The sequence below is a fragment of the Globicephala melas genome, chromosome 3 (assembly GCF_963455315.2).
Source record: "Globicephala melas chromosome 3, mGloMel1.2, whole genome shotgun sequence".
Taxonomy (NCBI): domain Eukaryota; kingdom Metazoa; phylum Chordata; class Mammalia; order Artiodactyla; family Delphinidae; genus Globicephala; species Globicephala melas.
This window is the reverse complement of record NC_083316.1, coordinates 151213346-151283072: the sequence shown is the minus strand read 5'-3', so window position 1 is coordinate 151283072 and position 69727 is coordinate 151213346. Positions and strand designations below refer to the sequence as shown.

Genomic DNA, 69727 nt, shown 5'->3' with positions numbered 1-69727 from the left:
TGCCCATTTTTGGATTGGATTGTTTGTTTTTTTGTTATTGAGCTGCATGAGCTGCTTATAAATTTTGGAGATTAATCCTTTGTCAGTTGCTTCATTTGCAAATATTTTCTCCCATTCTGAGTGTTGTCTTTTGGTCTTGTTTATGGTTTCCTTTGATGTGCAAAAGCTTTGAAGTTTCATTAGGTCTCATTTGTTTATTTTTGTTTTTATTTCCATTTCTCTAGGAGGTGGGTCAAAAAGGATCTTGCTGTGATTTATGTCATAGAGTGTTCTGCCTATGTTTTCCTCTAAGAGTTTGACAGTTTCTGGCCTTACATTTAGGTCTTTAATTCATTTTGAGCTTATTTTTGTGTATGGTGTTAGGGAGTGATCTAATCTCATACTTTTACATGTAGCTGTCCAGTTTTCCCAGCACCACTTATTGAAGAGGCTGTCCTTTCTCCACTGTACATTCCTGCCTCCTTTATCAAAGATAAGGTGACCATATGTGTGTGGGGTTATCTCTCGGCTTTCTATCCTGTTCCATTGATCTATCTTTCTGTTTTTGTGCCAGTACCATACTGTCTTGATTACTGTAGTTTTGTAGTATAGTCTGAAGTCAGGGAGCCTGATTCCTCCAGCTCCGTTTTTCGTTCTCAAGATTGCTTTGGCTATTCGGGGTCTTTTGTGTTTCCATACAAATTGTGAAAATTTTTGTTCTAGTTCTGTGAAAAATGCCAGTGGTAGTTTGATAGGGATTGCATTGAATCTGTAGATTGCTTTGGGTAGTAGAGTCATTTTCACAATGTTGATTCTTCCAATCCAAGAACATGGTATATCTCTCCATCTATTTGTATCATCTTTAATTTCTTTCATCAGTGTCTTATAATTTTCTGCATACAGGTCTTTTGTCTCCTTAGGTAGGTTTATTCTTAGATATTTTATTCTTTTTGTTGCAATGGTAAATGGGAGTGTTTTCTTGATTTCACTTTCAGATTTTTCATCATTAGTGTATTGGAATGCCAGAGATTTCTGTGCATTAATTTTGTATCCTGCTACTTTACCAAATTCATTGATTAGCTCTAGTAGTTTTCTGGTAGCATCTTTAGGATTCTCTATGTATAGTATCATGTCATCTGCAAACAGTGACAGCTTTACTTCTTCTTTTCCAATTTGGATTCCTTTTATTTCCTTTTCTTCTCTTATTGCTGTGGCTAAAACTTCCAAAACTATGTTGAATAAGAGTGGTGAGAGTGGGCAACCTTGTCTTGTTTCTGATCTTAGTGGAAATGCTTTCAGTTTTTCACCATTGAGGACGACGTTGGCTGTGGATTTGTCATATATGGTCTTTATTATGTTGAGGAAAGTTCCCTCTATGCCTACTTTCTGCAGGGTTTTTATCAAAAATGGGTGTTGAATTTTGTCGAAAGCTTTCTCTGCATCTATTGAGATGATCATATGGTTTTTCTCCTTCAATTTGTTAATATGGTTTATCACATTGATTGATTTGCGTATATTGAAGAATCATTGCATTCCTGGAATAAACCCCACTTCATCATGGTGTATGATGCTTTTAATGTGCTGTTGGATTCTGTTTGCTAGTATTTTGTTGAGGATTTTTTCATCTATGTTCATCAGTGATATTGGCCTGTAGTTTTCTTTCCTTGTGACATCCTTGTCTGGTTTTGGTATCAAGGTGTTGGTGGCCTCGTAGAATGAGTTTGGGAGTGTTCCTCCCTCTGATATATTTTGGAAGAGTTTGAGAAGGATAGGTGTTAGCTCTTCTCTAAATGTTTGACAGAATTCGCCTGTGAAGCCATCTGGTCCTGGGCTTTTGTTTGTTGGAAGATTTTTAATCACAGTTTCCATTTCAGTGCTTGTGATTGGTCTGTTCATATTTGCTATTTCTTCCTGATTCAGTCTTGGCAGGTTGTGCCTTTCTAAGAATTTGGCCATTTCTTCCAGGTTGTCCATTTTTTTGGAATAGAGTTGCTTGTAGTAATCTCTCATGATCTTTTGTATTTCTGAAGTGTCAGTTGTTACTTCTCCTTTTTCATTTCTAATTCTATTGATTTGAGTCTTCTCCCTTTTTTTCTTGATGAGTCTGGCTAATGGTTTATCAATTTTGTTGATCTTCTCAAAGAACCAGCTTTTAGTTTTATTGATCTTTGCTATTGTTTCCTTCATTTCTTTTTCATTTATTTCTGATCTGATTTTTATGATTTCTTTCCTTCTGCTAACTTTAGGGGTTTTTTTTTGTTCTTTCTCTAATTGCTTTAGGTGCAGGGTTAGGTTGTTTATTCGAGATGTTTCCTCTTTCTTAAGGTAGGATTGTATTGCTATAAACTTCCCTCTTAGAACTGCTTTTTCTGCATCCCATAGGTTTTGGGTCATCGTGTCTCCATTGTCATTTGTTTCTAGGTATTTTTTTAATTTCCTCTTTGATTTCCTCAGTGATCACTTCGTTATTAAGTAGTGTGTTGTTTAGCCTCCATGTGTTTGTACTTTTTACAGATCTTTTCCTGTAATTGATATCTAGTCTCGTAGCGTTGTGGTTGGAAGAGATACTTGATACAATTTCAATTTTCTTAAATTTACCAAGGCTTGATTTGTGACCCAATATATGATCTATCCTGGAGAATGTTCCATGAGCACTTGAGAAAAATGTGTATTCTGTTGTTTTTGGATGGAATGTCCTATAAATATCAATTAAGTCCATCTTGTTTAATGTATCATTTAAAGCTTGTGTTTCCTCATTTATTTTCATTTTGGATGATCTGTCCATTGGTGAAAGTGCGGTGTTGAAGTTCCCTACTATGAATGTGTTACTGTCGATTTCCCCTTTTATGGCTGTTAGTATTTGCCTTATGTATTGAGGTGCTCCTATGTTGGGTGCATAAATATTTACAATTGTTATATCTTCTTCTTGGATTGATCCCTTGATCATTATGTAATGTCCTTCTTTGTCTCTTCTAATAGTCTTTATTTGAAAGTCTATTTTGTCTGATATGAGAATTGCTACTCCAGCTTTCTTTTGGTTTCCATTTGCATGGAATATCTTTTTCCATCCCGTTACTTTCAGTCTGTATGTGTCTCTAGGTCTGAAGTGGGTCTCTTGTAGATAGCCAATATATGGGTCTTGTTTTTGTATCCATTCAGCCAATCTGTGTCTTTTGGTGGGAGCATTTAGTCCATTTACATTTAAGGTAATTATTGATATGTATGTTCCTATTCCCATTTTCTTAATTGTTTTGAGTTCATTATTGTAGGTCTTTTCCTTCTCTTGTGTTTCTTGCCTAGAGAAATTCCTTTAGGATTTGTTGTAAAGCTGGTTTGGTGGTGCTGAACTCTCTCAGCATTTTCTTGTCTGTAAAGGTTTTAATTTCTCCATCAAATCTGAATGAGTTCCTTGCTGGGTAGAGTAATCTTGGTTGCAGGTTTTTCTCCTTCATCACTTTAAATATGTCCTGCCAGTCCCTTCTGGCTTGCAGAGTTTCTGCTGAAAGATCAGCTGTTAACCTTATGGGGATTCCCTTGTGTGTTATTTGTTGTTTTTCCCTTGCTGCTTTTAACATGTTTTCTTTGTATTTAATTTTTGACAGTTTGATTAATATGTGTCTTGGCATATTTCTCCTTGGATTTATACTGTATGAGACTCCCGGTGCTTCCTGGACTTGATTAACTATTTCCTTTCCCATATTAGGGAAGTTTTCAACTATAATCTCTTCAAATATTTTCTCAGTCCCTTTCTTTTTCTCTTCTTCTTCTGGAACCCCTATAATTCGAATGTTGGTGCGTTTAATGTTGTCCCAGAGGTCTCTGAGACTGGCCTCAGTTCTTTTCATTCTTTTCTCTTTTTTCTGCTCTGCAGTAGTTATTTCCATTATTTTATCTTCCAGGTCACTTATCCGTTCTTCTGCCTCAGTTATTCTGCTATTGATCCCATCTAGAGTATTTTTCATTTCATTTATTGTGTTGGTCATCGTTACTTGTTTCATCTTTAGTTCTTCTAGGTCCTTGTTAAATGTTTCTTGCATTTTGTCTATTCTATTTCCAAGATTTTGGATCATCTTTACTATCATTATTCTGAATTCTTTTTCAGGTAGACTGCCTATTTCCTCTTCATTTGTTAGGTCTAGTGGGTTTTTATCTTGCTCCTTCATCTGCTGTGTGTTTTTCTGTCTTCGCATTTTGCTTATCTTACTGTGTTTGGGGTCTCCTTTTTGCAGGCTGCAGGTTCGTAATTCCCGTTGTTTTTGGTGTCTGTCCCCAGTGGCTAAAGTTGGTTCAGTGGGTTGTGTAGGCTTCCTGGTGGAGGGGAGTAGTGCCTGTGTTCTGGTGGATGAGGCTGGATCTTTTCTTTCTGGTGGGCAGGTCCACATCTGGTAGTGTGTTTTGGGGTGTCTGTGGACTTATTATGATTTTAGGCAGCCTCTCTGCTAATGGGTGGGGTTGTGTTCCTGTCTTGCTAGTTGTTTGGCATAGGGTGTCCAGCACTGTAGCTTGCTGGTCACTGAGTGAAACTGGGTGCTGGTGTTGAGATGGAGATATCTGGGAGATTTTCGCCATTTGATATTATATGGAGCTGGGAGGTCTCTTGTGGACCAGTGTCCTGAAGTTGGCTCTCCCACCTCAGAGGCACAGCACTGACTCCTGGCTGTAGCACCAAGAGCCTTTCATCCACATGGCTCAGAATAAAAGGGAGAAAAAATAGTAAGAAATGAAAGAAAGAAAGAAAGAAAGAAAGAAAGAAAGAAAGAAAGAAAGAAAGAAAGAAAGAAAGAAAGAGAGAGAGAAAGAAAGAAGAAAGAAAGAAAGAGAGAGAAAGAAAGAAAGAAAGAAAGATATGAGGGAGGGAGGGAGGAAGGAAGGAGGGAAGGAAGGAAAGAAAGAAGATAAAGTAAAATAAAATAAAGTAAGATAAAATAAAATAAGGTTATTAAAATAAAAAATAGGGCTTCCCTGGTGGCGCAGTGGTTGAGAGTCTGCCCGCCGATGCAGGGGACACGGGTTCGTGCCCTGATCCAGGAAGATCCCCCATGCCGCGGAGCGGCTGGGCCTGTGAGCCATGGCCGCTGAGCCTGCGCATCCGGAGCCTGTGCTCCGCAACGGGAGAGGCCACCAACAGTGAGAGGCCTGCGTACCGCATTAAAAAATAAAAATAAAAAATAATTATTAAGAAAACAAAATTTTTTTAAAGAAAAACAAAACAAAACCAGAAAACGGACGGATAGAACCCTAGGACAAATGGTGGAAGCAAAGCTATACAGACAAAATATCACACAGAAGCATACACATACACACTCACAGAAAGAGGAAAAGGAGAAAAAAATCATAAATCTTGCTCTCAAAGTCCACCTCCTTGATTTGGGATGATTCGTTGTCTATTCATGTATTCCACAGATGCAGGGTACGTCAAGTTGATTGTGGCGCTTTAAATCGCTGCTTCTGGGGCTGCTGGGAGAGATTTCCCTTTCTCTTCTTTGTTCGCACAGCTCCCGGGGCTCAGCTTTGGATTTGGCCCTGCCTCTGCGTGTAGGTCGCAGGAGGGCGTCTGTTCTTCGCTCAGACAGGAAGGGGTTAAAGGAGCAGATGCTTCGGGGGCTCTGGCTCACTCAGGCCGGGGGGAGGGAGCGGTACAGAGTGGGGGGCGAGCCTGCGGCAGCAGAGGCCAGCATGACGTTGCACCAGCCTGAGGCGCACCGTGCGTTCTCCTGGGGAAGTTGTCCCTGGATCCCGGGAACCCGGCAGTGGTGGGCTGCACAGGCTCTCCGGAAGGGAGGTGTGGATAGTGACCTGTGCTCACACACAGGCTTCTTGGTGGCAGCTGCAGCAGCCTTAGCGTCTCATGCCCGTCTCTGGGGTTCGCGCTTTTAGCGGCGGCTCGCGCCCGTCTCTGGAGCTCCTTTAAGCAGCGCTCTTAATCCCCTCTCCTCATGCACTAGGAAACAAAGAGGGAAGAAAAAGTCTCTTGCCTCTTCGGCAGGTCCAGACTTTTCCCCAGACTCGCTCCCGGCTAGCCGTGGTGCACTAACCCCCTGCTGGCTGTGTTCACGCCGCCAACCCCAGTCCTCTCCCTGCGCTCCGACCGAAGCCCGAGCCTCAGCTCCCTGCCCTGCCCGCCCCGGCGGGTGAGCAGACAAGCCTCTCGGGCTGGTGAGTGCCGGTCGGCACTGATCCTCTGTGCGGGAATCTCTCCGCTTTGCCCTCCGCACCCCTGTTGCTGTGCTCTCCTCAGCAGCTCCGAAGCGTTCCCCCTCCGCCACCCGCAGTCTCCACCCGCGAAGGGGCTTCCTAGTGTGTGGAAACCTTTCCTCCTTCACAGATCCCTCCCACTGGTCCAGGTCCCGTCCCTATCCTTTTGTCTCTGTTTATTCTTTTTTCTTTTGCCCTACCCAGGTACATGGGGACTTTCTTGCCTTTTGGGAGGTCTGAGGTCTTCTGCCAGCGTTCAGTAGGTGTCCTGTAGGAGTTGTTTCACGTGTAGATGTATTTCTGGTGTGTCTGTGGGGAGGAAGGTGATCTCCGCATCTTACTCTTCCACCATCTTCCCTACGATTGAGATTCACTTTTGAATTAGTAGACGAGTAAAGCAGATTGCACTCCCCAGTGTGGGTGAGCCTTGTCGAATCAGTTGATGGCCTGAAAAAACAAAAAGGCTGTCTCTCCTCCGAGGAAGAGAGAATTCCTCCTGTCTGACTGCTTTTGCATTGGGACACCAGCCTTTTCCTTCCTGCAGACTTGAATTGAAACATCAGCCCCTCCTGGGTCTTGAGCTTGCCAGCCTTCAGACTAGTGGAACTCCACCTCGGTCTCCAGCTTGGCAACTCACCCTGCAGATCTTGGGACATGTCAGCCTCCATAATCACATGAGCCATTTCCTTATAATAAATATGCAAATTATATCTATTTATATACATCCTATTTGTTCTGTTCTCTGGAGAACCTTGACTTATAGAGCCTTTCTGGAGCCTTTGAGGGAAGGAGGCTCCAAGGTCAGCTCAGGAAGTGGCTTGAACCTGTCTTATGCTGCCAGGGTCTGCTTGAGGTGAAGCCAACCCAAGAGAGAGCTGGGGAATCTCTGGAGGGTCCTGGAGCCCAGAGGTGCACCAAGCTTGTGCCACCAGCTTCTGAAGTTGCCTCAAAAGGCAATTCCTCCCACTAGGATGGATAGAATCCAAAAATTAGACAATAACAAGCGTTGGCAAGAAATGTGGAGAAATCGGAACCCTCACCCACTGCGGGTGGCAATGTAAAGTGGTGCAGCCTCTTTGGAAAACTGTCTAGCAGCTCCTATACACAGAATGACCTCATGACCCAGCAATTCCACGCCTAGGTGTGTACCCAAGAGAAATGAAAACGTGTGTCCATGCTGAAACATGTACACAACTGTTTATAGCATTATTCATAATAATCCAAAAAAACGTGGGATGAAACGATTAAATGTCCATCAACTGACTAATGGATAAACCAAATGTGGTCATTCTATACGATGAAATATTATTCAGCCATAAAAAGAATGTTCTGACACATGTCACAGCATGAATGAACCATTATGCTAAATGAATTAAGCCAGACATAAAAGGCCGCATAGTGTGTGATTCCATTCATACGAAATGTCCAGAACGGGAGGATCTACAGAGATGGTAAGTAGATTACTCGTTGCTTAGGGCTGGGGGGACATGGGGATGATAGCTAAAAGGCTTCTTTTGGAGATGATGAAAATGTTCTCAGTTGATTGTGATGATAGTTGCATGTATCTGTGAATATACTAAAAACCACAGAATAGTATACTTTAAATGGGTGAAGTATGAGGTATGTGAATTATACCTCAAAAAGCTGTGTCTTTTTTTTTTTTTTTTAGAGCAACTCTCCCTTGTAATCTTTGCAACTGGACTCCATAGAGTTCTGGAACCTGAGTCTTTCTCCCAGGATAGAGAGCCTAGTTCTCACCAGGCTGCTGCCCCCATTCCCCTAACTGCCCCTCCCACATCCCTGAGGGCGGGGCCCCAAATGCTGTCCTATGGACGGGGCCCAAGCAGGGAGCCTCAGCCCACATCCATGGGCCTGAGCTAAGGTCTCCTACATTTCCGTGGACCCTCGTGTCTCTGTGCTGCCCACAGGGAGCCAGGGTCCCTGGAGCACCCCTCTATGCCTGTGCTGCCCACCCCCTGCCTTGTGTTTTGGTACTGTCCACAGACTCTGGCTTCGCCTTAGCTGTTCTCCTTGGCCCTGCTGGCCAGCTACCCTGCCAGCCACCCAGTGCCCTCTGATTTCCGCCCTTACCCACCCTCCAGCACTTGCCTGTGGCCCCACCATCATGTCCAGCATCAACCCTGATGGCCTTTTGCGTGCCTGCCTGGAATCCAGCCCCTACGTTGTGGGGTCACGCCTGGAGCTCTGGGGTCAGCTTCCTCCCTTCCACCCTGATGCCCAGTCCATCCAGGTCTTTGATGCTCCCTGCTCTGTCGCCCACCTCTAGCCAAGACATGACCCTCCGTGCACTTTCACTCGCCGTCACCCAGGAGGTGGGGGCTGTTGGGGGCAGTCGGCTGGAGCCCCACAGTGGGGACACTTTGGGCAGTGATCCATCCGACGTCCTCCACCTGAAAAAGCATGCCTCTCTCCACCAGTGAGCTCACTGCTCACCTGCCCTCAAGAAACTGGCCCGGGTGCCAGGAACCTTGCAACGTGGTTAGTAATTGTGAAAAGCTGGGAGCCACCCAAGTGTTCGTCAAGGGGTCGCTGGGTGGCTAAAAGACAGGCTAGTCATGGAAGGGAGAACGACCTGGCAATTCCAGGAAGGATCGAGACCCACATGGGTCTACTCACACGGAGCTTGAAAACATATTGAGTGTAAAACACAAGAAGCTGCATGATGCAGTACGATACCACTTAAGAAAAGAAAACAAATCCACAAAAGAGTACTACCTCTTTTAAGGTATCTTTGTATATTTGTAAACTCAAGAGGAACAAAATCCTTAGTAGTTGCCTCTGGGGAAGGGGAGGAAGGGGTGGGGTTGGGACTGGTGGTCACAGCGGATTTTACCTGGAATGTTCTAATTTTTTCAAAAGGAGAATTGATCCTTATATGACATGTGTAATTTATCATAGCTGAAGAGAGACAAAGAATTCCAAGAGCTGGGTCACATGCCCCCTGTGCCAGCCTCCCTCCTGGCTCCCCGCCTGCCCCCATCCCTAAGGCTTTCCTGCAGTCCCACCCTCTAGCTGGACCCAGAGCTGGAGGCTGTTACATCTTCCATTTAAAACTCCTCATCCACGCCCGCACTGGGGAGTTTCTTATTCCCTTTCCGATGTAACTGTCTGTCACCGGTAACAGTCTTTTTCGATTTCATTTCTTTGAGTTCCTGCCAGCCACTCTGAGAGCCGCCTTCCCATCCCTGCTGCCCCCCCCCCAGACCCAAGTCAGGGGGAAGAAAATACATTTTTGCCTTTACTATGATGTATGCGATCCCATAAAATAGTGAAACAGATATGAAAGGTTGAGAGGAGGTAGATAAATGGCTCCTATTATTCTACCAATCAAATGAAATACCTATCCACGTCCTCATTTGAATGATAATAAAACTCGGAGAGGCTGCTGGTTCGCCCGCCCGTTGTCACCGCTGGCAGTGGCTCGAGCCGTGGAGCCACAGGCCAAGGTAACCTTGGGGTGTCCTCTGCAGCCGGCAGGGAACTGCAGCCCCCGTCTCCTCGCGCCTCTCCCCCAATCCGAGGCTTCCCATGCTCCCACCCCCAACCTCCTTCCCCTGCCCCGCCCACCCAGCTCACCCACTGGACAGTTTTGCACCTGTCTGCCCATACCCCCAACTCCCTCTAAGGCCCACAGGGCAGAGCCAGGCCCCAGAACAAAACACTAGGGTCCCCCAGGAATGCGCTCCCTCTCTGCCACAGTCTTCCAACCACCTTCTCAGCTTTCCCACGCAGACCTCTTCTGGGAGCCCCTGACCTCCTGTCTAGTCTGAGCACCCATGCCGGACACTCCCTTGGCACTCGCCACACGCCTCAGTGACCATGTCTTGTTCTATCTCTAGTCCAGGGCACATCTGTCTCCACTGCTGGACTCAATCCTGGGAGGCAGGGGCCACGTGGGTCTGGCTTTGCAGCACCCTCTCGACCTAGGCACGTGCGCAGAGTTTCATTCATTCCACCTGCATTTACCAAACACGCATGGAGCCCTCCCAGGTTCAGACGGGAAGCCCTGCCCAAGGGCGGTCACTCCGTAGGTGGGGGCAGGTGAGGCCTGACATACCAAACCCTTATGTGCTTACAGTTCAGCTCCCCCGGCACTTTCGGTGCCTCTTATGAGCCCTTGCCTGACAACCAGGGGACACTGGTGGTTTTTGCCTTCCCTGTGTCTCCCCCACTTTGCAGGGAGCAGCTCCTGAGGACTCAGCCCTTCTCCACCACAGGAAGTCCTGGCGGCTGTCAATCAAGAGACCCTGGTGGGTACTGACACAGGCCCGTGAGGCTAGGCAGACCCCTGTCTGTGATTTTGACTCTTCAGCAGAATTTTTCATTCTGATGGCCACCCCCTGAAGAGACTTTACCTGAAGGTCTCACTGCTTAGATCCGCTGTGCTGCCCTGATTTCTGTCCTTTCCTTCCAAATCCCCTTGCTCAAGGTAGCCAAGGTCAGTTTCTGGTCCAAAGACTGACCAAGGTCTGGACAAAGCCCCAAGCTGACTTCCAAGGCACTGGGACTTGCTCCATCATCTCTCCCAACTGTGACATCTCATTGTCTGTCCCCTCTTAGGGCAGGGGCCTGTCTGAGTCATCTCCTCACCCTATCTCTCCAGCACCAGGGACAGCGCCTGCACGTAGGAAGTGGGTTGCTGACAATGAATGAAACAGGGGTAGGGGTGCCCTTTTTAGAGATAAGGATGATGAGCCCCAGAGGGAGAGTGACAAGTCAGGACCCAAGTCTGGGAGTTCTCCCCAAGCCTGGGACCCCTCCTCTGCCATTCGCTCCCAAATACGTGACGCCCTCTCCTGGGTTTCCTCAAGCCAAGGGAAATCCAGAGGAAGCGTCTCCTGAGAGCCAAGCCCGCACTAAGGCTGCAGGTTCATGAGGGAGGGGAATAGCAATCATGGTGTGCAGGGCTCACTGATTACAGGCAACAGAAAGTTCCCGGGTTGCCCTGGGAAGTTGTCAGGCAGCTTACTGAATCAACAGCAGCTCAGAGCCTGCTCAGGCCACTTATCCGTCCCTGTGTCAGGCCTCCCTCTGCTCGGGACTCAAAGCCCTGGCACAGAGACGGGCAGGTAATCCTCCTTTGGCCAGGGTAAGGCCTTGAAGGACAGTCCCCACTAGGCTGCACGTGATGGAGGAGGAGAATCCCCAAGAGAAAAAACTGGAACTGTTACTTCTAGCAAGAGGCGTGGACTCGGGCAGCTCAAGTACCGTAAGCGAATAAGCCAAGCCACCCAGACTCTGAATTTCTGGTTCCTGCCTGGCTTGGCCTCCCAAGGGCTGCTTTGGGCCCGGCCCAGTTGTTCAGATTCCCCACAGGGTAAAGATCACAGACTTGGAGAGCGAGGGCTCCTTGGAGGGGACTGAAACTGCACATTTTGTAGCTGGGGAGCCCAAGGCCCATGGAGAGACAGTGACAGAGCCAAGATCCCTCCAACCCCAGCATGGGGCCAACACTGACTAGGGACCCTCAGGTCTCCACCAGGGAAGAGGCAGCCTGGCTGGGGGCAGGAGCTGTGAGCTGTGTGACCTGTGGCAGGCCACCAAGCTCTAAGCTCCTATCCTCCTGTGTATAAAATGAGGCTGCTTGTCAGGGTTATTGTAAGGATTAGGCAACTATGACATTGATTTGCTCATGTGAAAATACTTGGAATAGAAATAAAAACATATGTCCACGCAAAGAGTTGTACGTTCATACAGTTCATAGCAGCTTTATTCATAATTGCCAAAATCTGGACACGATCCAGATGCTCCATCAACTGGTGAATGAATAAAGAAACTGTGTGTCCACATGATGGAATACTACACAGCAGTAAAGGGACAACTATGGATACGCACAACGAAGTGGATGCATCTCCAGAGCATTATGCTGAGTGGCAGAGCCAGACTCAAAAGGCTGCCTCTGTGTGATCTCAAACACAGAGGTTCATTCTTCTATAAAGTCACTGCAAACACTGAATTTGTGAGTCTGAACCATCGCTCCTGGGAGAATACGCACAGGGTTAGGTTCCTGCAAGCCTCTGGTCACATGTGCGTCAGCCAATCAATACATAACTTTGTTGTGTGTGTGTTTCTGTTTAAAGACACTTTATTTAATACATATAGTTGAATCATTAACATTGAACTCACGGCCAGAGGCACTGTAACTCACGTCTCTACGAAGCTTATCTAACACACGTATTTTTTCCATCAGGCACATCACAGCCTTCTCACACTGAGGAACACTGGACAGCACTTCAGCACTACATTTGGGGCCATTTTAAACAGCAAAACCACCACCAAAAACAAACAAACAAAAACAAATGCAAAAATCGCAGCACTAAATAACCTGCAAAGAGAACGCTTGTTTACAGTGGGAACTGAAGCAAAAAGCAGAGCCTTGCTTTCTTCAGTCTCAGCTGGGAATGGCGTCATATGAATTAAATTTTTCACCCCTCTGCGTGTGTCTACAAATGACCACGAAAGCACCACGAGAGTTGATTTGGGGGTTACAAATAAATTTTAGCAAGTAGGTGAGTTCTCAAATATGGAATCTGCAAATACTGAGGACTGACTGTATATGAAAAAAATCTAACCTGCAGTGACAGAAAGTAGGTCAGTAGTTGTCTGGTTGGGGGAAGAGCAGAGACTGGCCAGGAAGGACCAGGGGGCACCTTCTGGGTGATGACAATGTTCTGTATTTTAATTGTTATGGGGGTTACACAGGGCAATGCATTTGTAAAACTCATTGAAATATACACTTAAAATGAGTGCATTTTATTGTTTGTAAGTTTTACTTCAATGAAGTTGAGTTTATAAAAACGACTTACCAAAAATGATATCTGATCATTCTTCCATTCTTCTTGGGATCTTGGGGCCAGTCCCCTTGGAAGGGTCAGGACAGAATAAAGGAAGAGGCAGGGATGCTGACTTGGGCTCCATTTGGAAGCTGTTTGCACTGCCCCCCCCAAACCTCACCCCTGTGAGACAGCATGTATGATGCAGACCTTCAACTTCTCCCACCCAGACATTCTCATTCCCATTGTGTCAGTCAGAACTCTTTTGGTTGCTGGTGACAGAAACCCAACTCAAATCAGCTTAGACAAAAAGCAGAGCAGTGGGGCAGGGGAGGACATAGAAAACAAACTTATGGTTACCAAAGGGGAAAGGGAGGAGAGGGATTAACAGGTACACACGAATATATATAAAATAGATAAAAAAAAAAAAAAACAAGGACAGCACAGGGAACTATATTCAATATCTTGTAATAACCTATAGGAAAAGAATCTGGAAAAGACTATATGTATCTATATATACACATATATATGTGTGTGTGTATATATATATATATATATATATATATATATATATAACTGAATCACTTTGCTGTACACCTGAAACATTGTAAATCAACTATACTTCAATTAAAAAAAAGACTTATACACAAATTTTCATAGCAGCTTTTTTTTTTTTTTTTTTTGGCGGTACGCGGGCATCTCACTGTTGTGGCCTCTCCCGTTGCGGAGCACAGGCTCCGGACGCGCAGGCTCAGCCGCCATGGCCCACGGGCCCAGATGCTCCGTCGCATGTGGGATCTTCGCAGACCGGGGCACGAACCCATGTCCCCTGCATCGGCAGGCGGACTCTCAACCACTGCGCCACCAGGGAAGTCCCTCATAGCAGCTTTATTTGAAGTAGCCAAAAACTGGAAACAGGTGAATAGTATATCCGCACTATGAAATATTACTTAGCAATAAAATGGAATAAACTATTGATACATATAACAACATGAATAAATCTCAAAATAATTATGCTGCATGAAAGAAGCCAGACATACTGTATGATTCTATTTATATGAAGTTCTAGAAAATGTAAACTAATCTATAATGAGGAAAAGTAGATCAGTGATTTCTTGTGGGTGAAGAGAAGGACAGGAGAAAAGAATTCCAAATAATCCTGAGAAAACTTTGGGGATGATGATTTGGGGTGTTCATTTATTGATTATGATGATGATTTCGTGGGTGTATACATGTTAAAATTGGTCAGATTGCACACTTTAAATATGTACTTTATTGAAGTCAACATTACCTCAATAAAACTGTTTTAAAAATTGAAAAAAAAAGTCGGGGTGCTATTTGTTCGTGTCATTGGAAAGAGCAGGAAAGCTCTGCCATCAGACATGACTAGATCTAGGGATCAAGTATGGTCACCAGGTCAAGACTGATCTCCCTCTCTTGACTCTCTCTGTGTCAGCTTCACTCTGGGACCATGGGCAGGAAGGTGGTCACCAGTAGACCCAGAACACCAAGGAGAGGGAGTATCTCTGTTATCAGCAAACATTCAGGAACAGATGTCCTTTGCCAACCCTCCACAGCCAAAGGGATGGAACATGCTGACTGGTCAGGCCTGGGTTCTGTTCCTACTCCCCTTGAAGAACACGGACTGAGGGTGGGGGAGATTTCTCGCCAAAAGATAACTCAGGTGCTATTTCCAGAAGATGGGGGAAGAGACAGGGACCAGGCAGAGACAGTAGGTACCCAACACCCAATTTGCCTTAAGCCAGAGCTACTTTTCCTGGACATAACTAAGTCTTTTCCTGGCATCCCAAGAGCTCTCTCACTCACTTCTGGTCTCAGGGAAACATCATACTTCTATCTTTCTGGCAGCACCATGATGATGGAACTTCATGAGCACCAGTGAATTTTCTCTGACTCTTGCTATTAGAGGATCAGTTCTGCTCCTGCCTCCTTCAAGAAACTTCTTTGAGAACACACTGAATTTTTCTTCAATTTAACAAACATTTATTAAGTTGTGTTTATTAATTGGAAGCAAGATGAAAGAGATGGTCCCTGCCCTGTCTCTTCCTTTCTATTCTTTTTTTTTTTTTTAAGATTTTTGATGTGGACCATTTTTAAAGTCTTCATTGAATTTGTTACAGTATTGCTTCTGTTTTATGTTTTGGTTTTTTGGCCCCAAGGCATGTGGGATCTTAGCTTCCCGACTGGGGATTGAACCCATACCCCCTGCATTGGAAGGTGAAGTCTTAACCACTGGACCACCAGGGAAGTCCTTCTTGCTTTCTATTCTTTACATTTATTTATTTTCTTGTGTTATTGCATTGGCTAGGACTCCACTACAATGCCAATACTAGGCATCCTTGTCCAATTCCTGCTACTAATGTTTCATCAGTAAGTATAACAGTTGTCTTATATGTCTGGTAGATGCCCTTTATCAGGTTAAAGAAACTCTTTTATTTCTAGTTACTAAGAAATTGTGATTTTAAAAATAAGCATAAATTGATTTAAAATTTATCAAATGCTTTTTCTAGATCATATTTTCTGTAATCCAAAAGCTATACTACACTAAGCTCTAGGAGAGGGGAGGCAGGGGCTAAAGGAGCATTTGAGTAGTTCCTTCAAGGATGTGAGAAACTGACCAGCCTCAATGAGGGGAATGGCATTGTAGGCTGCGGGGACAATCTCAGCAAGGATATGGGCGTGTGAACATGCCTTTAGAGAATGAGTACTAGTCTGAGTGGTTCTTTCATGTGAAATCCCCTCTCCTGGTTTGCAAACACCTGCCCACTGTGGGTCCAGGACATGCCTCAACCCCACAGGAACAGTAACTTGGGCATTCTACAGTGAAGTCGGCACTCATGGCAAAAATCAAGAGAACAGTCAAGATTAACCCATGGAAACTGCTTACATTGCCTATAAAAAACATACATGGGTTTTATGTCTAAAACTCTGTAAGAATTCTAGAGTGCTCCTGCTTGCCTGCCAGGCTGACTCCAACCTGCTTCTGGGAGTTTATTAAGCTTTATCCTTTAACATTTACACTCATTAATATATTTGTTAGTTGCTGGAAGGGTTACCTGAGTTGTAGCTCAAGTCAGCCAGAAGTTAGATGATGCAGAATGTCATTGTGCTGTACACGCAGCAGAGACGGTATACCTTGTCCCAGAATGGCCAGCGAGGCTTCTGTGCCTCCTCTAAGTCAGGCTGAGGCTGGCCCTGACACCACTGAAAGTCTGCCCCTCCCCAGTCTGCAGGCACATGACCAGAGAGTGACAGGGGTCTTCCCAAGCCCGACTTCCTTGGCCATGCTGACCCCAGGGCAGACCTTTCTCTCTGTCTTTGCATGTGGCCAACACCACCAGGAAAGGGGACCCATTCACCATGACCCCACACACCTGGCAACTGGGCTTCTGGCCTTGACCATGATCGTCCTTACTTTATTGCCACTGATTTCTCAGCTCATCTCCTCCTCACTGGACTTGCTCCAGTCACACTGGTTCCATCTTCTTTCTCAAACACCCAAAGTTCATTTCTGCCTCAGAACCTTTGCACTGCCTGTTCCCTTTGCCTAGAGTGCTTTTCTTTTCTTTCTTTTGATTTTTTTTGTTTAAATGCACCTCACTTTATTTTATTTTACTTATATTTTATAAATTTATTTTTATTTATTTTATTTTTGACTGCGTTGGGTCTTCATTGCTGTGCTCAGGCTTTCTCTAGTTGCAGCGAGTGGGGGCTACTCTTGGTTGAGGTGCGCGGGCTTCTCATTGTGGTGGCTTTTCTTGTTGCGGAGCACGGGCTCTAGGCTCTCGGGCTTCAGTAGTTGTGGTTCACGGTCTCTAAAGCGCAGGCTCAGTAGTTGTGGCGCATGGGCTTAGTTGCTCTGTGGAATGTGGGATCTTCCCAGACCAAGGCTCGAACCCGTGTCCCCTGCACTGGCAGGCGGATTCTTAACCACTGCACCACCAGGGAAGCCCTGGAGTGCTTTTCTTTGTCACCATTCAGGTTTCAGTTCACATGTTGCCTCCCCAGCCCTCTTCCTAAAGTAGCACTCCATCCTGCATCCCTGTCATGTATCCCTGTTTATTTTCTTCTGCAGTCATCACCATTTATTACCACATGAAGTATTTTCCTAGTTACTGTCCATCTCCCCGCCCATGAAGAAGATCCTGACTGTTCTGGTCACTTTGCAGCTACCCAGTGCCTGGCACGCCGTAACCACTTAATAAATATTTGTTGACTGACTGTACAATGGAATCTATGGCTGGCCAATTCGGTTTTGGAGTGTCTTGATCCCTCCTCCACACATGACTAACTGGGGACCCTGCCTTACGTTGGGCCCCAGCACTCATAGCTTTCCTAGGATGCCCTCCCAGAACTCCAATCCCACCTCCAAGACTGGCCCCTGCCTCCACCCCAGCAGGCAGCTGAATTCCAGAGCCCCTCTGCCCACCTGTGTGCTAATCCTGCCCCAGGGTCAGGTTGAGGGTCGGATGGCAGCCTGGAGGGGTGGGCAGAGGCAGCTGCAGACTTCCCAGCTGACTTGAAGGCCTTGCATCTCCATCTCCTGCCTGCCTCTCCACCATGTGCAGGCCTCCGAGTAAGCGTCCCTCAGCGGCAACTCCCTCCCCAATCATCCCCATTAGCTACTGTCCACACTGGGCTGGAGGGAGATCAATTACCAGTGCTGGCCACTGAACCGTGCTAATGAGGATGTACGCACACCCAGCTGGTGGTGGGCATGGGTGGGAGGGGCAGGGGAGGCTACTTACTAAGTGCTTGGTGGGGCAGGTCCCCTCTAGGGTCCCTGGAAGATGCTCCCTTGGGGCAGAGACCCCAGGAACCATGGTTTAGCTCAAGCTGTGTGTGGGAGCAGAAGAAACAGCCTGGCTGGGGATTCGGGACTCAGGGAGTAGGGGTGACACTGATGAGAAGAGGTGCATTCTCAGGCTTGGCCTGTTCGGGTGTCCCTGCTGCCCAGCCCTCTGAGCCTTTGCTCAGACCCTCCCCTCTACCAAGAATGCCCTCCCTGTGTCTACCCCATATCCCAAGGGCCAGTTCAGATGTCATCACCAGCAACGCTCCTGGACCACCTCTACCCTTATCCCTGACAGAAAAACCACTCCAGCCTCTTGGCTCCTAGCCCCTTTGGACCTCGCTCTGTGTAATTCTGACTCTACCAGATTGTACTGATCTGTTTGAAAAGACACTCAGCCTCTCTCATAAGAGCAATGCAAAGGAAAACCATGAGAAGAGATGGTTTTCTTCTATCAGATTGGCAAAGATAGAAAAGGTGGATAAAGGCAGTGCTAGCCCTCGCTGCTGGAGCAGGAGGGGCAGGTGCCACCTTAGTAACCGAGTGTGACCTCTTCAGAGGGTAATTTGACAATAGCTATGTAAATTCAAAATGTACCTGCCCTTTGACCTAGCCATTCACTTCCAAGCATTCATCGTCTGAGATACAAGTGCCCAAAGATAAAACTACCAGAGTGCTCACTGCCTGGAAATGTCCTCCACATTGTCCATCAAGAGGGTGGTGAGAGTCACTCAGGCCACGTCACACAATAGGCATCCCCAACCCCCTGCCCGTGGAGTGAGATAAGCAGAGCACCCATCTCCAAGCTATTGCGGGGAGTCAATCAGTTAATATAAATAAAGTGCTTAGAGGAGCGTCCAGCACAGAGTAAGTATAAGTTCTTGCTATTATTATGGGTTTGCTGTTGTTGAAAAGCATTGGGTGGATCTGTACATATTGATATGTAATTATCTCCCAGAAATGCTGGTCAGTGAAAAATGCAGACAGAGGCCGCCAGTGGTGCAGGATGTGGATTGGGTTCTGGCTGGCTTTGTTTCTTGAGGAGATCTGCTTTTGAATGCATAGACCATCTCCAGGGAAGTGGACAGGGCTGACAGCAGTGGCTGTCTCTGGGGAGGGACAGGAGACCGGGAGACAGGGGCGAGAGGAAGATTTGCACAGAGACTTCCACGCAGTTTGCAGTTTTTAACCACATGCCTGCACCATCTATTCAAACAAATAAATCACTCATGAAGACTGGTGATTCACCTGTCTGCATCTCCCACCAGACCATGAGCCCCCTGAGGGCAGACACTGTGTTGGAGCCACTGCAGAATTCCCAGCCTGGCACACAAAGGTACCTGGCAAATGTTGGCTGATGGGTGAGCTGGCTGGAATTCCATGTGGTCCCTCTGCTGGGACTCCCCCGCAAGGCATGATTCCCAGGAGATGCCCACAGATTAGGGATGGGGCATGCTGGAGCAGCCTGGGGAGCATTTGGCCTTAGTGGGAGGCAGACCTCAAAAGCTACTTCCTAGAGGATCATTCCTGGAAGCAGGACCCAGGTGTCCAGGTGCATCCAGGCCTCCAGGAGCCTAAGATAACAGCCTCGATCAAGGGCAGGACCCTCTCTCAGGCCACAGCGCAGGCCCCTCTGTATGCAGGAGGCTGATGTCCCCATCTATCTGCATGGCTGTACGAGGGACCAGGGAGGCATTACCGTGGCAACAGCCTTCACAGTGCCAAGGGACTAATTGTGTGGCTTTCACACTTCTGATGGGCTGAGTTCCAGGTCCCAGATCTGTGGTAATGCAGCCTACCAGGCCAGTGCCTGGGCTGAGGAGCAGAAATGATGCCCCTAGGCACAGGAAGGGACCTGCTGGGCCCACCTCTGCCATCAGCCCCGACTTCGAGCCACCCTCCCTTGTAGCCCTCGTCCTGTGCAGTGAACAGTGGCTGCTCCAGCTGGAACCCCAGGAGAGGAGGCCCGGCTGTGTCTCTCACCAGAGCCTTGTGGCAGAAGAGCCCCAAAGTGGGAAGAGCTTGACTGTCCACTATCCATGGACAGTCAAGGAAAGGGATGGAGAGGTAAAACATGGCTTATCCCCGCAGGGAACACCCCCGAAGTGGAGAAATGAAGCAGCTTTACATGCACAAATGTGACTCTGTCTTCAAAACACATCACTGGTGTGTGTGTGGGGAGCGGTGGGGGGAAAGCTAGCCCAGCAAGATGCGGACAGTATCCCGCCACTTAACACACATACACACGATGCTGAACACTGTCTCTGAGTGCATAATATGAGGAGGAAATTTTTAAAATGTAAGTGGTCCAGAGGGATCTATAGCTCACAGCTTCAACATCACAGGGAGAGGAGAGGGGAATAGAATAGGGCAGTAAGGGGACCTTAGAGTCATCCATTTTTTAAGTAGACTGGGTTCCTATTTTTACCTGTGCTACCAAAATGATTTAAAGTTAATATAAAAAGTCATTGCTCTATCTTGCTGTCTCATCAAGGCTCCCTCTGACCACCCTCTTTAGTGCCGAGGCCTGACCTAGCCCCTACACTCCCAAGGCCCCTTGCTCACTCATATTTCCACAGCAGTGAGGCTCACTGTGCCTGGTCTTCTCCCTTCCTGGGGGGAGGGGGCAGTGGGGGATGGCTATACCAGCTTGTGTGTGAGGCCAATCTGGCCCACTGCCTGTTTTTACACAGCTCCAGAGCTATATATAAAAGAATGGTTTTATGTTTTTTAATTGTTGAAAATCAAAAGAGGGATAGTATTTTGTGACACATGGAAATTATATGAAATTCAAATTTCAGTGTCCAGATAATGTTATTTGAACATGGCCAAGCCCATTCGTTCGTCTTGTCAAGAGATGCTTTCTGCTATAAAGGCAGAGTTGAGTGGTTGTATGACCTGAAAGCCCAAAATATTTATTTGGCCCTTTGCAGACAAAGGTTGCCAACCCTGATCTGGACTGTAAGCACCACAAGGATGGGGGTCTCGTTTTGTTCCCTTATGTATCCCGAGTGCCCACCACAGCGTCTGGCACACAGTTAGGTGCTCAGTAAATCTGGCTGAATGAGCGAATGGAGGTGTATGCGTTGGAGCATGTCGCTTCAACCTCCTAGAGAAAGTGACCCCCTTCCCAGCTCCGTCTGGCAGACATCACCGCCTTCAGGGATGGGAAGGTGGGCTCAGGTCTCCCTGAGCACTGCACTGGGAGAGGCATCTGTGGGGCAGGCAGTGTCATTTGCTCTAAGTCCTCGGAGAATAAAGCAGAGGGTGGCAAGGTCTGGATTTGGTACCAACAGGGTGGGCCCCCAGGTCTCTGGAAGGTGGCATGTCTTTGCTTAGCCACGCGGACCTCCCTCCAACGACCCACAGCCCCTCTCTGCCCACAGCTGACTCTGCTGCCTGCGTGGGCTGCGCTTTGGTGCCCTCTGGTGGCCGCCAGGAGTGTCTCTTTCCAAGGCATGCGCCAGCCACCCTCTGGAAGTGAACCCTGGCCCCGGACTCCATAGCCCATCTGACCTCCTCGTCCAGAGATCCAAGGGCTCAATGGTCCGGCTCAATCTGTCCCTTCCAGTTCTTCCCCCGCCCTCCCCCCACGCACAAGATAGCTTGATATCAGAAGATGCCCTCCTGCCAAGATGATAGGGGAGCTGCTGGCAGCCTCTCCTCTGGTTAGACTAGGTAGGCCCATGGCTCCTGAGGGTCTCCCAGGCTGCAAGACAATGCCCACCCCTGTCACCTCCAGTGTCCCTGACGGTGGGTGGGAGGGTGACCTTGGTTCCCATGTCCCAGGGATCCTAGTGTGATGGGCAGTAGGTAGCTTATAAGCTTCCTTGTGTTTTCTACACATCCGGAGAGGTCCCATCTGGGTAAGGGCTCCTCAGTCCAAGGAAAATAACTGCTCCAAGTTCTACTTTGGGGACAGAAGATTTGTCTCTCACCAGCATGAAACGCCACGTGCAGTGATCATCATGTGCTCGTCACCACATGCACATTGCACCACTACCTCTACCAGGAAACCATGGGCTCTGGGAGGGGAAGGGCAAGTCTGAGCTGCCTCAGCAACCCCAGCCTCCAGCCAGGGCCTACCTGAGTGGATGGATGGATGGATGGATGTCCTGTAGCAGAACTGAGCTTTGGAGAACTCTGGGTCCGCAGCCAAGCTCACGACCACTCCTTCCAGTCATGCCCATGCATCTCATCAGTCCTATTTCCAAATATATCCTGGTTCCACCACTTCCCTCTGTCCGTGCCCTCTGCCCCTCACTCACTCGCACCTCTCCAGCACCCCAGCCTCCCTTATGCCAAGCCTACCCAGCTTCAGGGCCTCTAGGGCAGCTGGTACCAAAACCTGAAACACTGTTCCCCTGGAGCTTCCCAGATATGGGACTTCTTCCACCACCCCAGCAAGGGGTCCCTTCTCACAGGCATTCCAGCCATCACTATCTAGCTCATCACTCTTATTTTCTTCATAGATTATATTACTAACAAAAATGCTTATTTGCCTACTTGCGTCTCCCCCACGAGAATGCAGCACGAGGGCTGGGACTTTGCCCTTCTCTCTCCTCTACATCCCCGGCACCTGTGTGGAAGCTCAACTCATGCTTGGGGAACGATCCCTTGCTGTCCCTTACTGGTTCACACTTCAAGTGTGCAGGTGTCACCCAAATGCATCAGAAAGGCAGGACGGGTCTGGTGCAGAACTCCGGCGAGAAGGCTCAGATCTGGGTGCCTCCTCCAGCTGTGTGGTGGGCAACTCGCTCCCCTCTCTGAGCCCAGTTTCTTCATCAGGAAAAGAGTCTCCACCTCACAAGGGGGTTGTGAGGTTTGAGGGGGAAAATGAAAAGTAAAAGCTTGTGAAATTAAAAATTTCAAGACGTGCACAATATTTTGAGCTGCATTTATTGTACTCCACTGGTACCTGTCAGGGACCCCAGGACACTGTCCAGCCTGTGTCTGGGAGCTACAATGCTGGTTGCATACCCCACACCCTCCCCTCCTGGCAGCAGCTCCCAGCACCCCTGAATGGCACAGCAGCCAGGACCCCAATGGGTGATTATCCCAGAGGGAACCGTAGTGACACAGGGGCCAAAGCTGGCTCCCTCCTCTTTTGTTGGGCTTGCATTTTTTTTTCATTAGTTGTCAACACCTTAAAAATAGGAATATTTCACATAAAAGCCTGGATCTCTGGCTTCTCCAGATTTCTGACATTAGACCTGCATTCCCACTTTATAGCAATTAGCCACAACTAAATGACAACCACCAACTTCAGATGGGGACCTGTGCTTTGCCAGTCCCCACCACTCTATTGTACCTCAAGGTCAGCTGCCATTATCAACTTGATGGTCCAAATATTTTTCATCATAAAGCAATGTCTCTCTGTGTAGTCTTCAGGAACAGTAGGAAAGTCAGTTGCACTGCAAAGACCTCACAAGTCAAAGGCCTACTTCATTCATTTATACAACCTTAAGAGCATCTGAGTAAGAGATCTGTGAACCAGCCCAAATCCCCCCTTTTATCCACAAAGGGCACCCTAGGGATGGGTGCGGCAGTCACTCTACACACACCCCTTCATGCAGCTAAGAGGCAGAGCTGAGAGCAGCAGACTTCACAAGTCTGAGCCAGTTGCTCCTTTCGAAGTTCTCAAATTCCCTGAACCCAAAGCACTGGTAAGCTGGGTGGACACACCAGGCACTTGGCTGTACCAGAGTGAGGTTGTGGACGAAGCAGCCAGACCCAGGCAAAGCTTGCTGGTGCGCCCTCTGGTGGCCATGAGGCAGCTCTGCAGGCCTCCATGAAGAGTTTCGATTTGATTCCAAGTGAGCCCGTGTCAACCACCATGGTTCCCAAAGCAGGCTCCCCCCAACCCCATGTGTGCCAAGTTTTCAACTTCCAACTAATTCCTTCCCCAAACATTCCTGATCTCCATTCCACCCCTCAACCACTCTCCTGGGCACCCATCTCAGTCTCCAGTGTGGCTGGACTCCTCCTAGGCTGTGTGGCCTCTTCACGGCAGGGTCCAGCCTCCCCATTCTTCACATCCTGGTGCCTCGCCCCAGGCTTAGCCCACGGCAGCCTCGCAGTGTTTGCAGGGAAAAACCCTACAGCAGTGGGGAGGCCAACCCCAACCTACAGGGTGAGCAGCACAGGCCAGGTGGGTCCCTCAGAGAACAGGAAGCACATGTCCCAGGAGACGATGTCCCAAGAGCTGCTGTGGCCAGATGGCCAATCTTCACAAGAAGCTGGGGATCTGGACTTTTATGTGAAATACACCAAATTTTACAGGTTGGCTCAAATGTATATACTACCCAGGCCAAGAAAACACATTGGCGGATGGCTCCAGGCTGGGGCCCAAGATGGAGAGCTCTGCTGAGAACCTGCAGCTGACAGAACCTTCAAGATGCCGGGCGGAAGCCAGTGGTTTTCAAGGTTTTGTTTATTTGAGTAGTCTGTAGCCATCATCATGTTTGATCCTGAGAGGCAAGCAAGGGAGAGAAAATTCTTGGACCCATTTTAGAGTCTGAGACATTGAGGCTGAAGTGGGCTCCTGGCAGGGTCAAGGTCACAGCTAGTGGAGAGAGCTCTGAGATACATGAGGCTGTGTCCCACGCAACAGCAGGCCCCAAGCCCACCCAACCTGGCCTGCCCCCTCTTAGCTGTGCCCTTCCTAGTCCCCTGGAGAGCCAACCATCCAACAACAGCTGAGACGGCGGCTCCCTGTGCACACCCACTGGCCACACCCACCCTCCGTGCACACAGCTACAGGACAGGCAGCCCGGGCAGAGCCATGCAGCTCTCTCCATGGGTGCACAGCCCAGAGGCACGCAAGCCCCATGTGGGGTTCAGGTCCAAGCAGAAACACCTCCTGCAGCCTTGCCCATCATGGGGAGAGTTGCGGGGGGGGGTCCCTGGGTCAGCCAGGCGAGTGGCCATGGCCAGCGAGGCAGCCTCACCAGTTGGCCTTCACTGCCTTGATGTCACTCACGAGGTTCTGGGCCAGGCAGATACCAAAGATCTGTAAGACGGAGAGCAGGTGAGGGAGAGGCCACTGGCAGGGCAGGTTGTCCAGGGCAGAGTGAGGGCATGCAGGGCCACAGTGGTACCTGGAGGAGGGCGATGCCCACAAAGATCCCAGCCACAATGATCAGGTTGTCCTGCAGCCACTTTTCAAACTGGCCCACGCAGCCTTTGGTGTGGATGAAGCCCTGCTGCTCCAGCTCCTGGGGACAGATGGGCACCAGGCTCGGCTCAGCCCACCCACCACCACTGCAGGCCCCATCTCAGTCCAGCTTGCTAAGCTCAGCCCCGCCCAGGACCTTACACCTTAGTGCCTGCAGCCTGGAGCTCCACCACAGGGCCTTCTCCTCATCAGGGTCTCAGCACAGATGCCTTCTCCTCCGAGAGGCCTTCCCTGACTGCCCTGCCCCAATCCCATCACTTCTCTGATTTTATTTTCTTCCAAGTGCTTAGCTGAAATTGTCACATTATTGTTCGTATTTCTTTATCCATGTCTTACTGTTTTCTCCCTCTAGTGGAGTCCACTGCCTTGTGTTTGGCAGTACCAAGCCCCGCGTGCCTCCTAGGACTCAGCATCCCCTCCCCCGAATCCCTGAGGCCTTTTAGAGCCTAGAGGGGACCCCCCCTTCTGATCCCAGTGCCCCCAGCTGCCCCCAGCCCTGTCCCCTCCCCTCTCACCAGTTTGAGCCGAACATCGTAGCCACACTGAGTGTTGAGGACATCTTCCTGAGAAGAAACAGGCCAGTGAGCAACTCAGTGGGGGGGGGGGGGCATCCATGGGGTCTCAGGGGAAGCAGATGGAACCGTGGATTCCGCTGCGTCCACCGCTCCTTAAGCTAGGCTGGCTGGGACCCGTGCACCTCTTTCCCTGATGCCAGGGCGCATGGCCACAACACCAGCTTGAACTGCTTCAGTTTTAGGAACCCTGACTGCTCGAGTTTTATAAGAATGGGAAGAAACCTGGCCCTCGTTGTCCCTGTGCACTGTGACTGGAGGGGTGTCACCGAGAGAAGCTTCTGCTCTAAAGAAAGCCATAAAAGGGTCAGAACCCCCAACCAACCCTGCCACCCCAGCATGGTGGCCCAAGAGGAGCAGTCCCTATCCAACAGGCCTCAGCACTGCCCATGGACACAAACTCCCCAGCCCACAGGGCTACTCCTATGTAAGCTGACCTCCCCGACATCCACATCCACAGCCCCCAGAGCAGGGTGGAGTCAAGCCAGCCCGGGGATGGGCTCTTCCCAGACTGGGCCTGCGAACTGCAAGGCCCACCCCTCCTCACCAGGCCCCACTCACCACAGGGTCCCTGACGCAGCAGGAGAAGGGCACCCCGCAGCGCTCCCGGCTAGGGTTCACATCAGTGCAGTTGAAGTAGATATTGAGGTTCCAGTCGTTGGGCCCTCGGGCTCCGCAGCAAGACCACTAGTGGGTGGGAGAAGAACCCCAGGTGAGCCAGGCCCAGCCCAGGAGCCCCATCCTGTTTGGGGACAGGCCCAGGCTGCAGGAAGACAGGGCTGGGCTGGCCGGGAGGGGGCCTAGAGGCAGCCAGGCAGGCGGGTAGCTCCGCCACAGATAGGCCAGGCCTGGGCCCAGGGCCACCAGAGCAGCTTGAGGCTCCTGCCTGGGTTGGTGGGGGCTGGGTGGAGTAGGAAGGGGCTCCTGAGCTTGTCCCCTAGTCCAAGAGAGGCTGAGAAAAGGAAGGGAGGGGGCAGGGATGGTGGCCCAAGGACTGTGGCTTCCTCCAGGCCACCTTGAGGGGTTCGAGTTTCAACAAACCCTGTGGGGAAAGGCACCACTGAACCCCACATCTGTGACCCGTCTCCCCACCCTTGCCCCAGCGATTTTTACAGAAGACCTTCTCTCTTCCTCTCTGCCGGGACAGGAGGGCAATCCTGCCACCCTCACAATGATCCCATTCCACTTTACAGATGCTGCTGTCAGCACCTGTATCACCATTACCCCTACCCAGCACATCGTGGGGCTGCAATGAAGCAGGGAGCTCGTGATCTAGTGGGGAGACAGGAGCACACAGCCTTAACTCACTGACATGGCACAGGCTGCTAAAAAGCTGGCCCTCAAGGGACCAGCTCAAGGCTGGTCTTGAGAGGCCTTCTCCTCTCCCAAGGCTGCCCCCAAGAGGCCTTCACCTTCTCCGAGCTTCCCCATTTCAGCCCTTACCACAGTTTATAATTCTACACACACACGCACACACACACGCACACACACACACGTTTGTTTGTTTTGCTCTTTTATCATCTGTCTCTTCCCCCAGACTACCATCCCCACAAACACAGGTCCCAGCTTTTTTCACCTCTGAATCCCCAGCCCCTAGCCCAGAGCCTGGCACAGAATAGGTCCATAACAATTCTGTGTTGAATGAACAAATAAATCACATCCTAACCACCTGCCTCTCTGTTTACTTCTGCCCTGGGTTGAGAGCTCCTCAAAGCAGGCACCGGCTCTGGTTCACCTCTGGATCCCAGAGCAGTTCTTGGGGTGGATGGCACCAAAGGAGTATGACTCTGAGTGTGTGTGACTACGCGTGTGAGTGGGTGAGAATGTGCAGGCGGGAGGTGTCTAGGATTTTGTGAACTGTTCACTGACTGCTTCTTCACAGGGGTTAGGTTTGCAAGCTTGAGGGCAGAGCTTCTGGGGGGCAGGTCTCAAACTCGAATATGTTCAGAGGCCAAACGAATAATATAAATGAGGGAAGAGGGCCGACAGGTATAATAAAATAGAGTGGCGGGGACGGGGCAAACAGTCCCTCTACCAGCAAAGGGGGCAGTGGCAATGTAGCACCAGCCCATACTGTGGGCCCAGTTTAGTAGAAGAAGAAATCTGTATTTTTATGCCACGTTTCCTCCTTTAAGTGTTCTGTAAGCCTGGCCTAGGAGCTGCCAGTTTGGATCCTCTGGCCTCTGTTCCCCAATGTTGTGACCATGCAGGGCTAGGCACATGGAGATCACGAGTGGCTGGCTTCCTCTCAGACAGGGGCCCTCCTGGCTCGCTTCCTTGGGGCCTGCCTGGCCTGGTGGGCGAGGGAACAGACCCAGCACACAGGGAGCTTTCTCCCTCATTCATCTGTCCAGCACGTGCCTCCTGCATGTGGTCAGAGCTGGATGCTGGACTTACGTATTCCTGAGCAAAGTCAATGAGGTTCTGGAGGTCAATGTCATCCCGATAGGCCTTGACATTGTTGTTGATGAAGAGGTTGAGCTGGTCTCGAATCCAGTCCTTGAAGACGAAGGCCAGGATCCCTGTTGCCAACTCCAGGAAGAAGATGAGGCCAAGGAACACGGAGAACTGGGGTTGGGGGCACACAGACAGTGGGGGTCAGAGATACAGGGTCTGGGGTTGCCACTGGGTGGGGCTCCAACCTCCTGCACCCTGACCCAAGACAGCCCAGAGTCCCCACCTTCTATCATGTTAGTATTGTTTTATGATGAAAAAAGATAGTGCTGTTCTTACCTACCCTGTTGTCTTTGAGAAACCACTCTCCACACACACATTCAGTTTCTGCTGCTACACAGAAGCCACCTCCACCTCTTTCCCCATTCCCACTCCCACACAGAGGACTGGGCATGCGTCAAGATCCCACCAATCAGAGCATTACCTCCCCTGGGACGACAGGGATTGGTCCAGAGGCGGCCAATCAGGACTAAGGAGATGCAGTTGAAGTACTTGGGCAGAATGGTTGGGAAGGGAGAGCCTCACTCAGCCTCCAGCAGGAGTTCCTGGGAGGGCAGCTTGAAGCCAGCACCCACCCATTCCCGGACATCTTTCCACCCCAAGAGGACTGGAGCCAACCCAGAGGGACAGAGCTGAGAAACAGAGCGACTAGGACAAGTGACACTGTGGTGGCTGCTGGATCCAAATGCGCTGGCAGCTAACACGCCCTTGGGCTTTCTTAGTGGCCCTTTTAGCTTAGGCCACTAGGTTTCGGTCCCGTACAACAGAAAGGATACTATAAACGTGGAGAATACAAATCTAGTGATTATTGTTACAATAACATAATAAAACTATCATTATTAAGCATGAACTATGCAAGAAGTGGGTGGGAGGAGGTTGGGGTCCCCAGTGGGAGGGCACTCACAAACTTGAGCAGGAAGGTGTTCTCCCGGAGGGCCCCAATGCAGCCGGCAAAGCCCAGCACCGACATGATGCCTCCTACCACTACAAACAGCCACACAGGGTCAAGGCCTCCCAGATCTGTCAGCGCCGAGATGTTGGAGAGAACACCCTGTGAAGGGCGAGCAGAGGCAAATGGGGGGAGCTGGCCCTCCCACCATCTTGACCCAGAGCAGCCCCACACCCTACCCCACCGCCTTACCTTCTCACCCCAGGCCCAGAGACCAATGGCCAGGAACAGGGCTCCCAGCACCTGCAGGAGCAGCAGCAAAGAGCTGAGGGCTGGGGCACCAGCATCCTTTCCCACCCCCAGCAGAGCCCCCTCCCCACTACTGCTCAGGGTCTTCAGGAAGCCAGGGGGAAAGAGAGAAAGAGGGGAAAGGGCTGTAAATGGGATCCAGGGTCCTTTCTTCTTTTTTTTTTTAACATCTTTATTGGAGTATAATTGCTTTACAATGGTGTGTTAGTTTCTGCTTTATAACAAAGTAAATCAGGTATACATATACATATGTCCCCATATCTCTTCCCTCTTGTGTCTCCCTCCCACCCTCTGCATCCCACCCCTCTAGGTGGTCACAAAGCACTGAGCTGATCTCCCTCTGCTATGCGGCTGCTTCCCACTAGCTATCTATTTTACGTTTGGTAGTGTATATATGTCCATGTCACTCTCTCACTTTGTCCCAGCTTACCCTTCCCCGTCCCCGTATCCTCAAGTCCATTCTCTAGTAGGTCTGCATCTTTATTCCCGTCTTGCCCCTAGGTTCTTCTGACCATTTTTTTCTTTTCTTTTTTTTAGATTCCATATATATGTGTTAGCATATGGTATTTGTTTTTCGCTTTCTGATTTACTTCACTCTGTATGACAGTCTCTAGGTCCATCCACCTCACTACAAATAACTCAGTTTTGTTCCTTTTTATGGCTGAGTAATATTCCATTGTATATATGGGCCATATCTTCTTTATCCATTCATCTGTTGATGGACACTTAGGTTGCTTCCATGTCCTGGCTATTGTAAATAGAGCTGCAATGAACATTTTGGTACATGACTCTTTTTGAATTATGGTTTTCTCAGGGTATATGCCCAGTAGTGGAATTGCTGGGTCATATGGTAGTTCTATTTTTAATTTTTTAAGGAACCTCCATACTGTTCTCCATAGTGGCTATATCAATTTACATTCAGGGTCCTTTCAATCTTCCCAAGAATGCATCTCAGTGTTTCTTCCCACAGGACACAGCTTGGAAGACTGAACCGTCCCCAGCCCTAAGACGGACGAAGGCGGGCCCCTTCTTGGAACTCAGAATTGGAGCAGAGGATGGCCAAAACAGTCCCACCAAGTGGCAGCAGCTGTTTCCTGAGCCTCTGTTCTCACCCCAGGCCTATGTTAGGGTTCCAGGCTCCTGGCATCCTCTCTGCCCCCTCCCAAGTCTGGTCCTCTTGCTGCCCTGCAACTCTGTGACTGCCACCTCACTCCCGTCCCACCCTTTCAACCTCTATCTGGCAGAGTACGTTTGTAGTTCACAGCCAAAGACCCCTAAATGACAGGGAATCCCAATTCAGCCCCGTATCAGCAGAGTGGCACCAGCCTAGGCCTTCTAAACACCACCCAGTATCCCACCTCATTTCCGTACTAGGAAGACCCCTGGATATCGAGGGCAGCTGCCTGAACCCGGGCAGGACATCTAGTCTCAGAGGGAGAGTGCCCCTCTGGCCCAAGCCCAAGGCTGCGACCCCACCTCTTCAGACCTCCCTCTCCCACCTGCTTTCTCTACAGGCTCCTTCCCCTCAGCACAGAGCCTCAGTCAGCTCCACCCCTGACCTGCCACCTTTAGCACCTTCCCCTCTCCAACCCCAGGCTCCTCCCACTGCTGTACTCTTTTCTAGAAATATTTTTCCTTCCCTCCCCCACACTGGATCTGGGATGTGAAACCAAACATCACTTCTCCTGCCTCATCCCACTTGACCCGCCCGTGGCCTTTAGGTGAATGATCAGTACTTTCTCTCTCCCAAACCTCTCCATGGTTAACGCAACGCCGTTCCTCCTCCTGCCCTTTCTCAGCCTCCCTCCTACAGTGCTCTGCTTCACCTGCGCCATGCACATGGCTACCCCCCTCCCCCACCAGGTTCCAACCTCAGCCTCCTACCCTTCTTCTTGTCACACTCATCTTTCACCCCATCGTGACACTGGCATCTCCTGATCTCCACCCAAACCTCTCCCCGGCTCTAGAGCCCTTAGTCCACCTGCCTGCTGCAAACGCCTCCATGTCCCAGGATCCACTCCATGCACCAGAAATACATCAGGGAATAGGACACATGAGCTCTCAGCCCTCATGGAGTTTACACTCCAGTGGGGGAAATCCACAGTGAGCAAACAAGGTAATTTCAGATACCAACAGAGCCTTTAAAGAAAATCAAACAGGGTGATGAAATGGGGAGTTAATAGGGTAGTGGGGGCATGTTTCAGTTAGGGAGCATGGTGACATTTTAGCTGAGGTTTGAATGATGAAAAGGTGCACTGAAGAGAAGAGAATTCTAGGCGGAAGTACTGGTAAAGGCCCAGAGGTAAGATCATGTTTGGCGGTGCAAGGGACAAACTGAAGGGCAGCAAGGCCAGACACCACAGGGTGCTGTGGGCCACGGGGAGGAGTCTGGACTGTATTCGAGTGAGGAAAAACTGGAAGGTTCTGAGCAGGGTAACATAAGGGTCTGCTTTCCATTAAAATAAAAAAATCTCTGGGCCTGTTTCACAGGTACCTCCTTCAGGCCACCTTGACCCAAAACCAAACCCCCAAGTGGCCCAGTCCTGTCAGTTCAGCCTCATAACTTACCCTGGAGCCTTCCTCACCTTTCCCACCTGCCACCACCCCAACTTTGCCCCAGCCCTCCTCCCTGGTCTCCCTACCTCCAAACCCTGCCCCTCACTCACCCTCCCCATGTCAGCCAGGCAGATCTGCCTCCAAAACAGAAGCTAGAACATACCCATCACCCAGCACTGAAGCCTTGAGTGCTACCCTCTGCCCTCAACATAAAACTCAAACTCTCTGCCCCAGATCTGGGGCCTTTCACACTCGGGCTCCCCATCCTGGAGGACCCTGGAACAAGCCTGGGTCTCTCATGCCTCTCGCCCCTTGACATCTGAGGGGGGTTCCCTCTGCTTAATGCTCTGCCTCACCTCCATCTACTGCCCACTGAGCTGTCACCTTGACTCTGCACTTACTGGCTGTGTGACTCTGGGTTAAAAGATTTAACCTCTCTGTGCCTGTTCCTTCACCTGTAAAATGTAGATAATAAAGTAGCTGCAAGAATACAGTAAGTTATAATTCATTTAATCTGCGTAACAGTCCTGAGGGGCAGGCTTCATTATCACCCACTCGCTGCCAGGGAAGCTAAGGCCCAGAGAGAAGTGACTTGCCCACTGTCTCACAGCTAGGCCTGCTTCACCCAGAGCCCCAGACTTCCCTGACTAGTGCTCTCTGCACATGGCTCACACCCTCGAGGCTGGGCACTGCTGGGGCCAAAGGACACCCACATTGCATGAGCAGCATGTGGGTAAAGGGCAGTGCCACTGAGTCCTGATAAACAAAACTGAATGGGTCTGGCATTCTGACCCAAGACGTCAGAAGCAGAGACTGCAGAGGCAGCAAGTAGCCTTGGAGATATGGGATGAAGAGGGAGAAGGGAAAGATGACTTGGCAGGGCCCAGGGCTATAGATGCCACCCTGGGAGGGGCACCAGCAGCTCCCTTCTCCAGGCAGGGGCAGCCCTGCCCTGGAGCCTCGGTTTGGTCAGCTGTGGATGTTGAATTCTGTTCCCCAGGTCCAGCTCTCCTGGCCTCTCATCAGGAAATATCCCCTGTCCCCGGCCGAGAACTAGGGCGATTGGCCCTCCCTGCCCGCAAGCCTCTTTGGGGTGGGGGTGGGGCTTCGACCTTTGACCTACCCTCCCCCTTTGTAGGAGCTTAAGGCGAGGCAGCAGGCCCAGGTACTGGAGAGGTAAAGGGGCAGGAGACGGGATCCCGTCCTTCGAGGAGGCTCTCATCCCTACGGGTAAAACCAGGGGTGGGGCTCCGCGTATCCCTGACACCCCCGGGTAGCAAAGGGGCTGGGAGGGAGAGGGGGCGCCCGCACTAAGCGTGCCCGTGGGGTCTTCACGGAAACACCTCCCATTTCTCCGCCGGGCCTCGGGAAGACCCCGGAAGACTGTCCCCGCCCCTCCCCGCGCCACTACCGCAGTGGCTGGGACCCGTCCCCTGCAATCCGGGCCTCTTCGTAGTTCCCCTGGGTGGTCCTGGGGGTGGGCGTGGAGGTGCGAATGGGAGGAAGGAGTGGGGGGACGGTCCCAAGCCCTTGTGGCAGAGAGTGTCTCCCCCTAGTAGGGGACTGAGCCTCCTTCTCCCGCCATCCCCAGCACAGGGCCCAGAACCCACCCCGCTCTCACCCAGAAGACGATGTTGAAGCCAAACAGGAAGTATTTCCCGCAGCAGCCGACCTCGGGTTCCTGGAAGTGCTGGTGCTTGCCGGTCATGGTGAGCGGCCGCCCGCCGGCCCGGGAACCGGAGCCGGGGGCTGGGCCCAGCCCTCCGCGGGCCGCCCGGGGCTGGAGCCGCCCGGGGCCTAGCCCGGCGGCTGCGGCTTCATGGCTGCGGCCACCCAGAGCGCCCGTCGGGCCCCGCCCGCCCCCCAGGGTCCGCCCCGCAGGGACCGCCCTAGGCTCCCGGACCGCCCCCTGCTTGGTCCCCCTCAGAGCCCCACCTCTAGGCCTGACTCCGCCCCCTCCATAGGCTCCGCCCCCAGCCTCACTCCCCTTTGGAGCCCAGTCTCCCGACTGTCCCCTCCGGACCCCACCCCCATACAGGCCCCTCCCCACAGCCCGACTCAGCCCTCTCGGAGGCTAGCCTCTAGGCCTGACTCCTCCCTATGCGCTGGCCGCTGCAGCGTCCTTCAGACCAACCTGAGATGCTGAGGGCGCCGCAAGTCGCAGACACGAAAGACCCCTAGTTCCCCCCACACCGCAAAGCTCAGGACCACCGCCACCCCAATCCCCGGCCTTGCCGTCTGTTCCCATCCCTAGAGAGGAGTAACTACTGAGCTGGTGAGCGAGAGGAGGATGGTTATATGGATGGTGTTTAGCACACGTGCAGGACGTTTTATTACAGTGGAGTCCAATCAGAAGCGCTTTTTGGGTGCTGGGATGAATTGGGAGATTGGGATTGACATATAAACACTTGATACTATGTATAAAATAGATAACTAATGAGAACCTACTGTATAGCTCAGGGAACTCTACTCAATGCTCTGTGGTGACCTAAATGGGAAGGAAATACAAAAAAGAGGGATATTTGTATACCTATAGCTGATTCACTTTGCTGTACAGTAGAAACTAACACAACATTGTAAAGCAACTAAACTCCAATAAAAATAAATTTTTTAAAAAAGCGCTCATCACTGGATGGAAATTCTTTTTTTTTAAATTTTTTTATGGCTGCGTTGGGTCTTCGTTGCAGCGCGCGGGCTTTCTCTAGTTGCCGTGCGTGGGCTTCTCATCGGGCTGGCTTTTCTTGATGCGGAGCGAGCTTCAGTAGTTGTGGCTCACCAGCTCTAGAGTGCAGGCTCAGTAGTTGTAGCTCGCGGACTTAGCTGCTCTGCGTGCATGTGGGATCTTCCCAGACCAGGGCTCGAACCCATGTCCCCTGCATTGGCAGGCAGATTCTTAACCACTGTGCTACCAGGGAAGCCCCAGAAATTCAGTTCTACCTCTACTCGTTCAAACTCAGAGTGGATGACACATGGGTCTTGTGAGGGCCACTCCTGCTGCTCCCTGCCCCTTCAGTTTTGCCAGGGGCATATACTGCATCCCCTGGCTCAAGCCCCTTTGGCGGTTAAAGCCCCCTGCCCACCATCTAACCCCTCTCCCCCCTACCAGCTTCCACCCTGATCAGGCTCCTTGGTACCTGGGGTGTCTCACATGAGCCCTCTCAAGGCAGGACTAGAGCAGATCAAGGTTTGGGGGGCCTGAATTTTACTCAATTTTAGAGTCCTCTTTAAAAATAATTCTGGTTTTGTTTAAAAGTATTTATTTAGGAAACAGAAAGGGGCTTAAGCTTCACCACCTTCCAGTTAATCATCGTCTAGCAGAACCATAGTAAGGCCTGACCACCTCTCCTGGGCCAGGGCCTCATCAGTCGCCCCCTCCCCCACTCCCGCCCCTCTAGGGACCCACACACAGCTGGCTGAGGGGAGGTGTGGGATACAGGGCAGGCTCCAAGGCTACAAATCTGATGAGAGGCAATCCATAAAAGTTTTTAAAGCAGAGTGATCAATCGAGAGAGTCCCCCACTCCTGTCCCTGAGGTCCAGCTCTGGGTCAGCGGCCTTGAGCCCCCTCCCCCAAAATGGAAGAGCCTGGCCCTCAGGCTACCTAGCCTCTTTCCCTGAGGTAGGGAGCACGGAGTAAGTCCTGGATCCTAGGATTCTCTCCTGTTATCTTTCCACCTGCAGCTGAGCCCTCCTCCCACCAATAACTCACCTCACCCCACTCTACCCAACCCAACCCCCAGGGTGAAACAAGCCCAGGCTTTCCTCCACCTTTCCGTTGCCCTGGTCCCTCACATTGGGTCCCCCACCAGAACTGCCCCTTGTCCTGGGCCCCAATTCACATTAAAGAGTGTTCGTATTCACTCCAGAATAGGTGAGAACCATGCCATCTGCCCCCAGCCCAGCCCCTTTTACACACACACACACACACACACACACACACAGCAGTGGGAGGCTCAGGGGCAGCCAAATGGGCAGTGGTGCCAGGGTCCCCTCACACCACAAATTTGTTCTTGGCTAGGGAGTTGCTCTTGGCGGCCGTGTCTGCGTGGGCCTGGTACCCAATGATGGTCTTTGTGGAGAGTCCCAGGCGCTCTTTGTAGACATGCCTGGGAGGTAAGTGGGAGAGGAAAGGAGACAGGCAGTCAGCAGCGGGTCCTGGAGATAACGTGGGACCCTGGGTCCTTTGCTCAGAGCTCCTACCCTGGTTCCAACCACAGTAACTCCTGTTGTATTTGTCTTACCCATGTGGAAACCCAAAATGTGCCTAGTGCAAAGGAGAAGAGGTCTGTTAAGAAACAGTTTGAAATTGAGATGCCACACCCTTTACACAAGTGGTGAAGAAAGAAGGGAGAGACAGCATGCAGAGTTCCAGAGGTCTCCCTTGCAGGCCAAACAATGCCCCTTCCACCACTTTCCCCTTCTCTCCTAGAAGAGACCCAGCCCCCACCCTGTGCCAGAGATACCCCTCACCCAATGCGCAGCACGCCCTCCTGGTTCTCTGTCTCCCTCGTCCATACGGCAATCTTGTCCCCCTTGGTTCGGATGTTGATGACGGCCCCACACACCTCCCGGCTGTGCTCCTCAAAGCTCTCCCCGATCAAACACAGCAGCTGGAGCCAAAAAAAAGGAGGAGGATGAGGCTTCCTGGTGGGCACAGAGTCTGCCCCCACCACCCTGAGACCACCGCTACACACCAGCCCAGCCCCTTCCCTTGGGAAGCCTCCCCGCCCAGTCCCCCACTCACCGTCTCCAGCCATAGGTGGTCCAGCTCACTGTGGCGCTGCTGCTTGGAGAGGCTGACCAGCCAGCGGCCACCCCGCCTATTCCTGCTGTCTTCCCACATGGGCTCAATGCCATCCTGGGAGGCAGGCTTGCAGATCAACCACCCCTTTGTTCAGAGGAAAGTGAGGGCCTGGACACCTCCCCAGGTCCTGCTCTAGCCCCTCAGTAGGCCTCCACAGGCCAGGACCTTTCTGCCTTCATCCCTCCTGTACAAGCAGGTTCTACCAGCCATTCAGCCCCCCAGACCCTCCTGTGAGTTCCCATGGGCCCCTAAGCCTCAACATCTGTCACCTCACATAGCCTTGCGTGGGTGTGTGTTTATCTCCCGTACTGAACCAAGTTCCTTGATATGAGAGTTCAAATGGAGGTGATTAAGAAAGCATCTGGGGAGGGGCTTCCCTGGTGGCGCAGTGGTTGAGAGTCCGCCTGCCGATGCAGGGGACACGGGTTCGTGCCCTGGTCTGGGAAGATCCCACATGCCACGGAGCAGCTGGGCCCGTGAGCCATGGCTGCTGAGCCTGCGCGTCCGGAGCCTGTGCTCCGCAACGGGAGAGACCACAACGGTGAGAGGCCCGCGTACCGCAAAAGAAAAAAAAAGAAAGCATCTGGGGCAACCCCAGTGTGGCCAAAGGCAGACATTCCAGGCTCAGCTGCTGGAAACAAATCACCTAAGGAAAATCTTTAAATGCTGATGTCAGGGCCCCACTGCACAGCACCTCCAGGGACAGGCCTGGACATTGATGAGTGTCCTGAGGCAATTCTGATGCACCTCCCTAGTTAAGGAGCCAGGCCAGAAACCTAGACTCCTTCCTTGTTCCCCCTTCATCCCCCTCCCCTGTCCTTCAAGGTACAGCTCAGGTCTGACACTCTGTCCATGCTTCTGCCGAGCGGTCCTCTGATCTGAAATTATACTTGACTCTGAGGGAGGCTGTCCTCGGCACCCCACCCCCAAACGCCTGTGAGGGAGGAAGCTGGGAAGAATCAGCCCCCCTGTGCCCTGGGGACAGGGTGGGGGTGGGGAAGCAGGGCTTACCTTGAACAGGCGTAGTCACAGCCAGAAGAGAGCTTACTGGCCAGCTGGATGTTATTGTACATCCTGGAGAGAGGCCCCCACCCCAGGCTGAAAGTCCAGGCTTTTTAGAGCCTGGTTCCAACTGGCCTCAGACCCCCTCAATCTCTTACCAGACCCCACTGCTTTCCACCCACCTTCCAGCCTCCAAGCCTTTGCTCATACCGGTGCCCCCTGCCAGGAATTCCATCCCCACTTGCCCAGACCTTCGAATCCTACCTTCTCACCCACCTCTAGGGTTTGTGAAGCACCTTTCAGATCTCCTCACTGGATCACCACAGACACTGAGACAGCCTTAAAACTCAGTTTGTGGCTGAGACAAGCTCAGAGAGGGGCAGGAACTTGCCCAGGGTCACAAAGCATGGAGCAGCAGAGTCAGGGTCAACTCCTTGTTTCTCCCACTTCCCAGGCTCTCTCCCTGGGTCCCAAGGAGGCTTCGGGGGGGATGTGCCCCAGCCCAATCCCCCCGCCACCTCCTTGCAGAACCCACCAAGCCCCAGTCCTCAGCAGATGCTGCAAGGCCCCAGGGAAGACTGGGAAAGCTGTGTAGAAAGCAGCTCCTTGGAGGGGTGGGGTCTGCGAAGGATCCCCAGCTCAGAACCCCATGGCCCCAGCCTCCTCCATGAGGGACAGACACTCATGCCCAGAAGTCCTCCACGGTGTCAAACTTGATGACCAGATGCAGGTTGTCCTGCCAGGCCCTGCTGCAGTCATTCTTGAAGAACCACAGAGCCCACCTGGAGGAGGGCGGGCCAGGAGGAAGCAGAGTGCACCCACCTGCCCGCCCCCAGCAGCAGCTAGGTTGGCAGGGAAGCCCTGTCCCTCCAAGGGCAAACAGGGAGATAGGATTTGGGGCACAGGCCGCCCAAGGTGACTGGAGCCAGTTGTCCTGAAGGGCCAGGGGATAAGTGAGGGCCTTTAACCCAGAATCTCAGCTGGGTCAAGGCTGGAAGGGCCACCAGAGCCCAAGTCTTAGGCCAGCTCTGGCCGTTCCCAGATGAGGAAGTGATTCCAAGGCCAAGAGTAGGGCCTACCTGTTCAGCAGTGGGTACAACTCCAGCTTGCTCTCCACGGGGCCCTCGGCCCGGGCCTTCCTCAGAGCCTCCTCACCCACCCACACCCCCGCTGCTGCCTCCTCTTCCTCTTTCTCTTTCTCCTCCTTCTCTTTCTTCCACTTTTGGATTCCACCCTCAGCCTCTTTGGCCTGACCAAAGAAAGAAGTCAAGGTGGGCGATGAGCCCCAGCCTTCGCTGCCCAAGGGGGCGGGCGGGTGGACTTACAGAGTGCGCGGTAGCCATGCTACAGCCTGGACTCCACGGGCACCCAGCATCCGAGGGGGTCCCCAGCTGCCGGCCTTTAACCCACCATCGCCCCGCCCCGCTCACCCAGGACAGGGGACTGGGAGGAGCCAGCGTAGGGGTGGGGGAGTGGGGTGTTCAGAGCGGGAAGGGCTTACACTATTACTTCCATCAGCAAGCATTTAGTGAGCACTGCAGCCCGGGGGCTGGGAATACAGCTGTGACCAGGCAGACCTAGCCTCCGCCCACATGGTGCTGGCCATTTGGGGGCTGAGATACAATGGTAAGTGTCAGTATTAGGGGTCTGCCCTTAGTGAAACCGCATTCCGCCAAGGGTGGACACTGAATTTAAAGCGGACCGTCCCAGACATGGCAGAAGCTGTGACTCTGAAATGGGGGAGGGAGGCAGGGCGGGGCCAGGTCCGAGATCTTATACACACATTGTGGTGTCTCCTTTTTGGCTCTGCTGTCATTCACCCCCTCGATTTCGCCATCAATGTCATCTGACACAGGCATTTATCTGGTCTCTGAAAGCACCTAAGGGTTTTCTTTCTAATGTGATTATTTAGAAACAAGGAGGATATAAAAAATCCACATTTTTGGTTGCTCTTGAAATTTTAGAGAGGTCTGGCAACACTGAGGCCTCCTTCTCCCAATCTGCTACAGCGGACGCTGCCTTAGGGAAGAGCAAGTAAGGTTCCACACAGGCCTGCCGGCCCACTGCACTCCTGCTTCCTACCTCCTGGGCCATCTGAGTGTTCTCCACCTGGGCATGGATGGCGAGGGCCAGTGCACCTGTCATACAGCCTGGGTTCAAGTCCTCCCTGCCCTGACCTCAGCCAAGTACCTGAACCTCACTGAGTCTCAGTTTCCCTCTCTATAAAATGGGAATGTTAATGATACACAACGCAGAAGCTTAGGTATTAAATGATATAAAACACGTAAAGCCCACAAAACAAGGCCTGGCTCAGTGGTCAATAGCAGTCAGCTGAGGGCTACCCCAGGGTGGAGGAGGGACTGGGGAGGTGAGGGAGGGAGGGAAAGCTCTGACTGGGGAGACCCTTTCCCTGCCTTCTGAACAGCAGCCTTTTCTGCAGGGGCTGAACGCTCCCCAAACTTCTTAAGGTTTTTCACCCTCCCCTTGTCCACTTTGAGGGTCCCAGCTCTGTAAGGGACCAGTCCCTTCCCCTACCCCACAGCCAGAGAAGCCCATGACCACCTGGAGGCCGACAGTTAATATCTGTTCAACCCACATCCCTAAGCTCCAGGGTGTGCCAGGCCTAGGCCTAGGAGGCAGTTAGGAGCAGAAGATGAGTGTCCCCTGTGCTCTGGTCTATCAGGGGAGCCAGGCATCAGGTAATCTCACAAAGACCTGTGTCATCATAAATGCAGACCTCTGGAGGAGAGGAATTCACAGATGGGAGAAGACAAGATCCATGACCTGCGCTGAGGGCTTTAGAGCAGCACTTCTCAAGAGCATGGATCAGAATCACCTGCAGGGCTTGTTAAACACGGACCACTGGGCCCTGCCTCCCAATTTCTGATGCCTTAGCACAGGGCTTGGGCCTGAGAATTGGCATTTCTAACAAGTTCCCTGATGATGCTGGTCAGAGATCCCGTTTCAAGAACCACCGACTCAGAGGCAGTTCACAGAAGAGGTGACATTTGAGCAAGCATTAACTAGGTAGGTGGAGGAGGGCATCTCGGGGAGTGGAAGCAGCACGTGCAGAGGCTCTGGAGCAAAGGGCCCGTGAGGTACTGGAGGAAGAGAAGAAAGACCACCACTGTCGCTGAGGCCTAAAGGGGACAAGGGGGGTGAGTCTTGATCTTAGGAGAGTGGAGAGCCATTGGGTGCTTCAAGTGGGTACAGAGGGGCTGCGGAGGTAATCAGATGGGCTTTCTAGCAAGTTCTCTGGCTGCTGTGCAGGAAACAGGCCCTGTGCAATTAAGAGCGAGTGGGAGGAGATCTACTTGGATGCTGACGTAGCTGTCCAGGTCACAAATGGGGTGGCAGGGAAGATGAAGAGAACATGTATTTAGAAGGAAGACTCAGTAGTGCTTGGTTGTGGATAGGCTCTGGAGAGGTGGGCATGAAGTCCCAGCTCCCTGTTGCTGCATAACAAACCACCCCAAACAGAGTGGCCTAAAACTACAATAATCATTTATTTTGCTCACAGAACTGCAATTTGGGTAGCACTCGATAGGGACGGCCCATCTCTACTCCAAAGCCCTATCGATTGGAGTGGCTTACAGGCTGGGGCTGGGGCTATCTTCTCACTCACAGTGGGGCGGTCTTTGCTGGCTGACAGATGGAACCTCAACTGGGGTGTCAGCTGGGACAGTTCTATGCAGCCTCTCCATGTGACCACTTGGCTTCCTCACAGCATTGTGGCTGGGTTCTCATAACCAATGTCCCAAGAGATGAGAGGCAGAAGCTGCCAGTTTCTTAAGGCCTCAGCCTGAAACCTGGCACAGCTTTATGTCCAGTGTACTCTTTTTGAGTCCCAGGGCCCACATTCAACAACAGGGACATAATCCCACCTCTCAATGGGAGGAATGTTGAAGAATTTTGGACAGGAGAAGCATTGGAGGAGGGCCAGGCTTGGGGAGAGATCACGAATCCAGATCTGATGGAGAAAAAGGGGGAAAGGACCCTCTCCAAGTGCCAGACATGGTTTTAGCTGCCTTAGAGTCCTGGCCCAGAGCCTGGCATGGGATGATCCTAGCAGCCACAGCAGCCCTTCCCACCATCCTCCATGTCTTCCAGCGTGGGGCAGCCCCTGGAGTCTGGGGTTGGGTGACTATGAAGAGACCCCAGGAGGAAACCCCCCCAGCCCTATGGGGTTCTGGTCCCTACCCCAGGCCCTCCCAAGTCTGTCTGTGGAGGACATTTTCACAGTGGGGTTGAACAAGTAGAGGCTCTTGAATCCCAATCCTGCCATTCTGTTCCTAAAATATCTCGAATCTGCCCATTACTCTCCCTCCCTCACCTCAGCAAGCATCGCCATCTCTGGCCTGGGCCACTGCCTTTTCTCTCCTAACACTCTCCTTGCTTCCACTCCTGCCTCCCTACAAAACATCCTCCACGTGGCTCAGAGGGATTATTTAAACAATCAGTCTGATCACTTAACTCCTCTCTTTAAACCTCTCCAGGATACCCAGGATGTGGTCCAAAGTCTAGGTTCTGGGACTGCAAGTTCCTGCACGATCCAGGCTTACAGGGCTGATCCTCCAAGAGGCCAGTCTAGTTCCTGCCTCAGGGACGTTGCCCTTGACATCTCTCCCCAACTCTTTATATGACTGACTTCTCCCTGTCCTTCAGGGCTTGACTCATTCCACCTTCTCAAAGAAATCTTCCCTGACCACTCTATCTAAAGTAGACCACTCTCCCCCATGTACTTTATTTTTTTTTTTTTTTTGGCTGCATTGAGTCTTCATTGCTGTGTGCAGGCTTTCTCTAGTTGTGGCGAGCGGGGACTACTCTTTGTTGTGGCGCACAGGCTTCTCATTGTGGTGGCTTCTCTTGTTGCGGAGCGTGGGTTCTAGGCGCGCGAGCTTCAGTAGTTGCGGCACATGGGCTCAGTAGTTGCGCACGGGCTTTAGGGCACGCGGGCTTCAGTAGTTGTGACTCACAGGCTGTAGAGCGCAGGCTTAGTAGTTGTGGCGCATGGGCTTAGTTGCTCCATGGTATGTGGGATCTTCTGGACCAGGGATCGAACCCATGTCCGCTGCACTGGCAGGTGGATTCTTAACCACTGCGCCACCAGGGAAGTCCCCCATATACTCTTTAACTCAGCATCCATTTTATTTCCTTCTTAGCACTTAGCACCACTCATTCATTCATTCATTCAAAAAATACTGACCTAGCAGTTACTTTGTGCCAGGCACTGTTTTAGGCGATGGGGGCTAAAGATGTGAACAAAGCTGATGGTTCCTCCTCTTTGCTTTGGAAGGCCCCAGGACTAAGTGTTGACAGAGTGTTGATCTGTCAACACTTGCTGTTTCACGGTCTCACCCAGTCTCGGGCATTGAATGTGACGAGTATGGTACACCTGTGGCCCCAATCTGAAATCCCAAAGAGCACATCCAGCTGCCTGCTCACAGCTCCACCTGGGCGTCTAATGTGCATCTGGCTCAGGCTTATTGCATCCAAAGCTGAATTCCTGACTTTCCCCTGTCCCCAGACCTGCTCCTCCCACAATCTTCTCCATCCTTCCACCTGCTCAGACAAAAATTCTGGACTGGTCCTGACTCCTCTCTTGTAACCCATTTTCAGCTCTACCTTCAAAACATCCAGGATCCAGCTGCTTCTCTCCATCTCCATTGCCACCACCCTAGCCCAAGTGGACTGTCACCTTCCCTGTACTATGGTGATGGCATCCAAACCGGTCCCAGCTTCCACCTTGGCCCAAGAACAATCTACTCCCTACACAGCAATCTTTAAAAAGGAAAGTTAGATCACATCACTCCTGAGCTCACACTACAAGGGTCTGTAAGGTCCCACCAGCTCTCAACCTTCCCTCCCCGCTACTCTCCACCCCTCACTCACTCCACCACACTGGCCACTTGCAGGTCTTCAAACGTGCCAGGCCCACGCCTGCCTTAGGACTTTACTCTGGCCACTCCCTCAATTCCTACCTCAAGCCAGGCCTTCCCTGCCCACTGCATTTAACTGGTCAAACCCTCAGCCTCACCCCAGCACCCCCATGCTCTTTCTCTTCTTCGCTTTCCCTCCAAGCACTTATCACCTCCTGATACACCCTATATTTTACTTATTTATTTTACTCATCATCTGCTTTCTGGTACTAGAATATAAGGTCCCCAGGGCCTCTTTTACTCACGACTCTGTTCTCCAGTTCCTGGAGCAGGGCCTGGCTCAGAGCAAGTACCCAGAAATCAGAGTCACATGGGAGAATTGACCATTAGATTCAGCGAGGTGAATGTCACTGATTTTGACAAAAGGGACACAATCTAAGGCATTTTATTTGGTCACTAGTTCATTTGTTAATTGTCTGCTGCCTCCTTCTAGAATAGTAAGTTCTAGAAGAGCAAGGACTTCATGCATCTTGTTTTCTGCTGAATCTCCAGTACCTAGAACAGTACCTGGAACAGAGTAGGCACTCAGGAAAAACCGACTGAAAAGAATAGAGGCCAATGACCAGTTACATGACTTTCCCTCTCTGGGTGTCAGTTCTTTCATCAGTAAAGTGGGAATGAAAGTGCCTGCTTTAAGGGATTGATTTTAGGGCTTAATGATGTAGTGCCTGGCACACAGGTGTTCACTCAGTATCACCCACCCACCCCCGCTCTGTTCTTAGCACCCTAATCCCGCCTGCCTGTCTTCCTCCCCATCCTGAGGCCCGGACAGCAATAATGTTGGTAAATGTTCAATCACACTGCCAGGCACCACGCTCAGAGTTACAAAGACACTTCTGGATTTTTGCAGAACCCAGGCAAAGCTAGGATCCCTAGGATTCTCTTAAGAGAGCACCTGCTGCTCCAGCTGGGATTTTCTCCCAAACCCTTCTTCACACTCTCCCAGCCTTTCCTCTCCAGAAGCTTCAATAGCTGTGCTCCTTGGTACACTCTTAAGAAGGGGAGAGAAAAGAGAGGAGTGGAGCGGCCCATTTTCCAGTGGGGAGAGAGAACAGAAACAAAGAGAGGGCCCCGAGAACTCACAGGTTTAGGGCCTGGCCAGAAGGAGACGCAGGGGCCTGTGCTCTGCCATCCTATGCCCTAAAGGGGGGCTGGTCATGTGACATGGGGTAAAGAATCCATTGTGCTAGAAAGTAGTGGCCCAGTAACCATGCCACCTTCTTCTGGAGACAGCACATATGGAAAGAGAGAAACAAAGATGTGGCAAATGTAGGTGAGGATATTTGGGTATTCATTGTGCTAATATTGCAACTTTTCTGAAGTTTTTGCTCATTGTATTATGTTTGCAACTTTTCTCTATGTTTGAAGTTTTTAAAAATAATAAGTTGGGGGCAAAACTTTGGGAGGGGGGACAGAGCTGCTAGTGGCTCACCAGTGACCATTCTCCCCTTCTCATACTTTGATTCTAGGAAGTCATAAGCCCAGCAAGATGACCAGAGTTTTCCAGCCTCCCTGCAGCTAGGTGTAGCCAATGAGAAGTAGACAGAAATTGTTGGCTTCTGGGAAAACTCAAGAAAGAGACAGAAAACTGGCAGGTACTCTTTTTAGCCTACTTCCCTTCCTCCTGCTTTCTACATAGACATGATGGCTGGAACTGAAGCAGCCACCCTGGGCGTTGAAGGGGCCTTGAAGGTGGAATCCAGGTACTAAGAATGGTAGAACAGGAAGGTAGGATTCTGGGTCCCTGAGGACTGTGAAGTCATCACACCAACTATGGACTGCCTACTACAGTAGTACGACTTCTTTAAGTGAAAGAATAAACACCTGCTTTGCTTAAGCTTCTGATTAGCAGCCAAATGAACTTCCCACCTGATTCAGATTTCAACCTGTTTTCTGTTCCCTCTACACTCTGGACTTTTCCACCTGCTGGATCATCTGCTGGGAAAGCTCACCACCACTTGTAAGGTCTTTCTCATCTTTCAAAACCCAGCTTGAATGTCACTTTCTTCTGGAGGCTTTCCCTAGGTACCTCTTCCCTCGTGGACTCCCAGCACCTCCTATTGCTTCTGTTAAACTCCCCCACAGACTGCTTGCTGACCATTCGAGGATTCTTTACTGCTCATTGCTTTGGCTTCCCTGTAACATTTTGTCCTCTAATCCCTTGGCTTCCCTGTCACCGCTCTCTCCAGTTTCTCCTCCTCTCTGTGCTGCTCCTTCTCAGGCTTTCCCTGGGCTCTGGAACTCAGGAAGTTTGCAGTAAATCAGGATTCCGTTCTGGCCCCTCCATTCTTTTCACTCTACCTGTTCTCCTGGGCAATTGCATCCTCCAGCCACCACCTCTATGCAGATGACTACAAATCCAATGGTGTACTGGGCAGGCTTGGACCAGCTCCTGAGAACAAAGTTTCAGGAATTTTGTGAGCCAGGTGTTAAGGCCATTATTAAAAATTAAGTTATATAAATTTATGATTATATAAATATGTTCAAAACAAAGATAAGAAACACTCAAAACATAACTTCCTAGTTATTTTACTATTATCTATGCTTTTAAGATTATTTTTTATCTATTTTATCTGAATGGTGGAAATGCTCAGAGACATCACAGTGACAGCTTGAAATCAACCACAGCAGGAGAATTTACACCACGGGTATGGGCAAACTCTACAAATCAAGGGGCTTCCCTGCTTGGAAAGCCATGTATTAAAGATTTCCCACTATACCATGGCCCAAATCGATACCTGAAGCCAGCCTGGAGTGACTTCCTGAGCTCCGGGCTCAGATGTCCAACTCTCAGCTGGACTCCTCGTCCTGCACATTCGGTGTGCCCCAGACAAACTCACCATCACCCCCCAAAGCTGCCCCACCCCCTCAATGTCTATTTCATTTTGCAGCAGCATCACTCACCCCATTGTCCAAGCCAGAAACCTGGCAATCTTCCTGAACTCATCTCACTCCCTCCTCCCCAACATCTAATAAGTTATGTCCTCAGTGATGCTCATGTCCCCCCTCCAGTCCTGTTCCAGCCTCACCGAGGCTTCCCTGGTTCAGGCTTCATCATTCCTCCAGTGGATTCTGACCCAGCCTCCTCACTGCTCTTGCTGATTCTAGCAGTGTCCCCCTCCAACCCACCTCCATTTGGGCCCCATAAAATGCAAGTCTCATTTAGGTCTCTTTTGTACTTAAAATCCTTCAGTGACTTCCCAATTCCTAAAATAGGGAGTACAGACACCCTTCGTATGGTCTTCTTTCTCTCTTCTTCCTCTCTCCTCCCTACTGTTTGGTCCTTCCTCATCTGACATTCAGGGGATCTTAGTCAAGAGTCATAAACATCACTTCTGGCTTATTTAAACAGATAAGGAGTTTATTATCCATTAGTGGGAAGCTCAGAAACTCTCCTGGAAAGCCAGAGTCCACTTGGAGACCATGCAGCCTGGAATGATGGCCAAATCACATTGTCAAGCAGTCCCAGGAAGACTCCCCAGATGCTACAGCTGAGTACAGACAGTACAGCTTGCCCTATTGGTGACTGATGCTTCCAAAAGCAGTGCTGCCCCTGGTCCCTGGCAGGAACTGCCACCACCATCACCACCACCTGTCTTCACCAGAGCACTCTCCTCCTTCCCTGCTTCTTCCTGGCACTAGGTTCAGGTTCCAAGTCTGGGGCTGAGGTCACATGTCCTGGCAGCAAGGAAAGCTGGGAAAGCATCGTCAGCTCCTGGAGTGGGGAGATGGGCTCTGCCTCATAAGGTGCGGGATCCCCCAGACATAAGAAGGAGACAGTTTCAGTGATGAGAGGCCATGCTGTTCCCCATGCCAGCTTTTAAAATTACACAAGTAAAATACTATTCAAGGAAAAGTAGTCAAACAGCACAAGAAGGAAGGTAATGAAATGTACAAGCTTCTCTCCCTGAGTTCTCTCAATTCCATTTGCCAGGGGCAACTACTGTTAACAGTGTTTTGGAAGTCCTTGCAGGTGTGTTCTTTGTATATCCAGATGTCTATATTTATATATAAGGTGTCTATATATAACTGTGTGAATGTATGTATTTTCCTTGTATCAAAATTGACTAGCTCCACAAGAAAAGGGAACCCTCCTACACTGTCAGTGGGAATGTAAACTGGTGCAGCCACTCTGGAAAACAGTATGGATCTTCCTCAAAAAACTAAAAATAGAGTTGCCATATGATCCAGCAATTCCATTCCTAGGCATATAGTGGGAGAAAACTATAATTCGAAAAGATACATGCACCCCAATGTTCATAGCAGCACTATTTACAATATCCAAGACATGGAAACAACCTAAATGTCCATTGACAGATGAATGGACAAAGAAGATGTAGTACATGTATACAGTGGAATATTACTCAGCCATAAAAAAGAATGAAATAGTGCTGTTTGCAGCAACATGGATGGACCAGGAGATTATCATACGAAGTAAAGTCAGAAAGAGAAAGACAAATACCATATGATATCACTCACGTGTAGAATCTAAAATATAACACAAATGAACTTATCTATGAAAAAGAAACAGACTCACAGACATAGAGAACAGACTTGTGGTTGCCAAGGGGGCAGGGGGTGAGGGAGGGATGGATTGGGAGTTTGGGGTTAGCAGATGCAAACTATTATATATAGAATGGATAAACAACAAGGTCCTACTGTATAGCACAGGGAACTATATTCAATATCCTGTGATAACCATAATGAAAAAGAATATGAAGAAGAATGTGTATATATATATATATATATATATATGTATACCTGAATCACTTTGCTGTGCAATGGAAATTAACACATTGTAAATCAACTATACTTCAATAAAATAATTTTTTTTAATTGCCTAGCTCCACACATTACAGTTTGGCACCTTGCTTCTCTCACCTCACACCATGTCTTGTCACACTCCTATATCAGTACACATGGGTCTAGCCCATCCTTTCTAATGGCAGTACAGAGTCACACTGAGTGGATGAATCACAATTAACTAGCCAGTCCTCTACAGAGGGACATTTAGATTATTTTCAGTTTTTTGCTACAATAAACCAGGCTGCAGTGAACATCCTTGCACAAATGTCTTTGTGTGCTTGTATGAGTAGAGATCCAAGGGATGAATTCCTGGAAGAGGAACTGTTGGCTCCAAAGGAGCATGCATTTATGTCTTTGGTAAATGTTTCCAAATCACCTTCCAAAAAGCATGTGACAATTTGTAGCTCTACCGGCAATCTGGGAACATTTTTTTTTCCAGGCCCTGCGTAGTCTGGTTCCTGATTGCCCTCTCACACACCCTGCATTTCCAACCACAGTGCCTTTGCCCATGCTATGTCCACAGCCTAATATTCCCTTCCTCCCTTGTCTGCCAGATGAAATCAAACAAGGCCCAGCTCTGATGTCACCTCCTCTGTACAGCCTTCCCTGACTCCCTTGAGCTGTCAGAGTCCCCTTCCTCTGGGATACCACAGCTTTTTGGGCATAATTCTGTCATATACCAACTAAGGACCTATGTGTGCCTGGCACTCTATGGCCATTTTGACAATCCAGACCATAACCACACTAAAAAGGATCATGTCCACCTCCTTCTCCCTCCCTCCTGGTTCTTCAGTCTTTTATCTGTTCCCAAGCACAGTCCTGCCTCAGGGCCTTTGCACTTGCAGTTCCCTCTCTATGGATCTTGCTCTCAAGCATCCTGGCCTTGGCGCCTCTCTGGGGTCTCTGCTCCCATTCACCTTCTCACAAAAGCCTCCCCTGACCAGTTGGTCTCAAGTGCCCCTCCTCTAGTAACTCTGGTTCATCTCCATTTCATCATCTTCATGACACTTCTCAGAAGCTGAAATAACCTTGTTTGGTTTAAGTGTTGACGTTTATTTTCTGTCCTGTGACCCATCTCTGCACACGCAGAAACTCACCACTGTAAACTTCGAAGAGCAAGGGACCTTGTTTTCCTTTTCCACTGTCTCCAGCCTCAAACCTGCCTGGCACCTAAGCGCTCAATAATCGTTCATTGAATGAACCATCCGTATTTTACAGAAGAGGAAATTGACATTCAGAAGGGAGAGCTGAGTAGCCCAAGGTCCCACAGTTAATAAAACCACAGCTGAGATCCAAACAGGTCTGAACTCTAAAACCAACTGCACGTCCCTACTCAGCACGCCGCATTTTCTCCCTCACCAGACTAGACTCTTGGGAGCAGGACTTGAGTCTGACGACGCTCCGGGTTCCCCAGCGGCGTGTCCCGGGCCCGCCCCGTGAGGCTAGCGGGCTCCGCGGAGATGTCACCCTCCCCGCCCCCTGTCAGTCAGGCCGAGGGGTGGCGCGGCCGCCAGTGGGGGCGCTGCTCAGAGCTGCCGCAGCGCCCCAGCCAGAGCAGAAGCGCGCGAGCGAGCAGGGCGCTAGGAGCGAGCGGTGGCTGGCGACGCACCCAAGGCCAGGGCACTACTGCGCCCCGGCTCAGGGCTCACGCCCCGCCTGCTGCAGACCAAACTGAGCGCCTGGCCACGGCCCGATCCCGCATCGGCCCCGAGCCCACCCCAGCCCATCCTAGCCGAGCCCCTGCATCCGCCTGCCGCTGCTGCAGCCGCAGCCGCAACCACAGCTCCATCCCCAGACCGGAACCCGCATCCAGGTGAGGCGGCCGCGCTCCGGGCACCCGGGCTGAGGAAAGGGCTGGGAATGGAGAGGGAACTGGATGGGATGGGGAAGGGGCTGGAGAATGGAAAGAGGACGCCGGTGGGTGCGTGTCAGTGTGCGCCCCGGGATATGTGTCTCTGTTGCTCGGTGTCTGCAACTGCCTGGGTGGCCGTGTGGACGTGCGTCCGCGGCCGTGTGCCCCCTGTGTGTCAGAGTGTCCGTGCGCTTTTGAACGCCTGCATGTCCTGTGTGTGCACGTGAGCGTGTCCATGGAGTATGTTTGTGTGCATGGCCGTGTGACTCTGTCGTGTGTGTACAGACAGACCCCGGGGCTTCGCGCCTTGCCCAGCACTCCGGTTCCGCGGGGCTGCAGGTTGCAGGGCCCCGGATAACCGAGGCGGTGGCCTCTCCTGCGTCCCCGGTTTCAAGGACGCTAGGACTCGCTGCGGCCCTGTGGCCTAGCGCTGGGGAGGGGGTAAGGCGGAAGGGGGTTCCGGACCCGGAAGGGCGCCTTCGGTCTCAGGAGGGAGGGGAGGGGACACCAGCGTCCCTCCGGAAGGGCTGGGATGAGAATGCGGGGCCAGCACATCCGTGCCCGTGTGTTCGCCCTCCTCAGGCCGCCAGGATGGACGTGTTCATGAAGGGCCTGTCCATGGCCAAGGAGGGCGTCGTGGCCGCCGCGGAGAAAACCAAGCAGGGGGTCACCGAGGCCGCGGAGAAGACCAAGGAGGGTGTCCTCTACGTTGGTGGGCGAGGGGCGGGGCTTCCGGGGTGCAGGGGTTTGGTGTCCTTTGGTGCAGGGAGTGGAGCCGAGGTCCTTAGAAGGAGGGAGTGGGGGGTCTGGGCAGGAGAATATGAGTCAGCAGATGGGGCCGGGTCAGCAGGGGTCACTGAAGGCATAGCCAGTGATGGAACCTGGGCCAGTGATGAGACTGACCGGAGGGGGAATGGGGGAAAGATTGGTGAGGGTGGGGTTCAGCTGAAAGTCCAGGGACCAATGCGGGGATCAAAGGAGACAGCCTTCTTTTCCTTATTCTTCCCATTATTAATAGTTACCTGGTGCTGAGCCCTTACTCTCTGCCAAGTACCCTGTGAAATACATCCATAACATCTATTACCTCATTTAATGCTCCCTGCCCATCCACAGACCGGGGAAACTGGGGCTTCCCAGAGGTTTAACTATCTTGGTCAAGGTCACAGCTGATAAAACGCGAAGCTGGAGTTTGAGCCAAGCTTTATGGGCTCCAAAATGCCCCCTCCCCTTGCTGTGCTCCCCCCAGTATTGTTGGGGCTCCCTCCCAGCCCTCCTCTCCAGCTACTTCCACCTCTGAATCGCTCTCTGGGTCTCCCTCCTCCCAGCAGTTCCACCACTGGCATCTCTCCTCTGGGTGCACCCTCCTTGCAGCTGACAGCTGTCATCAGGAGAAAGGCCAAGTGGTTAAAATGTCTCACCCTAAGTGGGAAAAAAGAGGGAGGCTGCAGGATCATTTGCATAAAGGGAGGCAAGAAACTGATTGAATTCTGTCTGCTGATTCAGGGCTTAACTTGTGCGGTCCGTAGAATTATCTCCTATTCAGGCTGTAGAGGGCTGGTTAACTTGCCCAGGGTTTTGGCAGACTTGGAGTTGTGATAATTCGAAAAATACTTATTGACCACGTACTATGTGCTGGTAGGTGCCGGCTCTCCTGATAGTGATGCCAAGTATTCCAGTAGTGGGATTTGACATCCAGTGGCTGGGGTGGGGGCCACTTTGGTAGGGTAAACAAAGAGGGTAACATCTGAGCTGAGCCCGAAGAATAAGGAGGTTGGGAAGGGGGTGCAGAAAAGCAGGTGCAAAGGCCCTGGAATGGGCTGAAGGATACTGGATTCGAGAGCAGAGGGCAGAAGGAAGTGGTAGGAAATGAGATCAGAAAGGTGGGCAAGAGCCAGTTCATGAGTGGCCCCTGCAGGCCCGGGCAAAGCATTATTATAATTGCCATGATAGACTGTAAGCCAGGGACCGACAGGATCTGACTTCAGTATGGAAAGTCCCTCAGTCCTCTGGGGACAGAACAAATTGCAGGGAGGCCCGCTGGGTGGTAACATAGTTGCCAGATGAGGGTGGTTGGAGCTAGGGCAGAGGTGATGGAGACTGGGAGAAGGCTTGAGCCCACACCTGCTGGACCCCAGCTCTGGCCTCCCTCTTCCCTCCTCCCTTCTCCCTCAGCCCTTTCACTCCTGTGGACCCCTGGCACCCCTGACACTTTGTCCTTGCTAACAGACTCGGCCCCTCCCTTTCCCCTTAGATGGGCACCTCCTACTCCTCCCCCTGACCAGGAACTCCTGATGACCCCCAGTTCTTACTCATCAAAGCCTCAGCTCCCTGTAGCCTAGCATTCAATGTGCTTTGTGGCCCTGCCTCAGTTTCCATTGCTTCGAGCACACAGACCCCGTCGATGTGCTCCGCTCAGGCCCTGAAAACACACCTCTCTATGCCTTGCCCACATGGTTCCCTGTGCCTGGAACACCCTCCTCAGCCTCCTTTCTGCATATCCACCTGCTCCCCATTTGTCAAGACCCAGGCAGTGCCCCCTCCCCCATCACGCACCCCCTGGAGGCTGGAAGTCCTCTCCCCACTGCTTGAGGTCCAGGGCACCAACTCTGCTCTTCTCTTTCCTCCATCTGACAGTGAGCCATTGGCCTGGAACCTGAATCAGAGCAGGTGCCAACAAGCATTTGTGGGAGGAATAAATGGATGTGCATGCACAACCCCTGACCCCTGCCCATCTCTGGGTCTAACTGGACTTAGCCCTGAGAATCCTGTCTTCTTGCACCCTCCTCCTGCCAGCCTCAGCTGGCCCAGACACCCATTTCCGGCTCCGTCAGTTGTTGTCTGGGTTGCCAAATCCTCAGGATGGGAGACAGCCCACTCCCCTGAGGGCATCCGCCCCCCACCACCTCAGGTTAGGATGTCTTGCCTTTCCCAGTCGCTACCCTCCTGGAAAGACCCAGCCTATGCCATGGGTGTCAGTCACCATCTTCACGTCACCCTTATACACCCATTCTGCATCTAAGACTCTCCCAACTTTGGCCAGAAGGAGGGATTTGCACTCTAGTTAGAACAGGGTCTTTAGAAGAAATGGAGCGAGGAATGTTGGGATGTGAGTGTCCTCGGGTAGGAAGTGGGCAGTTATGCATCAGGGGCACCAGGGGCACCTTTCCAAATACAGAGCCTTTTTTCCCCGCCCCCAGTTCCACCCCCCTTCTACCCCCATCTGCTCCCATCCTGGGCAGAGGATTAAATGAACCGGCGCAGGTAGAGTGCTTTCCCAGTGCTGGCGCTCAGGCAACATCCACCAGAGGTGTGGGTATCATATCAGGTGGGGGTGGTAGGGGACAGAGAGTGGGGAGAACTGGAAGTCCTGAGGATATAGGCATGGGGGACACTTGTGGGATTTGGGAGCCCAAGGAGGCAGTGAACGGCCAGGATGCCCACTGCTGACTGGGTCCCTCTGCCCACTCTGTAACCACTGTGCTTGCTGGAGTCTGTTCCCTTGGCTCAGAGCCCTTATGTGTGCTCATTTTTGTCCCCATAGGAAGCAAGACCCGAGAGGGGGTTGTACAAGGAGTGGCCTCAGGTACCGGCCCAGCCCTGCTCAGCCCTGTGTCCTCACCCTGGCCTGGGATCTGGCTGGCCCCCAGAGACTGTGGGGGAGGGGTGATGGAAGAGGGCACCCCTAAGGTTTCCTGGGGGTGTGCTCCATGGGAAGGCAGGCCCTGGGACACTATGGAGGAGGGTGGCATCTATGCCTGCTTCACCCTGGCCCCCAACCCCCTCCCTGACGCAGTGGCTGAGAAAACCAAGGAGCAGGCATCTCATCTGGGAGGAGCTGTGTTCTCTGGGGCTGGGAATATCGCAGCAGCCACAGGCCTGGTGAAGAAGGAGGAATTTCCCACCGATCTGAAGGTGAGCTATCCTTCCAACACACACACAACACACACACACACACACGTGCCAGGCACACCCATAAACCTGCCACCAGGCTCCCTGCTCCCCCAGCCAGCCTGGGGCACAAGCCACCTTGCCTCACGTTCTGCAGGGCCCTGCTAGACGCAGCTCAGAATGAGTCTGCATGAAGCTGTGTACGGGCATGGCACTCCCCGTGACTGTGACCCAGATCTGGCTGGATACATGTATCCTGATTGTGACAGTCATCTGGACTACTTTTGGCCTCATCCACATATGTCACTGATTGTTCACTCATGTCTTTTCAGTCAACAAGTATTCATGCTAGAGAGGGATTGTTCTAGGGGTTACGACAGAATAGGTTCCTACATTCATGGAGCTGACACTCTAGTGGGAGAAGATACAGTAAAAAGCTAACCAGTAAGCAAGATGGTTTCAGACAGGGGTATGTGCTATGAAGAAAAGACAAGGGTGAGGAGATAGACAGTCAAGGGGTGAGGGGGCTACTTTAAGTTGGGAAGGCTTCTCTGAGGAGGTGACCTTAGAGCTGACACCCAAGGGATGAGGCAAGCCATGTGGAAAGTATATTTCAGGCAGTAGGAAGAACACGTGCAAAGGCCCTGAGGCAGGCATGAGCAGAAGTGGGCCATGGGGAGGGGTGAACTGTGTGTCACACATTTGTGCAGACATGTTACCCCAGGCAAGTGGTGGCGGCTACCCACGTGTGCAGGAAGTCAGATACCTCATTAGGACACGCTGTAGGGTGAGAGCTGTGAGCTCTGGAGCGCCACAGAGCTGGATCTGAATCCTAACTCCACTACTTCCTGTGTGACCCTGAGCATGTCCCATCATGTCTCTGAGCCTGATTCTTTGCCTCTAAGACGGGAGATGAGCACAAGAGGACTTTTAGGTAGATTAGAGATAATGTAGCTCAGAGGTTCTCAAAAACTTAAGTGTGTATTAGATCACCAGGAGGCCAGGTTAAAATACAGACTGTTGGTCCCATCCCTAGAATTTCTGATTCAGCAGGTCTGTGGGGCTCGAGAATTTGCATGTTTAACAAGTACCTGGGTGATATTGATGCTGCAGGTCCAGGGATCACACTTTGAGAACTACTGATGTAAAAACGCTGGATGGCATAGTGAGTGCTCAGTAAGAGATGATGGCCCCACGATCACATGGTCAGCCTGTGTGCACCCCCAAGGTCTTGTGTCGCCATAGGTGTGCTAGGACAGTGCACTCTGTGGGTCTATATGATGTCTGTAGAGACACGCCTCCCATGGGGTGCTCTGTGTTGTCCACGTGTAAGTGCAGACTCCACCTCTGTGGGGGTGGGGCTTTCTTCAGCGTGATCAGGAGATCAGTGTGCATTCAGCATGAGGGTATCCATGCTGAGGAGATCCCACAGCACCCTCCACTCCAGACATTTTGCACAGTTGGTTCCTTCCCCTGTCTGAAAGCTGGGACTTGACTCAAGCTCTGGTTCAAGTCCTGTCTCTGCACTTTATCAGCTGTGTGACTTCCCATTTCTTATCCTTATGTTTCCAGTGATTGCTCCCATTCACTGATCTCTTGTGTGGGTAGGCACTGTTCTAGATATTGTACGTGGAGTCACTCATTGAATCTTCACAACATCCCTGTAAAGAAGGCATCACAATTAGCCCATTTTACAGATGAAGGAACTGAGGCTCAGAGAGGTAAAATGACTTGCCCAAGATCACAAATCCTGACTGCCCCCCTGAGAAGGTGGTTGGGAGGATAAGCTCAGGTTCATGTCACTGTAGTCCCTTGGTGCCAACATGGGGCCAGGCCCAGCACTGAGAGCTGGGATGCAGAGAAGGCAGGTCTGGGCCTGAGCTCTCAGCTCAAGGCTTGGTGGGGGCCTTGCACAGAACCATTTCTCTCAGGCTGCCTTCCTCTTACCAGCACTTGTTGACACTTCAAGCCTCCTCTCTCAAGGGAGCTCAAGATCATAGACTTACAATCCAAAGCCAGGCCTTTGGGGCCACTGGCCCATGGAGAGCCCATGCAAGCTGGGGGCGCAAGTTTCTGTCTCTACCTCCCAGTCTGCTCACATACGTTATCATAGAAGCCTCCCCATATGCATACAAAGCAGAGACACCATCCCATTTCCCACCCGAGGCAGCTGAGATCAGAGGTAAAACGACTTACCTAATGCCAAAGAGGTAGTGAATGGCCAGGCTAGGATGGTTTTTAAGTGAACTTTTTATTGAAGTACAGCATTCATGCAGAAAGCACGCAGCTCCATGAAATTTTCACAAATTCAACTCTCCCCAAGTAACCAGCACCCAGATCAAGACACAGAACGTCAGCCCCTTGGAAGCCTCCCTTACACCTCCTCCCAGTCCCTACTCCCGGGGCCAAGAGTAGGGTGAGAGAAGTGAGGTATCTGGGGCACAAAATTTAAGGGAGGATGCTTATTCCAGGGTCTCCTTTGTACCCCAGGCACCTGACTCTCCTCACCTTTGTCCTGGCCCTGTCTCCCCCCACACAGCTAATTGCTTCCTGACTTCTATCACCACAAATAAGTTGGGTGTTTTTCAGCTTCACAGAAATGTTATCCTAGAGCACATGCTCTTCTGTACCTGGCTTCTTTCATTCATCAGTAAGTGTGAGAGTCAACCATGCTGTGGTGTGCACTGTGGTTCCCCATCCTTGAGGTGAAGTAACCACTGTGTGATAGGATGACAGAGCACACATCCATTCTACCGTTGTTGGACATTTGTTTCCCAATAATGTGCAGAGCTAGGATTCTTAATAGTCTGTTTCTTTCCTGGGTTCTGGTCATAGCTGGGTGACTTTGGGCAAACTAACACTTCCCCCCTCCTGGGCCTTGATGGACCCACCTGTAACTGGGGAGTGAGCCAGGCCAGGAGTGTAAACTCATGTGCCCACAGGGCCCATGACAGGTAATGTGAAGGAGCTGAAGCTGCCTGGATGGAGCCGGAGCAACTGGAGTGTAGAGGTGCCAGCACTCCAGGGTCCCAAGATTCTCACCTCTGTCCAGTAGGGAGGGACAGTGGTTACATGTGGAAGTGGGGGAGGTGGGGTGCCCCTTGCCTACAGGTTCCCCCACACGTGGCCTTGTGCAGCCGTGCCTGGACCTCAGGTTACTGTGAGTGCCCACGTGTGCAGTCAGCTCAGTCCCATGTTTGTGCACATACATGTGCTCGCCCACAGGGGACTGGCCATGTGTCTGGCAGCCCCCTATTTGCATGCCTGCTGGTCTGCACCGGTCTGGACAGCAGATGCAGTGGGGAGGGGAGAGTCTTAGCTCACACATCCAAGCAACACCATGAGCTGTCGCTTCCAGCTTATCTTAAAATAGCAACAGCTGAAGAAACCAGGCCACACAGGGCCCTGGGGGAGGGATGGGTGGAAAGTGGCAGGGGAATGGCTCAGAGCCCCTGCTCAGCCCTGTCCCTGAGCCTCCATCTCCCTCCAGGGTTATCTCTGGGGACCTGATATGCACCTCCTCACAGAGCTGACACAAAGAGGGTAGGGATAAATGGGTGACTGAGTGTGCCATCTATCTCCCCATCCCACCCAGTCCATATGATGGGAGCACAGGAGGCTGCCACGTGCTGGGGAGAGGGGTATGGAGAGCCCTCTCCCCCTCGCCACCCCCAGCTTCAAGCCATAATTGGAGGAATTTCACTCCTCCATCCCACTTCCAAGGCACTCCAAATAAACAATTTAATTAAAAATTCTGGTTGCATTGCCAACAAAACCTAGCCTTCCCCCAACAACCAAAAGCTTCCCAAGGTAGGAATTTGAGGGGCATCACCAGCTGGCCTCATGGGCACTGTCTCTTCTCTGCCTGCAGCCAGAGGAAGTGGCCCAGGAAGCTGCAGAGGAGCCGCTGATTGAGCCCCTGATGGAGCCAGAAGGGGAGAGTTATGAGGAACCGCCCCAGGTGAGGGGTGTCAAGGCTGGGTGGGGCTTTGGGCATCCCCAGCTGGGGTGGGAGGTTCCTGGCAGGATAAGGTTAGGCCTGGGAGCTTCAAGCCCCCCTTTTCTAGAACCCAGACACCAGAGGTGGCAACAGGGAGGGAGGACAGATGGGGCCTAGCACTGGGCGCCAGGCACCCCTGCCCAGAACATCCCAGATGTCCCCAACTTCCAGGTTTCTCTTCTGCCCAGGGAGAGGGACATGCACTATTCCTCCTTGAGGGGTAGGGGTCTCTGGGCCGGGCCTGGCCACTTGGTCTCCAACCCCTTCCTCTTTTGCTCTTCTCCACTCCACCCCCATCCCTCTGATGCAGGAGGAGTATCGGGAGTATGAGCCAGAGGCGTAAGGGCCCAGGACGGCCCCCCATCAGCAGCACAATCCCTTCCCTGTCCTGTGCCCCGCCTCCCAGAGCCAGGGTTGTCCTTCTACCCCTTCCCCTTAAAACACGAGATCTTCCTTCGCTCCGAGGCGCCCCCTCGGAGCCTGTGTTAGAGTCTGTCTGTCTCACCTGCCCGCGACCAACCCTGGGGCGTGGACAGGGCCGGGGCTGCGGCCACGGCTGGTAGCCTCGCCCCACCTATGTTGCCCCCTCCCCACCCCATCCCATCCCATCCAGTGTCTGCGCGGATGTAGCATGTTCGATGTGTTTTTAAACGAGTCGGAAAGCAGCGGCTCCCCGCCACCCTCGACAGAGGCTCTCTGAGGGGCCCCGGGCAGCCCCAGAACCCCCCCACACCCGCATTCCCACATCGACCCCAAGAACCTTTTATTTTTAACCAAAACCAGGAGCCAGGCTGTGCCATGCCCCTCCCCCAGCCGGCCCGGTCCGAGCGCGGGCGTCGTGTGTCGTGATTGTGGCATGGAGAGTCCCCCACCCCCGTGTGAGCGTGTCCCGGGCGGGCGGGCCCGGCCGCCCCCCGGGTGTCCATGAATAAAGCCAATCTGTCTGTAGCAGGCGCCGCACGGGCAGGGCTGGGCTGGGCTGGGCGCCGGATGGGGACGACCGACAGGCTTCCACGTCCCAGCCTGCCCCACGCCCCTCTTTGGGGCCCGGCACACTCAGCCCAGGTACAAGACTGACCACATCTGGCCTCAGCTCCTACCCGCCCCGCATCCCCGGGGGACGACCTGGATGGAGGGGTTCCCCCCAGGTTGGGCCACGCTGTGGGCTGGGAGGCGGGAAGGCGGCCTCGGGCGCCACCTACTGGACAGTAAAGCTCCTACTGGGCGTGCTGGGCGGAGGGAAGTCCGCTGCAGCCAAGGCGCAGGGCCGGCGGGCTCAAGGCGCATGCAGCGCAGGCGCCTCGATGATCACGCACGCGCGGACCAGCGTGCACGCACGCTGGCCGACACGTGCAGACCAGCGCGCGCACTCAGAGTTGCACAAGCGCCGCGATGAAGCTCTGGGAAAACAGCAGCGCGGTCACTGGAAGAAGCTGCTTCGCTCAAACCTTTCCCCGCGAGAACGCTGATACGCACATACCACTGCGCACACCTGCTCACCGCAGAAAAACTCATCCCAGGGGAGGGGAAATGGGCAGTTGCCACGGAAAAAAGCAGAGTTCGGGCAACCAGTGCTCCACCCTTCCCGGAAAGGAGTCCGAAAGTTTGCGACCTCGGCTGAGGTGAGCAAGGGTATGCAGAAATCTTGGGAAGCCGACCAGGCGCCTTGAGCGGATGAGTATTGGCACTAGAGGGCCCCCAACACCGCCGCGGTGCAGGGAAGTAGGGGGGCGGAGATGCAGCTTTGCTGCGCAGAGGCCCCGCCTCCATCAAGGCGAAGGCACTGCTCTGATTGGCACAGAAGTTCCCCCGCCCCAACCTGTGATAGGCCCCGCCCCCGACGATGCAGTGCTCTTGCTCTCTTTTGCCGCAGCCGCGGGCTAACTTGACTCACCCATGCGGAAGCCCGGCTCTGCTTTGCCGCAATAACCCCCATTCTTGCCTGAGGAAGACCCAGCCCCTTCTCTGCCAGGTCCGACCTCCTTTCCCACTCAAACCTTGCTTCGCCCCTCCAGCCCCAAGGGCTGGAAGGAGCTTACTGTATTCAGTCAACCGCCAGGTGTTCAGCGCCCCCTCCTTCCCTGAGTTGTTCGGGGCGGGGGGTGGTGCCTGGCTCGAGAAGGCCTTGCACGCTGGGGGAGACCGGGGTCCACTCGGGTCACCTTGGTCTGCAGTGTACGAGCCTTTACTTCTGGAAGTAGGAGGCTTATGACAGACGTGTGTGTAGGGAGAACAAACCGGTGGGCTCCAATTCTCTGGCTCAACGTGCGGGTTCCAGGATGGCCAGATCCTTTTTGGCTGAATTAAGACATTATTTACAACCCACAGTCTGCAGGGATTGCAAACTCGTGGCCCTTAGGTTGAATTTGGCCTGTAGAGATGTTTAACTTTCTAGCACAAGGTTTAAATATTTTTCATTTGATTCCAGTTGGCGACAGTCCCTTTCCCTCCCTGTTGTGTGCCTCCCATCCACTTCACTCATTTTCATGAACTGCCTGACCTCTGAGGAATTTGAGTTTGCCAACCCCTTGCCAGCTACCAGCACCTGATATCCATTTTTAGATGCCCAAACCAGGTTCACCATCTGGCTTGTGAAGAGGTTTATTCCTCTTTCCCGGGTGCCAAGCCACACACCTGGTTTTCTGAGCTTGATTTTCTGCTCAGAGACCAGTATTCTCATCTGCAGAGGTCACTTTAAATGCATTCCAGGCACAAGCCCAGAAGTGACAACGGAAGATGCCAGCCCTGTGTCAGACCGAATTCCTGACTGTGAGTGCCTGTGTGAGCACACACAGCTCATGGGCTCCACCCTCAGGACAGGGACAGAGCCATTTCCCCAGTGCCCAGTATCTCCCAGGCATCCAGCACGTGCCTCCATTCATTTCACTTGAAACTGTCCTCAAGGATTCCTTATTAGCCCCAATTTATGGATGAGAGAATGGAGGCCAGAGAGGCAGAGTTACCTGCCCTAGGTCACATTGCTGGGAAGTGGCAAAGGCCACATCCAGACCCGAGCCTGACTCCGAAGCCCAGTTCCTTTGGAATTTTCCAAAAGGGACTTGCTCTGAGGAGAGACAAACAAAACCCACCAACAACAGGAAAATGTGGAGGCAGCAGAGTGTAGATAACAGATGCTTGCGCAATTTCATGGAGACTGCAAGTGAGATTGTGTGTGTGGGGGGGGGTGTTGAGTGTGCACACTAACATATGGATGCAGGTGTATCTCTGTTCACACGTGTACATGGAGGTTGCCCACACGTTGTGTGCATTTAGTCATTCGACAGTGTGTGTTGCTCACCTGCTCTGTTCTTAGAAGTAAGGGGCTGCAGGGAACAACCCTGCAGGTCACTGCCCTGGCAGAACTCATGTCCATGGATCAGCAAATATATGGATCAAGATAATTTTGGGTTTTATGGAGAACATAAAACAGAACAGGGCTTCCCTGGTGGTGCAGTGATTGAGAGTCCGCCTGCCGATGCGGGGGAGGTGGGTTCGTGCCCTGGTCCTGGAGGATCCCACGTGCCGCGGAGCGGCTGGGCCCGTGGGCCATGGCCGCTGAGCCTGCGCGTCCAGAGCCTGTGCTCCGCAACGGGAGAGGCCACGGCGGTGAGAGGCCCGCGTACCGCAAAAAAAAAAAACAAACAAAAAAACAGAGCAATGTGATAGAGTGTGACACAGTAAGGGTGGTGACCAGCATTCAATTGCGTGGTCAGGTCAAGCGTCTAAGGAGGCGAGGTAGAGCTGAAACCTGAATGAAAAGGAAGTGGCCTGGGAAATTTGGGGAGGGCGAGCATCACAGCACAGGAAGAGCCCTGCTGCGTCTTTGTGGACACGGTGTGTGTGGTTGGCGAGGCCACGCCTGGCCAGGCCTCTGAGATCTGTGGGTCCAGCCCCACCCCACCTGGTTCACACCTTCCTTTCCTTAGCCTGCTTCTTTCCTTCACCTGGACATCTGCCTGCAACTCTGCCTGTTGAAATCCTTCCCTCTTCTGAGCTTCCCCTAGTTCTCTAACCAGAACTGACTCCTGCTTGTCACCCCCATCCTCTCAGCTGTGCACACGGAGACCCCCTCCTCACACATGTCAGCATTCTGTGGACCTTTGCCGGCTGGGTAACCTGAAACTGCCCTCTCTCCTGATGAAGGGATGGGGGCTGTCCCTGTGCCCCACCATTCACCCATCTCCCTCCCTGTCTTCCCAACCCCACCCTTAGTAATGTGGCTCCACAGCCTTCTCTGGAACTTTATTTTTGTTTTCTCCCTTCCCTATTTATAGCTCTCTCCCCTCCGAACCATCCCTGCATCCATCCTGTTGCCTAGAAACCAGCTCTGGGCTGAGGGTGGGGGAAGGCCAGGCCGAGCCCAGGCAGGGGGAAGGAAGACCTGTCACCCACTCCCCTTCTCGGTACTGCCCCCAGGTTCCCAGAAGCCCACCTGCCCTCTGCCCAGTACCCACAGGTGTTTTTTAAAGATAAAACAAAATGTGAACAACAGCCTTTTTTGTGAAGTCCTTCATGGCTTCTAAAGGGCATGATGCACATGATTGCACTCACGCCTCTCAACACCCTGCCCCACTGGAGGCCCAGGCCCATTTTTTCAGATGAGGAAACTAAGGCTTTGGAAAGCAAAGGTCCTCTGGGTCAAGACTTCTCAGTAGAAACTCCATGGCTCTGCACTTGTTAGCCATAGGACATTGGCCTGAAACATGGAAAAGAAGATTTAAAAGCATAAATGATTCCGTAATCTGTTAGTTGTAGAAGGGTAAAGAGAAAAATTTTGTCATGATCCTGCCACACACCAAGCCACTAGGCAGGCCCCCTACCTTGCCACTCCCCCATGCCACTTCCAGTGCCCCAACCGTGGCCCCACCATGGCCCTGCCGTGCCCAACTGCAGCTTAACTCCAGCCCTAATGCTTACCTTCCACAGATTGGACCAAGAAGCCTAAGTTTGGTTCCTGGCTCTGTCACTTCGACTGTGTGACCTTAGATAGTTCATATAATCTCTTTGAGCTTCCGTTTCTTCAGCTCAAACGTAAGGATGATAATTTCCACTCCTAAGTATGCTATTAGCCCACTCGAGGACTAATAAGAGAATTAAATGCAATACTGATGAGAAAGTGCTTTGAAACTGTAGAATACTGTAACATGTGAGTGATCAATTAGAATAGTAAATATTGTTATTATTGTTGTTATTAGGGCCAAAAGGTGGGGCAGGGGAGCCAAAGTGGGCCCTGGGATCAGAGAGGGAGCCCCTTACCTGTGCCCAGGCAGAAGCGTCCACTTCCCTGGCAGAATGAGGGGCGTGGTCGGGGGCTGCCTGAGAGCACCTGCAGACCACTGAGGAGTAGAGGAGGGCACAGAGACCCTCCTGCTCAAGTGCCCATGCTCCCTGTCCCCATCCCCGACTGCCCCGCTCCCTGTCCGCTACCCAAGGCCCATCTCTGCCTTCAAAATAGGCTTTCTGGGCAGAGTGGGGGAGAGGGCTGCCAAGGAGCAGCTGGGCCATGATTCAGCCTGAGTCACCCATCCAAATGCCAGGGTGGCCCCCAGCTGGGCAGCAGCTGAGCCTACAGCTGCTGTGGGGAGGGGACCTTTGTGGGCAGCAGGCTGTGCTCATAGGTGCCTGGACGAGGGGCTCTCATGAAGATCAGGGCAGTGCTGTTGTGGGTCTGGGAGTGGTGCATATGAGGAGGTCAGGGTGAGGAAAATGACTCCATGGACATCAGTTACCTGCACTGATGGAGGAGGCAGGGTTTGTGTGTGTGTGTTTGTGTACACACGCACACCTGTGCACGCATGGCTGTTGCATGTATATCTGACTAAATGAAGAGGGGCTAATAGTGTGGGCAGGAGTTTGGCTGCCAGCTTTGTCACTTTCTGTGTGACCCTGGCAAGTTACTTAACCTCTATGAACTTTTGTTGCCTTATCTGTGAAATGGGAATAATAATAATATCAATCTCAGGTGGTTTTTCTTAAGGGTTAAATATAAAGAGATGACTGTAAAACACTTGGGCAGTCAGTAAATGGTACACCACCACCACCACCACCACCATCTAGGGGATACTGGGTTATGCCCTGCATGCATGAGGATGGATACATATCTGAGTGTATCCAGGGCTGTGTCCATACAAGCCTCAGGGGGTGAGGGGTCTGGGTGAGTGTTTCTTGAAGAAGCAGATGAATGTGTGTTGTGTGTGCACCTCTGAAGCAAAGAGAACTTTCCAGAAAGTTGGGTTTATATGGCATTGCCTGCCATGTGATCCTGCCCACCCTCCCACCTCTTTCTCCTTCTCTCCCTCCCTCTCTCTCTCCCCTTCTCTCTCTCTCTCCTCTCTGTCTCTCTCTCTCTCTCTCTCACACACACACACACATACATACACACACCTTTCCTAGAAGCTGTGATTTACTGAAATTTGGCCTAGACCAGGACCAGTGTCCACGCAAGGGGTGAGGAACTGTGAATGCCACTGTACTGGAAATCTCAGACCTTCTCAAAGGCCTTTAGTCTCAAGCAAAGCTGGAATGGGGGCCAGATCCCAAGGGTGATGTGCCTGGATTTGAAAGCGGAACCATGTGTAGATATGAACATGAGATGTGCGTGTGTATTTGCATGTGTGTGGCGGTGGGGCTGGGGTGGCACTGGGGGGTGGCTGCTGTCTCTGCTCTGGTACAGTCTGCTTGTCTCCATGGTGCCTGTTGCCACACACACTTGCTTTTCAGAAAGTCACTGGGATTGTTTATTCCACCCCCAGCCTGGGCGCCAGCAAAGGAGCTGCAGGCATTTGTTTATCTTCTGGTGTGTATGAGTGTATATGGCTTCACGGAGGCAGACCAACCAGAGATATGCACGCACACACACTCACACTGGTGCGGGCAGTCATGTTGGTTGTCACAGTATGAGCCTGAACCCGATGAGCCACGGTCCGGGCCCAGGCAGACTCGCTCCACGTGGGGACAAAGATGACCCTCAGCAGCTCCAGGCAGACACACCACCAATTTAGCACCCCCTAAGGCTCCAAGGAAGGGGGAGAGCCAGTTGCCCTGGCTGTGGTCCTTTGCTCTACTTCTACCCCTGGAACTAATCACTGCACAGTGATTGGCCAGGCCTGGGTCACTGCCCATCCCTAGAAATGGCAGTGGGTCCATCCCACTCCACCACATGGACTGGAGTGAGGACGCGGTTCCTCAAGGAAAATGGAGGTCCTGTGGTCAGACAAGGGTACACAGTGCTGGGCTTGCCATACCCTGGCATCCACCACAAGTGTTACACTATGCTTGGTCCCTGGGGATTTTTTTCTCCCTGCATCCTCCTCAGAGCTCCGAGAGCTAAGAATTACAAATGATGAAGTTGAGGCCTAGAGAGACCTCAGTCAAGGCCACACAGCTAGCAACTGCCAAAGTCAGAATGTGAACCCACGCTGCCTACCTCCGTGCCCTTTTTGAGCTCCTGCTCCGCCTTGGCAGGTGTTTTGTTTTGTTGTCTGAAAATTTTCATTTTTAAACGTGTTTTTTATCAACAAGTCACCGTGGAACAAGAGTGGTTGGAGTGTGGCAAAGGGCACCGATGGAAAAAGGCCCTGACTGTGCACATGTAGCAGACATGGCCAGAGCTCTGACTACATCCCCTCAGATGACCATACTATTTCTGTGCCCACCAGTAGGACTCCCAACAGCCAGTACCCACATCATTATCGAAGAGCTGTCCTCGGGCTATGGAACCCACTTTGTCCACATGCACTGTGGGCTAGAAGTGCTTGGGAATTAACACACAGCCCCATGGGCTGGCTCTTCACCAATGTCTGCCAGATGCTGGGATATAAATACACCAGCTCCCTTGCCCTCAGCCAGGGGAATTCTGAGATGTGCATTTACCCCCTTTCCCAAGACTTCCTGCAGGATTAAGCCTCACTCACCCACTGTGGTAGCTGGCTTGATAACCACCTCTTATTGGATGCCTTCCCTTCCTGGGTCACCTTCCCACTCCCCTGCTGGTGTCCCTGCACCTCCCAAATAAACCATATTCCCTGAATCTTCATTTCAGGGTCTGTGAGCTGCCCCAGGGTGCTGGATCCCATCCTATCCTTCCACACTGAGCATCTGGGCCCAGGCATTATGATCTCCTTTCTTGGCATCTCCCTTTCCCTCTCTACTGTCCCCCTCCCATCAGGACTTGAATGCCTCCAATGCCCCTGTAGAGATTATCAGATCCCCTTTCTCCCTCCAAGCCCAAACTTGAGAGTCATCTACTTGCCCTCTCCACCTCCTTGCTCCCATTAACTCATCAGTCCCTGCCCCACCCCACCCCAGTCTGGCTTCCACCCCCACCACTTCAGTAACCATGCTTTCATCAAATTTCCATTATCTTTTTTTCAAGTCCAGAGGACAACTCTCAGGCTGTATCTTGCCTTCCTGATGCAGTTTACCCTGACCTCCTTCTGGAATGTTCTCTCCCCTTGGCTTCTGAGACATCACACTCTCCTGGGTTTCTTCTGGTTTCTCAGACCACTTTTCCTCATTCTTCTTTTGCAGCCTCCTTTTCCCTTAATGTTGATGTTCCTCAGGATGGGCCCTTGTCTCACCCTATTTTGGCCTATACTCTCCCCTCATGTACCAACACACCTCTCCTGACCTCCATCACCAGCTCCCTGGTCTGTCGCCAGGCCTCGCCACTTCAGAGCTCAGTTTTGGACTCGGATGTCTCAGTGTGGCTGTTTCACAAGTCCCTTCTTTCCCCAGGGTTCATCAGGTATCTGTCCTCCAACCATTTGGCTCCCCAAGGCAGAACCTCAGAGGGGCAGCAGAATCCTCTCTCCACTCACACTCACATCCACCCCATGATGTAGACATGTTGACTTTACCCCTAAATAGTTATCAGATCTGGCCCCTCCTCTCCATCCCAATGGTTCAGGCATCATTACCTCTCACCTGGGCAGCTGCTACGGCCTCCTCACTCATGCCCTGATCCTGCTCCCATCCGCACTTGCCCTGCCCCGGGGTGGGGGTGTGGGGGGCTTTTTAGATCACAGCCACGTTCTTGCTACTTTTCATGTCTTGTGAACCTGCCCAAGCCTCGATGTCTTCATCTGTATCATGGAGCCGATGATGTTTACCTTGAAGGACTGTAGGGAAAGTAAAATGAAACGATGAGCGTAGAAAAGGGTTTGTAAACTGTGAAGCGAAGTGCCATTGTGGCAATGAATGAGCAATTTTCAGGGCCAGAGACGTGGGGAAGCCGCCCTTGCATGAGTGTTGTCCGTGGTGCTGAAAATTGGTTCTGTGCTCCCGTTATTGGCTTCCCTGGGATGCTGGCTAAAGACGTCATCCGTTAGATTTTTTTTTTTTCTTCTTCTTCATTTGCCATCTAGATTTAAAAAAAAAAAAAAAAAAAGAATTTTTTTTTTAACGATCACGGTGACTTATGGTTCACCAGGTAAGTGAGAGGAATAGAAAGTAAGGGTGAAGCTTGAAGTTTCAGGAGTTAACTTCACTACTAACGCAGACAACTGATTTATCATCAGTATCTCAGTTTTCTTATCTGAAAAACGGGGATATAATACATTAATATTAACTTGCTTATAAGTGATTGGAAATTGAAATTAGATGAAACCGGAAAACAAAATTAAGGTAACGTTAGTTGTTAGGTTAACTTGCGGGCTTTACCATAAAAACACTGCCCCTAAATAAGCATTATATTAACGTTAGTTGTTACCATTTTTAGTAGGTGGTTTCACAGTACAAGCGAGAGGGCTTTATCACCTCTTGGCCATTACAGACATTTTTTCTTCTCTGGGAAGTCAAAGGCGAGGGGACAATTTCTCTGCTGAGAAAAGTTAAGGCAGGGTGGGCAGCAAGTCCTCCTGTCCTTGGCAATTCAGATTCAGCTGGAAGGCCCTTAACACCTACTTCAGGCTCCTTCATCCTTCCGAGACCACTTACTGTGAGGTGATTAATGTTAGTCCCACCTTACAGATCGGGAAATTGAGACTCGGAGAAGTGAAATGATTTGCTTGAGGGTACCCAGGAGGAGGAGAACCCGGCTTGCATAGACTAGAAGGTGGGCGGGCACCCCGGCTAGGGAGGCCGGTAGCGGGGAAATCGAAGGCGCTCCCCCGACCACGCAGGTCCCTCCACTCCCGGGAGCGTGGGTGGAGGCGAGACAAAGGGGGCGGAGGCGGGGCGAGGTGAGGGGGAGAAGGCCGGAAGTACGGCCAAGGCGGAGGCGGGAAATTCCGCGCAGGGGGAGCTCGGAGATCGCGCAGACCTGGGTCCCGCTCCAGGGGCCGAGTATCCGCGGACAAGCGGCTTCCCCTCTCTGGGCCCCAATTTCCTCCTCGGTGAAACAAGCAGACAGCGTTCACCGGGCTGGATTGAGTGAGATCTGATAGCGCGCCCCTCCCTCAACAGGGGCGAAGCAAATAGGCAGCCTCTCCACCCCTTAGTCTCCTGTCTGTGAAATGGGAACCAGGTCGAGGAGGGCGGGGAACCCAGGAGCCCAGCGGCTGTGGTGAGGGACGGCAGGCGAGGGGCGCCCCTCCCTCCTTTGGGCCCCTGCTTCCCTGCGGGCACCGCCCCCTCCCGGGTTCTGAGGCCGCGAGTCGGCCAGTGCGCATGCCCGGGGCGGGGCGCGGGGCTGGAGAGCGTAGCTGGCGCGGAGGACGGCGTAGCGGAGTCCGCGGGTCCGCCCGCCAGCCCTGCCGGAGGCAGCCGAGGCAGCTTGGGCGGCGGCGGTGGCGGTAGCGGTGGCGGTGAAGGGAGTCGGAGCGCAGCGCGCCGGGGAGACGGAACGGCGGCACAGCCGGGTAAGCGCCGCGCCTGCACCTGCTGCCCGCTCCAGGTGGGCGGTGTCGACCGCCTTCTTCGGCTCGCGGCCGCCCCAGAGCCGCTGTCCAGGGTCCTCGAACCTCCTGGGTGGCGGGGTTTGGGCACCGTGCGCAGCGTGTGTCTGGCGTGCGCCCGGGTGAATATACGCGCGCGGCCGGGGCGGCGGGTGTCCATTTCCAGGTTCCACTCAGGGGCGGGGCGGGGGTGGGTCCGCAGTCCTGGCCGAGCACCCGAGGGGCCCTGCGGGCCAGCCCACACTGTAAGACCCCGGCCCCGCTCCTGGCCTCGCCGCTGACTGCCGCTTTGTTTGGCGCGGTGGTGCGGGAGGGGACGCTTCCCGCCACCGCGGGGAGGGGTCCGCCCGCGTTGATTCATTTTCCCCCTGGAGCGAGCTCGGCGCTCGAGTGGTTCTATTGGCACCATGGAGCACATTCGCTGTCGCACGCTCAGTGTGGACTACACGCTGGGGCTCCATCACACACACTGTCACACACTCACCGCTCGAGGCCACAGGTCTACACCCACTGTGTCCCTTGATCATTCCATCAGACTCATACACGTGGTCACCTGTGCACCCACCCCGTACACCTTTGGTACACACCCAGGCATAGCTACACACTCACACCAGCCATTGCCTATCACAGCACACTCAGCAATACTCCCCGATCACAAAGCACTCGCAGCCATCCTGCTCTGGCCTGCTTGCGCCTATTCACGTCATGGTATCCCTCAGGTACCCCCGGACCCCGGAGCAGGCGTGTCACACACTCCGTCACACACTTTTAGCTTGCTCTCCACACACACACACCCACTCCTGCATGTCTAGTCTTGCTCTCCTGTGGATAGACGGACGGATGGTCTGGAGGCCATTTCTGGAA

The 69727-nt window shown here is 52.0% G+C and overlaps 3 protein-coding genes across 8 annotated transcripts; 1 reads left to right on the top strand and 2 right to left on the bottom strand.

Annotated features, from left to right (window-relative positions):
* Positions 1-24080: 24080 nt before the first annotated feature.
* Positions 24081-33580, bottom strand: TSPAN17 (tetraspanin 17). 6 transcript variants are annotated; one of them, XM_030846808.3, is made up of 9 exons: positions 33360-33579; positions 29126-29176; positions 28889-29035; positions 27928-28098; positions 26092-26217; positions 25474-25521; positions 24882-24998; positions 24732-24793; positions 24081-24251 (listed from the first exon to the last, which is right to left on the bottom strand). In XM_030846808.3, exons 1-9 carry the CDS (start codon positions 33444-33446, stop codon positions 24215-24217), a joined length of 846 nt encoding a protein of 281 aa, XP_030702668.1. In that variant the 5' UTR covers positions 33447-33579; the 3' UTR covers positions 24081-24214. The 6 variants fall into 6 exon arrangements, 5 of the variants coding, with proteins under 5 accessions (XP_030702668.1, XP_060152646.1, XP_060152647.1 ...); XM_060296663.2 differs by lacking the exon at positions 33360-33579 and adding an exon at positions 32862-33337; XR_009563514.2 differs by lacking the exon at positions 33360-33579 and adding an exon at positions 32862-33339 and having other exon boundaries at positions 24176-24251; positions 25474-25517.
* Positions 33581-35728: 2148 nt separating this feature from the next.
* On the bottom strand, positions 35729-39688 carry EIF4E1B (eukaryotic translation initiation factor 4E family member 1B). Its single transcript, XM_030846877.2, is given in 7 exon segments — positions 35729-35843; positions 36208-36347; positions 36482-36607; positions 37564-37615; positions 38224-38325; positions 38623-38792; positions 39626-39688. Coding segments are annotated over 7 exon segments (768 nt in total).
* Positions 39689-49807: 10119 nt separating this feature from the next.
* Positions 49808-58976, top strand: SNCB (synuclein beta). The gene is made up of 6 exons (XM_030846817.2): positions 49808-50101; positions 50723-50852; positions 53682-53723; positions 53934-54052; positions 57900-57989; positions 58339-58976. Exons 2-6 carry the CDS (start codon positions 50732-50734, stop codon positions 58369-58371), a joined length of 405 nt encoding a protein of 134 aa, XP_030702677.1. The 5' UTR covers positions 49808-50101; positions 50723-50731; the 3' UTR covers positions 58372-58976.
* The last annotated feature ends 10751 nt before the right edge of the window (positions 58977-69727 follow it).

Bases quoted from the DNA above. Each gene is read 5' to 3' on its own strand.
- TSPAN17 (XM_060296663.2), bottom strand. From the start codon at position 32,960: ATGAGAGCCTCCTCGAAGGACGGGATCCCGTCTCCTGCCCCTTTACCT. The intron at 28,099-28,888 runs GTGAGTGCCCTC...CCCCAACCCCAG, and splicing joins ACACCTTCCTGCTCAAGTTT to TTCTCCGTGTTCCTTGGCCT. The intron at 24,252-24,731 runs GTGAGGCTGCCT...CTTGCCTCTCAG, and splicing joins AAGGCAGTGAAGGCCAACTG to GATCAAACATGATGATGGCT.
- SNCB (XM_030846817.2), top strand. From the start codon at position 50,732: ATGGACGTGTTCATGAAGGGCCTGTCCATGGCCAAGGAGGGCGTCGTG. The intron at 54,053-57,899 runs GTGAGCTATCCT...CTCTGCCTGCAG, and splicing joins AATTTCCCACCGATCTGAAG to CCAGAGGAAGTGGCCCAGGA. The intron at 57,990-58,338 runs GTGAGGGGTGTC...CCTCTGATGCAG, and splicing joins GTTATGAGGAACCGCCCCAG to GAGGAGTATCGGGAGTATGA.